The following is a 72,089-nucleotide window of genomic DNA, read 5'->3' on the forward strand; positions in this document are numbered from 1 at the left end:
CCACTGCGTAGGAGTGACACAGGTTACTCCCACTCACAGTCCATTGGCCAGAACTTGTGATGTGGCTATACCCTCTCTGCAAGGGATGCTGGGAAATGCAGGGGAGACGTGGAGAGCACTATCTATCCCTGCCACAATCCACTTGTAGAACACCAAGAGACAGCATGAATTCAATCATTCATTCACTAGATGATATTTATTGAGGACCTGCTATGTGTGGGATGTTGTGCCTGTGTTCTAGTAGGGAATGATAGACAAGAAACAAGACAGCAAATAAACAAGAAGATAATCAAGGATTCTGGTGTGCACTCTTCATTAAATTTTCAACACAGCCTCTCTGCTACAGCGACATTTTGTCAGTTTTTGGATTCTGTGTGGATGCTGATAAATCAACAGGAAGGCTATTTGCTATTAACCATACCACCTCCCTTGCCATGACTGGCCCTCCATGTTGGAATTCCATCAAATTTCATTTATTGACAAGCAAAGTTTCAACATTTGTTAAACTAAATTTTAAATTGAGGTTAAAAAAATGATATGCACATAGTAATTTCATCCCAAGAACTGGAATCCATGAGACAGTATGGAAATCTATACATTACTAAGCTAACAGAGCAATTCCTGGCTGTTGAGATTATATGCAATTTTCTTTTCTTTTTTTTTCACTTACGGCAACTCATATATATTTTCTAATTCATCTGGAAGAAACATCGGTTATTTATTAATATAATAATGAAAACTAAAATTTATAAAGACTGCCTATGTGGGTTAAAAGGCTAAGTAACTTAGAGATTACACAAATTATCCCAGGAGAACAAAGGTGTACTTTTTTGAGTTTGCTATTGGGAAAGTCAAGAAAGCAGCCAAATTTGGAACACGTGGGTGTTCTCAGCGTTAGGATTGTTTTTCTCCTGTGGGATGGGAAAAGTGGGCTTTCTTGGAAGAGAGAAAAAAGAGGTAATAGTATGACGCTCTACGAAGAGGGAATATAGCTGTTCTGGAATAAATCTGAAAAGATTTTTTACTTCTAAGTGTATGCTGCATAACATCATCAGCCCACAGGAAGGGAGTGTGCCAGCCACCTGCATGACAATGCAATTCAGGGTAAGACTTAAAAATGCTAGAAGTCAGCACACTGTGAGGTACCAGGAGAATGAGGGAGCCCCATTTGCCATGGCTCAAGCAATAAGTGTGAGAAAGCACAGGATGAGTCCAGAGTCATAGTTCATTTACCCAGTCAGGTCAACGAACACGGGAAGATGACAAGGCTGCCTGGAGATTCTTCTGGGCATTAGAACCATAATAACCATAGTAAATGTGATGATGAGGATGTGCGGTTCTGGAGTCTTAAGAGAATGCCAGGAAATGTACTACAGGTGTTATTTATAATATCCCATTCAATATATTGTTTACGGGTTCATTCATATCCATGCTGTAAATTCCATTATTTTAATACATTGCCCTGCTCTGTGGGAGCATCGTCACAGGAGGGCAATGTATGAAGAACACGTTGAGGTTCAGGCAGGTAACAATTCCCAGGTGCAGAGAGGAAAGAGCCTGGAAATCGTGGGCAGCGGGCCCGTGCAGCAAGTGATATGGAGGCTACATTAATAATAAATATATAAAGTGATTTACTATTTCTGGTTGGGAAAAAGTTCTTGATGAGAGAGAAGTCTTTTTCTTACTTGGGAGTTCTCCACAGAATGCTAAGTGAAGATGAAGAATTAGAATCATAAAAGAAGGCATATGGGGAATGATCCAGAACGTGGCAAGTTATCCTTGCTCTTTTTCACTGCATTCCGTTAAGCATTTGTTCCTTTTCCTTCCCATCTTGGGGCACGATTCTGGGACAGGGGAAGCATCTTTAAGCCAAAAGTCAGGGTCAGGAAGGAAAACGTTAAGAAGTATCTCAAATGGCTGTTTCTCCAGGTACAGGCAGTAGAACATATCTGAAAGGCGAGCCAAAAAACTGCTCATAATCAAAGACATTAACATTTCCAAGCATGGGCCGGGCGCTGTGGCTCACGCCTGTAATCCCAGCTCTTAGGGAGGCAGAGGCGGGAGGATAGCTTAAGCCCAGGAGTTCGAGACCTGCCTGGGCAATATAGCGAGACCCCGTTCTCCACAAAAAGGAAAAAAAAAAACAAAAAGACAAAAAAAAAATATATATATATATATATATATATTTCCAAGCATGGCCGGGTGTGGTGGCTCACGCCTGTAATCCCAGCACTTTGGGAGGCCATGACAGGCAGATCACTTGAGGTCAGGAATTTGAGACCAGCCTGACCAACATGGTGAAACGCTGTCTCTCCTAAAAATGCAAAAATTAGCTGGGCGTTTTAGCACACGCCTATAGTCCCAGCTACTTGGGAGGCTGAGGCAGGAGAATCTCATGAACCCAGGAAATGGACGTTGCGGCGAGCTAGGATCACACCACTGCACTCCAGCCTGGGTAACAGAGGAAGACTCTGTCTCAAAAAGCAATAACAACAAATATTTCCACAGCAACAAAATAAGAGCCTCATGTCTGTTCAGGCCATGTTTTATGACTGTTTTGTAAAGTATCCATTTATACCGAAAATTGCTAATTCTCCAGAGTTCTGGCTCTTTCTCATCTCTTTATTAGCCTGGCACATCCCATCAGCAGCTCCAAATAACATGTGTGCTTTCCCTATACTTCAATTTTCTTTTTTAAGAAAACAGTTTTTTTAAACTTTAGTTTTCAGAGTTTGAGGCTTTAGGAACTGTGATTAAGGAGTCATAATAAGAATTTGTAATTAAAATTTTTACAATGTATATGTACTTTTTCAACAAAAGTATTAATGATTTCTAAACAATGTTTATAAAACTAACTTAACAGGTAAAACTCCAGTTTCTGGCTATCTGGTAGCCATAGCCTCTGAGTGTCTTTCATGTAGGCTATAAACTATCAAGCTTCAGTCCTTTAATTTAAATTTCTTTCTTCCAACACCTCTTTTATTTGTTTTTCTAGACAACACCCCCTTTATCTGTTTTTCCTTCCTGTTTTCCTGAAATGCCTTGAGTCTCTCCAGGGTGGGCAGATACCTTAGTCTGGGCCTGCCTTGTGCCTGAGTCTCTGCCCTCACTTGTAAGAGGACCCATGTTTATGGTGACTAGCTACCATTTGGGTCTGAGCTGCAGCAAGATATTCTATGGCTTTTGGCAGTAGAGAGTCAGAAAAGAGGCTGCCAGCCTGTGTGCCTCCCATCACCTCTGCAGTTTCGAGAGAGTCAAAGAAGCCATCTGGAATCTGGTATTACGGGGTCTGTCCAGCACTTTCAATGCCTTCACCTGCCCCCTGAACAGCCATCTCTGAATCCGTCTACTCTAGGGGTTCACAGAGGGACCTCACCAACAGTTTTCCATCAAGGCTCGAGGGGGAGAGAGGTTCCACTTGCCAACTGAAGCAATTTTAGGGATTTAAGATAAGGCATGAATCACAGCAAGTAACAGAACACTTTTCTGGAAGTCTGTGCTCTTATGGGTAAAGGCAAACAAGTATTGCATGAACAACCTGCTTGGGCCCTGGTTTCCTCAAGGACAAAATGGTTTCCAAGAGGCCAACGTAAAAATTACATGATGCTTTAAATGAAAGTTGCTAGGAATTAATTTATTTAAAAAAAAAATTACGTGATGCTGAAGAATTCTAGCTCTTGGCTTGGCACAGTAGTTCATGCCTGTAATCCCAGCACTTTGGAAGGCCAAGGCAGGCAGATCACTTGAGCCCAGGAGTTCGAGATCAGCTTGAGCGACATAGCAAAACCTTGTCTCTACAAAAAATAGAAGAAAAGTTAGCTGGGTGTGGTGGTGCACACCTGCAGTCCCAGCTACAGGGGACTGAAGTGGGAGGATCGCTTGAGCCCAGGGTGAGATAGTGCCACTGCACTCCAGCCTAGATGACAGAGTGAGACCCTGTCAAAGGGAAGGGAAGAGGAAGGGGAAGAGAAGAATGGAAGAAAAAAAAGGAAGGAAGGAGAGAGAGGAAGGAAAGAAGGGAGGAAGGAAAGAAGGAAGGAAGGAAGGGAGGGAGGGAGGGAGGGAAGGAGAGAAAGGAAAGAAGAAGAGAAAGAGGAAGGAAGGAGAGAGAGGAAGGAAGGAAGGAGGGAAGGAGGGAAGGAAGGAAGGAAGGAAGGAAGGCAGGCAGGCAAGAAGGGAGGGAGGGAGGGAGGGAAGGAAGGAGAGAAAGAGGAAGGAAGAAGAGAAAGAGGAAGGAAGGAGAGAGAGGAAGGAAGGAGGGAAGGAGGGAAGGAAGGCAGGCAGGCAGGAAGGCAGGCAGGCAAGAAGGGAGGGAGGGAGGGAGGGAAGGAGGGAAGTAGGGAAAGAAGAAAAGAGGGAGAGAAGGGAAGAAATAGAAAAGGAGAGTTCTAGGTCTTTTGAAGTCTTTTTGGCTGCACAGGAGTCTGGCATGCTCTTCAATTGTTTCAACTGCTGGACTTCACCCACACTTTATAGTGCTTTTCCTTCTCTTAAGACAAAGGCTTTAAGACCAGGTGCAGTGGCTCATGTCTGTAATCCCAGCACTTTTGGGAGGCCAAGGCAGGCAGATCACTTGAGGTCAGGAGTTTCAGACCAGCCTGGCCAACATGACGAAACCCCGTCTCTACTAAAAATATGAAAAATTAGCCAGGTGTGGTGGTGGGCACCTGTAATCCCAGCTACTTGGGAGGCTGAGGCAGGAGAATCACTTGAACCTGGGAGGTGGAACTTGCAGTGAGCTGAGATCGCGCCACTGCACTCCAGCCTGGGAGTCAGAGGGAAACTCCATCTCCAAAAAAAAAAAAAAAAAAAAAGATAAAGGCTCTGGAAGCTGACCTTTCTAAAACCATCTTCGGTGTTTTCTCCCTTAAAAGAAACTGCCTTTTGTCCATGCAGAAGGGACTTTCCAGCAAGTGATGTCAGAGCCTGAGAAGGATGCACAGAGCACCCACATGTGGGGGTGTCATGGCAGCTGTCAGAGGGTTTTAGAGCCCAAGCAGGGTAGGGAGACTGTCTACCAGAGGGGTGGGGGTGGAGGCAGCATGGAGGGTCAGAGGACTGATGGGCTTAGGAGATATCCATGCTTGGGAGGAGGCAGCAGAGAGGGCTCGAGATTGGTTGCATGGAGAAATATTGCTAAATTGGTAAATAAATTATGGGTAGAAGAGCCAACTTGAACCCAGTGATGTCAGTGTGACCTTCTGGTTTTCGGGTTTTGGTTTTTTTTCAGATGGGGCCTCACTATGTTGTCCAGACTGGTCTTGAACTCCTGGGCTCACAGAATTCTCCTGCCTCAACCTGTTGAGTAGCTGGCACTCACTACTGTGCCCAGTTTTTTTATGGTTTTTGATAGGTAGGTAGGTAGGCAGCTAGATAGATAGATACTTAGATACATAGATAGAGGTGATAAAGATGCTTAGATACAGAGATGATAGAGATTCTTAGTCCCTTAAAAGGGACTTTCTAGCAAGTGACATCAGAGCCTGAGAAGGATGCACAAAGCACCCACATGTGGGGGTGTCATGGCAGCTGTCAGAGCCCAAGCCAGGTGGGGAGACTGTCTACCAGAGTGGGGTGTGTGTGTGTTTGTGTGTGTGTGTGTGTGTGTTTCCCAGCACTGTCTACTGAAAGGGCCTAGGAGCAGTGAGCACAGCCCAATTGCAATGAGCACATCTAGCACCCAGATCTTGTTCTTAAATGTCATTCTCTCCAAAAGTAAACCCAGGCTTCTTGGAGAAATGGCTATTTCCAAGGCTGAAGAAGGAAAATTATAGGATGACCTGGAAGATCTTGTTTATCCAGAAATCAAGGAAAGCTCAAAGAATGATGAGGCATGTCAAAGGGACACAGGATCCAGTCTGAAAGGCCCTCAGAGGCCAAGCCTGAGACAATTTGAGTATCAGAATAAATCGTGATAACAACCTATTATAACTCATTGAATGAAACAGGAAACCATGAGTCCATATCGAGATAAATAAATTCAAAATTTGACAAGGAACAGGATATTTACAGTTTCAAAATGCCTCCCCATAAAACGTTTATTAACTAAATAGTGATTACACATGGTAGAAGAGTAACTTTATAAGGAAAAGCCTAGTACCACCTTAAATCAGGTGATCAAGTAAACAGCATAATAAAAGGATAAATCAACACTGTGTGCTCCCTGATAGGAGGCAATGAGGAAAACACAGCATTGCTTTCAGCATAATAAAATAACTGTCTGTATTCTTCAAAAGTATCAAGGTTATGAAAGACTATAGAAGCATTCCAGATAGAAGGAGACAAAAAGAGATGACAACTAAATGCAATGCTGGATTCCAAACTTGCTTTGTTTTGTCTTCTTTACTACTTAAAACAGTTGGCAAAGCTTGACTGGGTCTGAGGATTAGACGGTAGAAATGTATCAGTGTTAGTTTCCTGCCTTGGATGGGCGGGCTATCGTGATGTGACAGAATGTCCTTGTTCAAGAAAATGAAGACTGACGTTTTCAGCGGGAGTGAGCATTCGTTTGGCAACTTACCCTCAAATGGTTACCAAAAAGAAAGAGGGTTTTTTTTTTTTGTAGTTGCAACTTTTCAATCAACTGCTTCAAAATAAAATTTGTATTAAAAAGAAACTACCAGCCAGGGGCTGTGGCTTATACCTGTAATCCCAGCATTTTGGGAGGTCGAAGTGGGAGGATCACTTGAGCCCAGAAGTATGAGACCAGCCTGAGCAACATGGGGAGACCTTATCTCTAAAAAAATACGAAAATTAGCTAGGCGTCATGGCACGCGCCTGTAGTCCCAGCTACTCGGGAGCCTGAGGTGGGAGGACCAGTTGAGCCCCGGAGTTCCAAGCTGCAGTGAGTTGTGATCACATCACTGTGCTCCACCCTGGGCAACAGAGCAAGACCTTGCCTCGAAAGAAATAAAGAAAGAGAGAAAGAGAGAGGAAGGAAGGAAGGAAGGAAGGAAGGAGGAAGGAAGGAAGGAAGGAAGGAAGGAAGGAAGGAAGGAAGGAAGGAAGGAAGGAAGGAAGGAAGGAAGGGAAGGAAGGGGAGGGAAGATCAACTAAGGTAAACTGAGGTGTCTTTGTTGCTCAAAATCTAAAGTACCTAACAGTCAAGATTGAGATCGCTCCCTTGATCGCCCCTCCCAAAATATTATTTAATAATATTGCTCCTTTATGTCATAACCTTAACTATTATTCCAAAGCTCTTACTGTATCCTTTATAAAACATGGTTGGCAAAATCAGGGCCCAGCCTTTTATTTTTCCTTGCCTTCTCTTGAATATCTTTGCTGTCATTTATTTTCCATTTAGAATTGAAGTTGTGCAGCCATAAACATACTCATCCCCTTTGACCTGGCAATTGCATCCCTGAGCATTTTGTCGCAGAAAATCACTCAGAAGAAGACAAAACAAATGCAAATGATTTTCATTACCACATTACTCATGTAATCCCATAGTTTAACTCTATTCAAGCATAGCCCTACAAGAAATAAAGCCATTCTATTACTGGCCCATCACAAAGGCAAATGAACCCCAGAAGATAGTGAACATACCTCCTCAGTTTTCATCCAGACATTGTAGAGGGCAACCATTGCTTCTGCCTGGCCAGCATTCATTCCCCTTTCTTCTGGTGACAACACCTTGACTTTGCTTTGAGCAATTACCCCTCTGCCATTGTACACAGGCTTCAAGTGACTATCCAAGAACTCTGACATCCCCTGGCCAAGCTCAGCTAAACCAGTGACTGAGGCTAATTTATCCTGAGGGCTTAATGCTGGAGAATGCTCATTAGTTCCTTCCCCCGAGCTCTGAAACGTCTCTGTATCTGCTCTAATTCATGCGCTTATTTTTAAATCCTGTTACCTACCCATATTTTTTCTTTCCTTTTGTTGTTTTTGTTTTGGGGTGTGTGTGTGTGTGTGTGGTGGAGGAGACAAGGTGTCACTTGGTCACCCAGGCTGGAATGCAGTGGTGCTATCTTAGCTCACAGCAGCCTCAGCCTCCTTGGGCTCAAGCAATCCTCCCACCCACCTCAGCCTCCAGAGTACCTGGGACAACAGGCACAAGCCACTGTGCCTGGCTAATTTTTTTATTTTTTGTAGAGATGGGGTCTCACTATGTCAGCTGGTCTCGAACTCCTGGACTCAAGTGATTCTCCCGCCTTGGCCTCCCAAAGTGCTGATATTATATTGTGAGCCACAATGCCTAGCCCCATTTTTTTTCAATGCTTTAATTAACCGTTTTTTTTTTTTTTTTTTTTTTTTTTTTTTGAGATGGAGTCTCGTTCTGTAGCCCAGGCTGGAGTGCAGTGGTGTGATCTCGGCTCACTGCAGCCTCCGCCTCCCAGGTGCCGGTTCAAGCAATTCTCCTACCTCAGCCTCCTAAGCAGCTGGGATTACAGGCACAAGCCATCATGCCCAGCTAATTTTTGTATTTTTTAGGAGAGACAGGGTTTCGCCATGTTGGCCAGTCTGGTCTTCAACTCCTGACCTCATGATCTGCCTGCCTTGGCCTACCAAAGTGCTGGGATTACAGGCGTGAGCCACAGCACCTGGCCTGTTTGTTTTTAAGACAGGGTCTCACTCTCTGCTGCCCAGGCTGGAGTATATGGTTGCCCAGGCATGATCTCAGCTCACTGCAGCCTCAAACTGCCAAGCTCAAGTGATCCTGCCACCTCAGCCTCCTGAGTAGCTGGGACTACAGGCATGCACCATCATGTCCAGCTAATTTTTGTATTTTTTGTAGAGACAGGGGTCTCCCTACATTGCCCAGGCTGCTCTTAAAGTCTTGGGCTCAAGTGATCCCTCCACCTAGGCCTCCAAAATGCTGGGATTATAATGTGAGCCACCACACCCAGCCTAGTTTCTATTTTATGAAACTATAAAACCCTCACTGTCCATCCAGAGTCTTCCATGGCTACATTTTTAAATTTTTTTTCCCTTTTCCTTCCTTGTCTTTTTTTTAAAAATGTTTCCATTTCCTTTCCTCCAGAGTACATGCTTCTTCTTGCATTACCCATAAAGTTAAAGCATCTCCAACCTGACAGAGGTAGCAAGTCTTTACCATGCTTCATGGGGGAAGCATTAGCCTTTGAGGTTCTTTAGAGGAGAACAACTCCTAGAAAAACAAGCCTTTCTCTTTCTGACATCAACCACCTCTCATAGCAAAATTTTAAAGTATTATCATACTAACAGTTCTCTTCGTGTCTATAAAATATCTTCTCTCACAGAAGGTGAAAAAGGGAAGAAAAAATGGGTTTGAAGGTAAAAGAAAACCCATCTTGCCACATTTGGAAGAGAGTAAATTAGAAACAATTTAAGTGTCCAAGAGATCGGTACAAGAACATCTACTTACTCAACAAAGCCATGAAAAATAATTATTATAAGACCAGGCGCAATGGCTACAGCCTGTAATCCTAGCACTTTGGGAGGCTGAGGCAGGTGGATCACCTAAGGTCAGGAGTCGAGACCAGCCTGGCCAACATGGTGAAACCCCATCTCTACTAAAAATACAAAAAAGTAGCCAGGAGTGGTGGCGGGCGCCTGTAATCCCAGCTACTCAGGAAGCTGAGGCAGGAGAATCAGTTGAACCCAGAAGGCAGAAGTTGCAGTGAGCCGAGATTGGGCCACTGTACTCCAGCCTAGGCAACAAGAACAAAACTCCATCTCAAAAAAAAATAAAAATAAAAAATAATTATACCATATGCCAGATAATTATTGCATCCTAACCAAACAGAACCCCAATGCATACCAAATAAACCACCTTGCTATAACAGCAAGAGTTCCCCAAGGAAAAGAAATAAACACAAAATGGAGCACAAAGAATTACCATAAGCAAAAATGGCTGCCTTGGTGGCATACTACAAAAAAACTAAAAACCTCTCACGGAAGGGCAAGACGCTTCCTCATAATCACTCTCTTTAATCGCCAAGAGAGCAATGATTAAAATCCATGAGCAAGCAAATTCTTATCTAAACCCTACTAGCTTTTGTTTTATATCTGCCCAGCCCAACCTTGTCCCCACTTTTTCTATGAACAAATTCATGCAAAGTAACTGACCTAGGCTGGAATCTTCACGGAACCCTCTTCCTGCCTGCTGTGACTGTCTAGGGATGAGCTAGTAACTCAACTGGGGAGATGTTTCTTCTGGAGCCAGTAGGAAATCCTGTTCCCTCTTTGATCTTAAGCTATGCTCATGTAACCTCAGCCTGGTCAGCAGTCATCCCTCCTTGTGGAGGAGTCTGAGAGAATGATCAGAGATAAGCCAATCCTAGGATGCAGGAGCCGGGCCCAAGTGTCTGCAGCTGCCCTCCACCTGGCAGCATAGCAGTTCTGTGATACCTTCCATCAAAGCCTTGTTTTTCCTTAAACTGGATGAGTTTCTGCCACAGGTGAGAGTCCCACCTTATACCATCATCCACTTAAACAAACAGTGGCCAAATGCATCTCTGGAATCACTGTCATTTCCAGAGTGTTTGCATGATTTTTGATAGCCAGTAATTTTAACCACAGTGGAGGTCTAAAGTGACTCACATGCATAGCTAAATCCCTTAGCTAAGCACAGCTAAGACACAACTAAGACACACACAAGCAAAAATCCAAGGAGCTTTCCAGGGCCACACTTAGAAATTCTCTTATAAATTAACCCCCTTTTCTCTCTTTGGGCCATGCAAAACCACGGTATCTTCAGAATCTTGCCTACACAAATGACCTTCATACTAACATGCAGAAATCATTTGTTGTGTTTTAAAAATAAATATACTGGTCAGGCGCAGTGGCTCACACCTGTGGTCTTAGCACTTTGGGAGGCCGAGGCAGGCAGATCACTTGAGCCTAGGAATTCAAGACCAGCCTGGCCAACATAGCAAAACCCTGTCTTTAATTTAAAAAAATACTAAAAATTAGCCGGGCATGGTGGCGCCGTGTCTGCAGTCCCAGCTACTTGGGGGTTGAGGCGGAAGGATCACTGAAGGCAGGAGGCTGCAGTGAGCCCTGATCATGTGACTGCACTCCAGCCTGGGTGACAGAGTGAGACACTGTCTCAATAATAATAATGCACTAAAGAAAAAAAGCCTCAAAAAAAAAAAAAGAAAGAAAAGAAAAAAGCCTCAAAATCAATCAGCTTCTATCTCCAGGACAGCTGACCCTTTTCTTTTGTGTGGTCTGGAGTTGTCATTCTGTATATCAAGGGCCACACCCAAATGGCCCTTATGAATGCAGAAGCCAAGGTCAACAAGGAGTGAGGAAAGTAGGCTGGTAATTTGAAAAGAGTAAAAATAACTTTTGACTGCTTCAAGCCTTGAACTGTGGGATCAGGCCAAGTTTACTTAAACCTTGGGGGCAACATTTAAGATAAGATTCACTGTGTGTGAGTTTTAAGTTGCGGCTGTCAAAAATTATTACTTAATTCAAATTTGCTATTGAAAGTTATAATAGAGAACAAGCAGTTGTGACAGCTATCTGCAGCGCCATAGGTTATCCTAAGAGTTTATATTGTCTGAACATGTTTTTCTTTTCTTTTCTTTTCTTTTTTTTTTTTTATGAGATGGAGTCTTGCTCTGTCACCCAGACTGGAGTGCAGTGGTGCAATCTCAGCTCACTTCTCCCACCACCCCCCAGGTTCCAGAGATTCTCCTGCCTCAGCCTCCCAAGCAGCTGGGACTAATAGGCACGCGCCACTATGCCCAGCTAATTTTTCATATTTTTAGAAGAGACAGCGTTTCACCATGTTGGCCAAGCTGGTCTCAAACTCCTGACTTCAGGTGATCTGCCCACCTTGGTCTCCCAAAGTGCTGGGATTACAAGAATAAGCCACCACGCCCGGCCATATTGTCTTAACATAAGTTTAACGCAAGGTGAGAAATAAAAGGGAAAATAAAACAGAAGAAAAACTCAAAGAATTCAACTCCATTTAGAAGGAGTAATAATAGATGCGCTTTATGAATTGTCACTAGCTCTGATAATAGGCATGTTTTATGACTTTCTAGAACATTCAAAAAATGTTTTATAAATATATATATGTATATGTGTGTATGTGTATAGACAGAGAGAGTTAGTTTTCTGTGTCAGCTTGGCTGTACGACAGCCTCAGTTGCTTGGTCAGACATCAGTCTGGATGTTTCTATGAAGGTGTTTTTTTAGAAGTTATTAACTTTTAAATCAGTAGATTTGAACAAAGCAGATTATCCTCCATAATATGGGTGGGCCTCATCTAATCAGTTTAAAACCTTAAGAGCAAAACACTGAGGTCCCCTGAGGAGAAGGAATTTTGCCTTCAGACTGGAGCTGCAACATCAACTGTCGCTGGAATTTCCAGCCTGCTGCCCTGCCCTGCATATTTTAGACTTGCCAGCCCCCACAATTGCATGAGCCAATTCCTTAAAATACCTCCCCACTGCCCTCCGGCCCCCCCTTCTCTCTCTCTCTCTCTCTCTCTCTCTATATATATATATATATATATATATCACCTATCAGTTCTGTTTCTGTGGAGAACACTGACTAATCGAATAGATGTGTTTGTGTGTGTGTGTGCGCGCGCGTGTGTGTGCCACAAATTTGTATTCCAAAGGTGTAAAGTCAGGCTCTGGAGTAGAATACTTAGACAGATTCTATATGGAATTAGAAAACTATAGAAAGAAAATAATACAGGACAGAGGTTAGAACTTCATGTAATTTCGGCCGGGCGTGGCGGCTCACACCTGTAATTCCAGAATTGTGGGAGGCCGAGGTGGGCAGATCACTTGAGCTCGAGCGTTCCAGAGCAGCCTGGCCAACATGGAGAAACCCTGTCTCTACAAAATACACAAAACTTACCTGGATGTGGCAGTGCATGCCTGTAATACCAGTTACTAGGGAGGTTGAGGTGGGAGGGTCCCTTGAACCCAGAAGGCAAAGGTTGCAGTGAGCTGAGATCAAGCCACTGTACTCCTGCCTGGGCGACAGAGCAAGACTGTCTCAAAAAAAAACAACTTCACATCTAATTTCATTTGAATCTTTCACTTCAACTTAATTAATACGGCAATGCAGGGATTTGTTTTAGTAGTATAGTTCCAAGTGATTTACTTCACAGTTTCTCTAGAATTAAAGCCACTTCTGTTCCTAAAGGGAGACATCGATTTTAGATTTTGCTTCTTGTTAAAGGAGCTTACACTTGCTAATTACACTTGTTGATAAGCGCAAAGTGGCATTTATCTGCAGTATAAGCAGGGCTTCTCAAACTCTAGTGTGCATGCAGATCACCTGGGTATCCTCTTAAAACATAGATTCTAACTCCTTGGGTCTGAACTGGGGCCTGGAAGTCTGCATTTTTAACAAGCTTTCAGGTCATGCCAGTGCTGTTTGTCTGGGGCCCACACCTTGAAAAACGGAGAACTAAGCAGTGGTTTTCCAGCTGGAGTGGACATCAGAATCACCTGCAGGGTTCATTCAATAGCTGACTGCTGGGTCCCACCCCGAATTTCTGATTCCCAGGTGCTGCAAATGCTGCTGGCCTGGGGCCATACTTTAAGAAACACGAGCTAGTAATGTTTCCCATATCATAAGAATCACACTTTTAAAACTACAAATTCCCATGCTTCTCTCTTTGGGAGTCTGATTCAGTAAATTTAGGGCAAACCCAGGAATCTATGTTCTTAACAAGCACCCTAGATTGCTCGTTGAAAGGTGAAACCCTGAGCCAAAGTGTTGTCTCAATCCCGACAGTCTTCAAAATGTTGTGTTAATACAGAAGCGTGAACGCCCCCCGGACCCCCTAAATCCCACCTCTGGATGTGGGGCATAGGATCTATGAACACACACTTTTAACATGTGATTCTGACATATCAAAGAGCTGAGAGCCACTGAACTGGAGCCACGGCCCCCAAGTCTGGCTGCATATTAGAGAATTTTTTAAGTCCTCATTCCCTTCGGTATCACCAGCTGCAGGTTCTCATTGAATTAGTCTGGGATGGGATCCTGGTGTTTTTTTTTTTAATACTCCCAGTAGATTTAAGGTCCAGTGATGGTTCAGAACACTGAATTGGAGCTTCAGCCTCTGCTCAGCTTCAGGACAAATTAGCTGCTTTTTCCCTAAGGGACCCTTCTCTCCTAAAACCCAGAGCAGACTGAGCAAAGCAGCCCATCCACTTCTCCTCCCTCTTGTGCACACCCTGGATACACTTGGTCTTCTAGGGGAGGACATTTCTCCCACAGGAAGCACCCTTGAACCCTGTCTGACCAGAGCATTTCAAAGTAAGTGAAAAAGATGACCTCCTCCCTTTCAAAATCAGGCCTAAACTCATTCATTTATTGATTCATTTAAAATATTTATTATGCTCCTATTACGATCCAAGCACCCAACTACAGATTGCAAATATAACTAACAAGTCCCTGTTTCTAAGGCACTGACAATTTGGCAAAAGATTAAAGCAAATGAATACTCCTTTGACTCACATCAAAATTCCTATTTTCTGAAATTTAGGTGATGGAAGCAGGCACTCCAAACTTCCCTTCAGCATTAGGGAGATGAAAACAGGTGTGTGACTTACTCTGCCTTCTTCTGGTGCAAGCCCCACCCACCACACCAGGAAGTAACTGTGTCATTTAATAACCCTGCTGACCAGATGTGACCTTTGATTGCTGTTCCAATGGAGATACATCTCCATTATAGAAATAGCTGGATAAACAGATTAGATAGATAGATAGATAGATAGACAAGATGGACACACACACACACACACACACACACACACACACACACGCAGCAGGACAGGAAGTTTATTCTAATTTGACATAGGCAGTTCTGTTTTCTGCCATTTACCATAAACTGAAATGCCCACAGGAGGAACTGTTGCTGTATCCTAGAACATACGCCACCCTGGTGTTTAGTCCAGAAAAGGCCACAATTCACCAAGGTTCCTCCCTATCACTGCTCTCTAAGCCACCTTTTCATCGTAGACAAAAGTCAGGAAATAACAGTATCTTGTAAGTGTGGGAATGGCCAGACTGAACTCATGAGCAATTGCTCACACAGTGACAGCGTCTCGGGTTCCTGATATCAGAAGTCACCAATCAGTCAGCTGTTTGGTCATTTTTGGTTAAAAGTACATAAAATATTTCCCAGTGCTTCTCGTCATCCCTCTTAATAGATATGTTTCTACTGATTGCCATGTCGACGAACGAGCCACAGCTGGCTGTTAACATCTGGAGGGGAGGATATTGGCGAGCAGAGCTTTAATTTACTTAAGAGTTTTCTTTAATGAATCTCATTTTGGCAGGAGGAAGTCAGGAGCAGGCATCATAACACCGTCTAATCTGCCGCAAGCTTTTTAAAGTTGCTGTTTTTCCCTTTCCTCAATCAATCCATTTATTCCTTTCAACATCTCCAAAGGGTCAAGACCCATAGCTAGAAAATAATCATATATTATGTGGCTCGCTTCTCTTTCAATGAAATATGTTTCCCATTGCTTTCTCTTAATTCACTGTTTTCCCCCTCTTCACTGAATGGTTTGTGATTAGCTGAAGGGTCTAGCTTAGCTGTAGCATTTAATACACACAGTCCTAAGGCTTTGCTGCAATGCAGATTAATTTTCTAGGAAACCTGACAAGATTAACAAGTCTTCCCTGAAGCCAATTTCCAATGAGCAAAGCATAGCTCTCTTAGATGACCTCTCAACTTCTTCAGCTGATTTCTGGGTTGGATGAATTTTGATTTTATTTGCGGGAAACTTTTTCTTTTATGAAATGAGATTTCCTCTTGGACAAGAATAAAGTCAATGGTGTGAGTGGAGACATCACTCAGCTGCTTGCCTGCTGTAAACCCTGAACAACTTACCTAGGCTCCGTAAGCCTCAGTGCCTTATCAGTCAAATAAAGCCAGGCGAGCACTGGCATCGCAGGCTTATACTGAGCACCAAATGACAGTGGCCGGACATGGGGCTCAGTGTCCTGCTTGGCTTGGCCCTAGAGTAAACATTCAGTAAATGGTTGCTGCTAATATTTTACTGCTGCTATTTTTGGAGCTAATAAGGTAGCATTTCGATGAAGTAATATATAATATTTACTTTTCTTTTGATTAATATTTGTATCCTAAGCTGTCAGGTCTCAGATATCTGCTGGTACACACACTCTTTTCAGCAGCTAGTTCTTTGGGTGAATTTGTAAGGTGGTTCAGAGAGGCACAGGCTTGCTTTGCCAATGTGAGAAAGAAAGACAGCTCTTTTCCCGGGAAATGTAGCAGTTCACGCATGAGGAGCACTCCATTGTACTTTTCCTCAAAGTGGAAGTGTTATCTTTACTGCTTTGGATAGAAGCAAAATAACAGTGTTGAAGCTGTAAAATATTGTATAAAATGTCACCCTTTAATTATTTAACAATGAGTCTGGGCACAGTGGCTCAGGCCTATAATCCCAGCACTTTGGGAGGCTGAGGCGAGTGGATTACCTCAGGTCAGGAGTTGGAAACCAACCTGACCAACATGGTGAAACCCCATCTCTACTAAAAATACAAAAAATTAGCCGGGCATGGTGGTGCATACTGTAATCCTAGCTACTCGGGAGGCTGAGGCAGGAGAATCACTTGAACCCGGGAGGCAGAGGTTGCAGTGAGCTGAGATCACACCATTGCACTCTAGCCTGGGCAATAAGAGTGAAACTCCATCTCAATAACAAACAAACAAATAAATAAAGAATTAAAATAATTATTTAACAATAACCCTAGGCCGGGCGCGGTGGCTCAAGCCTGTAATCCCAGCACTTTGGGAGGCCGAGGCGGGTGGATCACAAGGTCAAGAGATCGAGACCATCCTGGTCAACACGGTGAAACCCCGTCTCTACTAAAACTACAAAAAATTAGCTGGGCATGGTGGCGCGTGTCTGTAGTCCCAGCTACTCAGGAGGCTGAGGCAGGAGAATTGCCTGAACCCAGGTGGCGGAGGTTGTGGTGAGCCGAGATCGCGCCATTGCACTCCAGCCTGGGTAACAAGAGCGAAACTCCGTCTCAAAAAAAAAAAAAAAAAAAAAAAAAAAAACACAATAACCCTTAAATGAAGAAAAGGGAAGATGGCCAAAAAATGTAACATTCTGAGTGAGTTCCGTTTCTGTTACCTACTGGCAACCTTGAGCAAGATTGCTTCCTAGTCAGTAAAGTGAGGAATAATAATATTTAATTGGATTTTACCATTTTGGGGTAAAAAAAAATGACATTTCATTTGAAAGGGCTTTATACATTTTTTAAGTTGTAATATTTTAAAGAAATGTAATAATTACAAAAATAATTTGCCATTGACTATCCAAAGAAGAAATTCTAGTTTGTATGTTGACATTGTTCTCCATTTTATATGATTTTTCAAGAGAAAAATGGATCATTCTGCTGTGCACAAAACTGTGGTGCCCAGGGTTGCCGTAGCTATCGATCCTAGCAGATGGAAAAGAATTAATGGATTCTCAAAGCTGGGGTCACAAGCAGGTGTCACCAGGAAATTCTGTGCTGCTGTCTAAAGACAGAGGCAAAGATGATAAACTAGAGGAGAGAGAAAGGAGCAATCAATCCTCTAAAGTGTCTTCAAGGGTCAGAGAGTCTAAGGTGAAGGTAAACTGTAAATAACATTTCCTGGGTAGCACAACTGAATTTGTGGGTTTGTGGCAAGGTGTGAGAATGAAAGCCTCCTGCAATTCAATAGGTTTCATTATAACAAAAATGTTTCTATTCTTTTCTTTCATAACAGTTTCTCTATTATTTCTTCCTTTCCAACATTCTTCACCCCTTATAAAATCTACCTGGGGAGAGTTTGTTGGCTTTCTTAAAGTCATTTCAAGCCAGGTGCAGTGGCTCACGCCTGTAATCCCAGCATTTTGGGAGGTAGAGGTGGGCGGATCACCTGAAGTCAGCAGTTTGAGACTATCCTGGCCAACATGGCGAAACCCCATCTCTACTAAAAATACAAAAATTAGCCAGGTGTGGTGGCAGGCGCCTGTAATCCCAGCTACTTAGGAGGCTGAGGCAGGAGAATTGCTTGAACCTGGGAGGTAAGTGTCGCAGTGAGCCAAGATCGCCCCATTGTACTCTAGCCTGGGGGAGAAACTCGGTCTCAGTTAAAAAAAAAAAAAAAAAAAAAAAAGTCACTTCACAACTGTCTCCCAAAATGAAAATTATTTTATTTAAAAAAAAAGAAAGAAAAATTGGCCCCATGATGAAGTCTAGAAATTATACCAGATTTTTAATTAAACATTTTTGTTTTCTTCCTCACAAAATTAATACTTGTACATTCAGTTTAACTGCTAAAGAAAATATACACTGATCCATACTGCCAGATAAAAGTAGTTCAAATGGACAAATGACAGAGCATAAGGCAACAGTCAATCAGAAAGATCAATAGGTGTATATTGTCACAAGTTTGCAGACAGGCTCCAGGCATTGATGAACCAAAGCAGCTGAGTTATTATCTGACTCACTGACCTCATACCTCCCGAGCCTATATATACACATAAGGTCACATTAATATTAATTCCAAATGACAGTGGCTCCTAGCACCTCCAGGGTAACACCAGGACCTCAGCCAATCTTCCCAAATCTCCCTTGGACATTTCTGGGAGTCTCCAGAGTGATGTCTCAGGCATGTCCTGAAACAAATCCAGCCATGTTTGCCTGCTCCTGCTGTCACTGCTGACTATCCACTGGGACTTCATACTAGACTGAGGGCCCAGATGGAGGGTAGGTACGTGCTATCTCCTTCCACTGTTCTTGGCCTTTCTGTCCTCCTATTTCCTCAACAAAAGAAGCAAGAGAAACTAACAAAAACTTTCTCCTCCTTAAGTTTAAAAAAAAAAAAAAGGCTCAGTCAGGAGAGGTGGTTCATGCCTGTTATCCCAGCACTTTGGGAGGCCAAGGCAGGTGGATCACCTGAGGTCAGGAGTTCAAGACCAGCCTGGCTAACGTGGTGAAACCTCATTTCTACTAAAAATACAAAACATTAGCCAGGCGTGGTGGCACATGCCCGTAATCCCATCTACTTGGGAGGCTGAGGCAGTAATCTCAGCTTGAACCTGGGAGGCAGAGGTTATAATGAGCCGAGATTGCGCCATTGCACTCCAGCCTGGGCAACAAGAGTGAATTCATCTCAAAAATAAAAATAAAAAGCCTCATTGCTTCTTGACCCTTTGGCTAAAATCAAGTATAGTATCTATTCTTATCAGTGAATATCTGATATGTCTTCTATCTAAGCACAATATATTAAATGGATGTCTGCAGCAGGGAGATGGGATAAAGCGCTTGTTCTGTCTACCCCATGCATCAACCTGGTATTGTGGTATTGCAGTACCTCCAGAAACGGTACACTCCTCCCACAAAAAAAAAAAAAAAAAAAAAAAAAAAAACCAGCTCTAGAATATCAAATGTATCAGTCAAAATAGGCCAAAATATTCAGCAGAAACAACTGGAAATCATAGCAGTGAAGTGCAGCAAAAGATTTATTTCTTGCATCTGCTATGTGTGTGATGCAGGTGCGAGGGGCTCTCTGCCCATCTGAGTCACCCAGGAAGCCAAACTGACAGAGGCTCCATCTCTAAATGCTCCATGGTGGGCTAGACGTGGTGGCTCACGCCAGTAATCTCAACAATTTGGGAAGCCAAGGCGGGCAGATCAAATCACTTAAGGTCAGCAGTTTGAGAGCAGTCTGGCCAACATAGTGAAACCTTGTCTCTACTAAAAATACAAAAATTAGCGGGGCATGGTGGCACATGCATGTAGTCCCAGCTACTTGGGAGGCTGAGGCAGGAGAATCACTTGAACCCAGGAGGCAGAGGTTGCAGTGAGCCAAGATCATGCCACTGCACTCCAGCCTAGCTGACAGAGTAAGACTCCGTCTTAAAACAAAAAATGCTCCATGGCTTCTGTGGCCGGGCTCCTAACGAAAGGCTGCTTACATGTGACACAAATCACTTATAAACACATTTCATCAGCCAAAGGATATCCCATGGGTATGCCTAGCCTTAAGGGGATAAAAAGTAAAATCCTACCACACGCTTGGAAGGAAAGAACCAGAATGTTTGTGGATAGCCCTGAGGATCACCAAAGGCACCCATTCTAATCAATGTTTGACCCCCACGAGGTGTGCACACAGCAAACTCTGAACCAGAGTCTGAGTCCAGCTACAGCTCTTGCTGTACTTGGGAGATGGTAAAATCACTTACTTTGGGAATTGAATCTGTCATCCTAATTTTGTAGGTAACTGCTTTGTAGGCCTTACATAACCTTGTGGGACCAGGGGACTCACATGTAACTGAGAAGAGAAATGCTGCCATATTCAAAATTTCATTTCCAGGACCCAAAGAATACACATACCTTGGAAATTGATCCCCCAAAAAAGAAGTATTTTTTTACTTTCTATTGTGTGTAGTGAAACAGCCACATCTACATTTAGCAGTTGTCACAGTTCCTGAGCATCTGAGATGACATTACCACACAGGCTTTAATTTTGTTGCCACTTATCCTCACACCTGCTCTGTTAGAAAGGTATCTCCAGTTTGCGAATGAGAATTGGGGTGATGAATAATTTGCTCCTGTTTGCCTTTGCCTGAGAATTTGACCTAACTGGCACATTGACATCACTGGCATATTCTGTTCTTCAATAGGCCCTGTTGTCTTTCTTCTTTCTTTCTCCTTTGGTCTCCCTTTACTGTTGTTTGTTTGTTGTTCAGAGAACAAATTTTGCAGCCAATCCTAAACCTCTGTCCTGATTGGCTTATTCTTCCCAGGTGTTACAAGTAAAATTTCAATGCTGCAAAAGAAATAGGACTCGAAGATAAATCCTTTCAGCAAGGCAGTTTACTTCTATAGAAGGGTTCGGTGTACGGATAGAGCAACGGTGGCTGTATGCTTGGACAAAGGGGGAAGGGGTACTTATGCCTGGCAGGAGTCGTCCCTCCTGCTGTGTCATTCCCCTATTGGCTAGAGTTATACCACACAAGCTAGACTAATCCCGACTGGCTATTTTAAAAAGAGCAGGGGTCTGACCTGGAGTGGAAGGGTGGGTGTTTTGGCAGGAAGGACAGTTACGGGCGGGTCAGAGCAGGTAGCCAGGGGTGACCTAGGTCAAAGAAGGTGACTGGAGCAGGTGGTGGGGATGAATCAGGATGCAGCCAGGGGCCAGGGAAACAGATGTGAACCACTGATTAAAACTGGTGGAGAAGGCTGTTTACTGGAATTACAAGGAAGTTAAACTTTAAAATAGAGAATTAAAGAATAAAAGAGCTGAGCATACTGACACACTGATTCTTTGAAGAGAAACGGGGTTCACTGTGACACAGGCCTCAAGCATGTCCTGTCTGGCTCCACCTACCTTCATCCTGACACTGCAGGTAGGCATCTCCTCAACACCAGCTCCAGAGCCCAGGAGCTGTTCTGCCCAAGATCCACCAGGCTCCTTTCTGCCAACAGACCCAGGTGTGAATGCAGGCTAAATCCCTTACAAAGTGTAGAGCGTTGAGGCTGTATACCCTTCAGCCTAACACAGAAATATTAGGGTCATAGGAAGGATACCTTGCCCTAGCCTGCAGGGAGGGCTAGTGTCAGGATGAGAGAAGAGAAAGGACTTCCGCACATTGGAAGGCATCAAACAATGACTAATGTTAGTTTACTTTCCTTGCTTCCCATGATGTCCCTAAGCACCTCTCCCTCTGAACTCTCACAGCACCCTTTTTCCAGTCTAGCCCTTATCCACCTGTGCTGAAATTGCCCCTTGACTTTTAAATCTTAAGGCACTTGTGAGTGTCTTAGGGCAAAGTGTTCCGTCTAATTGCACTTGGTGCATCCAGTAGACCCTCAATGAATGATTGCTGAATGAATGAACCAAAGACCCTCTCCAAACCCCCAGCCCAAAAGACTAAAGTTAAAATAAATGAATTAAACTCTTTGGGGGTCTTAATAACAATAGGGCAAGTATGTTCATGTAAATTGGTAAATGAAACCTTTCTGAGAAATGTTTACAATCTTTTAAATGTATAACTTGCAATACTCATTGTTTGTAGGGCTTCTATTCAGTAGTCTGCAGAGAGAGAAAGGACTAGAACTCAGGGTGTGTCCAGGCCCCTAACTTTCCAGGTTCCCCTTTTATCCAAAATAATATATCCACGTGGAACCCAGCTTTCAGGTATAAGAGATGCCCAGCTGAGGGGTTAGTTACTTGGCATGCTGGAACTTCAGATACTCCAGCGTTCAAGACTTGGGTGTCTTGGAGTCCCAAATTAGCCTGTTGCTAAGTATGGACATACACAAAGCTCCCCTTTATGTAATGGAGCATTAACGCCTACTTCATCTCCTCCCTCATCATCTGTCACAGTCAAAAAATGGCAGCACATATTCAAATTCCAAGGGAATTTTTTAAAACATACATTGCATAGGAATTCCCTTTGAAAGCATGACCTGAAGAAAACTCCTTTGAGCTGTCTTCTGGATTAGGTAAAGTGGGACAGAGAGAGGACAGAAATAAATGAATTTCTGTGGACCCAAAAAGCCTAAAAAAAGTTATTTGGGTGAGTAATATCCTGTATCCCACACCTGTTGGAATAGCTCAAATCCAAAAAGTCTTGAGAATGTTTCAGATTCAAATTCGGAAAGCTTGAGATTATATTAGTATTATTTCCACATAGGAAGAAGCAATACACTCTCTGCCGAAATATGTATAAAATTCCCCCTCTCCTGACTTCTAATTTTCTGCCCATCAAACCAACCTACTTTTATATAGTACCTGTTTATATGTTCTAGGGAAATGTTAAACCATTTTGAAATCTAGACTTGTTTTAAGAAATGTTTATTCTAAATAGCCAGCACTTTCTACAAATATGGGTAATAATCTTTAAATCAGAAATGTATAGCATCACCCAGGCACAGTGGCTCATGCCTGTAATCCCAGCACTTTGGGAAGCCAAGGCAGGCAGATCACTTGAGGCCAGAAGTTTGAGACCAGCCTGGCCAACATGGTAAAATCCCATCTCTACTAAAAATATTTAATATAAAAATTAGCCAGGCATGGTGGCACATGCCTGTAATCCCAGCTACTTGGGAGGCTGAAACAAGAGAATCACTTGAACCCAGGAATCAGAGGATGCAGTGACCTAAGATTGTGCCACTGCACTCCAGCCTGGGCAACAAAGTGAGACTCTGTCAAAAAAAAAAAAAAAAAAAAAAAGATTTATACCATCGATTTAGGATAAACTAACATTAACAAACGTACATTCCATCTTAAAGAGTGTTGGTTTCCTGCATAAGCCAAAATAATTAATGTAATCCTCCTAACTGATTCATTCCATATTTATTAAACATCTATAACGTGCTACTGTTCTGGGTGTTGGGGATATAGCAATATCTTCAAAAGTCCCTATCAATAGGAAGTTTAGATTCTAGCAGCAAGAGAGCAAACACAAGCAAAATGTGTAAGTTAGATGGCAAGTGCTGCGGTTGATTGCATTAATGACCCTAACTCTTCATTCTCCCTCTCTCCATTCCCTTTGTTGTGTTTTCTGCAGTGAGTGGGGCTTTTTCCCCTTTCCCTTGACTTTGAGCCTGCGACCTGCTTTCACCAACAGAATGAGGTAGAAATGACAGCATGCCTGCTCCTGGCTATTTATTCTAGAGAAACAAGAGGCTCTCATGATTCCAAGGCCTTTCTTGCTGTTCTGCCATTGCTGTGAGAAGAACATGTCCAGGCTGATCTGCTGGTCCAATGAGATAAGAGATACAGAGCAGAGCTTCTTCAGTGAAGCTTCCTCAGTCCTACTCAGAGCCCCAGGAGACTCTCGGATGCACATATGAGCCCAGCCAACATCACCAGAGCCACCCAATGTGCCCAGGCTAGATCTGCGGGCATACAGTGGACCCCAGATGCGCGAGCTAAAATAATAAATGGTCATTGTGTGAGGTTGAGTTTGGGAGCTGTTTGTTACACCTTGGTAGTTAACCAATACAAGTGCTGCTTTTTTTCTTTTTTGAGATGGAGTCTCACTCCCATCATGCAGGCCGGAGTGCAGTGGCACAATCTTGGCCCAATGCAACCTCCACCTCCCAGGTTCAAGCGATTCTTCTTCCTCAGCCTCCCGAGTAGTTGAGATTACAGGTGTGTGACACCACGCTCAGCTATTTTGTATTTTTAGTAGAGACGGGATTTCACCATGCTGGCCAGGCTGGTCTTGAACTCCTGACCTCGGGTGATCCACCTGCCTCAGCCTCCGAAAGTGGTGGGATTACATATGTAAGCCATCATGCCCAGCCACAATGCTTTAAAAAAAAAAAAAAAAAAAAAAAAAACAGGGGAGGGGGGGGAGGGTACTGTGGTAGTGGTGATGCTGGGGTCAATTTCAAATACTTTCCTTGTATACAGTTATTTTAAAAATATAACACTTTATTAGTGACTCTAAAGATCCCTCTCGTTTCCAATGATTGAGAGGTTCTTATGTTGATTACCTGGCATCTCCATTATGTATTTGGTACTCTCATCCAGGTACTACATGGACCCAAAAAAATATGAGGGGGAAAAAAACTTGCTAATGTGTTCTGGTGTGAGAAGCAGAGCAGAAATTAACACCCTTCTCCAGTTCCAATCCAGCTACACATCTCTGTTCTTCCTCATTTTTGAAGTGCAGTGTGTAAACTCAAATATTCTCTTCTTAATGTGGCATCCTGTGGTCACTACAGCTCAATTAAAAGCTTCCCCAGAGGCAGTCTTTCCAAAATTACTATAAACTCATTTAGGGTTTAAAGGCAGGGGGTTTAGCCAATAGAAATCTATTGGGAAGTTTAGACAATAGAGTGCTTCCTTCTTACATCTCTTACATCTCTTGCTGTAAAGAGGCCATCTTTCAAAGATTCTTTTAAATTATTGTAAAGATAGATAGTGCTGTTGTTCTGGGGAGCTCCAATCCCTTCCCAAGTAAGCCAGTGTGGTGGTGAGCACCTGTAGTCCCAGTTACTTGGGAGGCTGGGGCAAGAGGATCACTTGAGTCCAGGAATTCAAGGCTGTAATGAGCTCTGATCCCACCTTTGCACTCTAGCCTGGGTGACAGAGTGAGACCCTGTCTAAAAAACAAACAAACAAAAAAGCCTTTCCAAATTAACTACCCTACCCTCTGGTAAGGTGAATGCAGGTTCATAATAGTCATTGTGTCCTCCTACCTAGAACTGGGGACTAAAAGGGTCCCAATCCAGCTTCAATTTCCTGTTTTCTACAAATCCTAAACACATATTATACTTTCCATCTTTGTTACAAAATGATTGCTTCTATGGAAACAAAGTCACTAATCCCAGTGCAGAGATCTAGAAAATGTTAGTCACTAGCATTGGTTCCAATACAGTCTCAGCCAAAGATGATAAATGTATAAAGGTACAGGAAAAAAAATTCTTCTGGATCCCTTGTCTTCTAGGGAGTTACCTGTTGGTGGCTCCAGCGTACTGGGGGAAAGGTGCAATAGTAGAAGAATTTTTTTTTTTTTTTTTTTTTGGTAGCTTCAAAATCCCCACCCCTTACAGATTCAGAGCTTCCTGATGGAAGTATTTTCAAGGGCTTCTAAAACTACTGTCTTTCAAGCGTCCTCTATCTGTTATAGATTTGAACAGTTGAGAACATATTTCACAGAGTTGTGTGATCTTGGGAAAATCACTTAACTTCTCTGAGCCTCAAATTCTTCACTAATAAAGTAAGAAAGTTTCTCCCTGTTCTAACATTCTGCAATTTAAGTACACATGTTTAAGCTACTGATTCCAAACTAAACAAATGATAACTTTCAGCATATTACAGGCTATCGTTCTGGACACAAACCAGCTGAGTCAAAGTAGTTAAAAAAAATGAATTAGATTCGATCTTTCATCATTATCTTTAAGTCTTAGCAATCCTCCTTAAAGTTTTTATGTTCAGCCTCACAACTTTTACAAGCAATGACCAAGCTGTAAATAGTAAGGATTTCAAAGCCCTCTTCAGACCCAAACAATCTGGCTTTTTAGATTTCTGAATACAGTGATAAGCTAACAGGTCTGTAGGAGAGCATCAGAAATCTTCAACAGGACTTTTCCCGTCGAGGCTCTTCGATGACCGGGCTGATAAACTTTCCTCTGTGAACGCTTAGTATCTCCAAGCCAGACCTAGTAGCTACTGGTTCCCAATCAATTGCTATTCACACTCACACATATGCACACATAAAGCCACTTTAAACATCATGCTGTGGGGTCCTGACATGAGGACAGAGCCACCAGCTGTCGGGGCACTGCACTGAATTGGGGACACAAACCCCATTTTCCTATGTAAATTGGCCTGGACATTGCTTCGGCCCCCAACAAAAGGGATAGTCCTGTTAAATGGGGCCATCTGGCCGTCCCTCGGCCCCAGTGACACCTCCAGGATGGGGCGAGTGGGAGTGATCTTCGGGGGGCCGGGAAGGTAGCGCAGCTGTCACCCCGGCCCCAGGGGTCCTGCCCACAGAGGTTGGGGGCGAGCAGATTCGCGGTGGTCTTAAGCCTCGAGGCCCGGGAGGCCTGCGGGTCTCACAGCGCACTCCCGGGGTGGGGGAGGGCGCGCTTTGTTCCTGGGCCCCTATGGGGCGAGGCGCCCGAGCCTTGGTCAGAGTCCCTGCTCCGTCCCTGGGGCCCCAGGGCCGCTCCAGCCTGGCCGCGAACAGCCGCGGGCGCCTCCATAGCAACAGCGTGGGAGCTCCGCAAACCGGGAAGAGGAGCGGGGGAGGAGGGGAAGAAGGGAAGAGGGGAGGAGGGGAAGAGGGGAGGAAGGGAGCAGGGAGAAGGGGCGCAGGAGAGGAGCTGGGGCAGGAAGAAAGGCCGGGGGGCGGCGGTCTCTGTGGGGGGCAGGGAGTAGGAGCGCTGGAGGGGGAGCGAGAGGAGCAGAGGCGGGGAGCGCCGGCTGGAGCGGGGAAGGAGTGGGGGAGCCGGAGCGGGGAGGGGCGCGGGACAGGGAGCCGGGCAGGGAGCCCGGCAGGAGCCGGGAGGAGGGCGCGGCCCCGAGCGAACCCGTCCAGCCCTCCAGGGCCGGGTGCCCGGGCCAGATTCTCCAGCCGAATTCCTGCCCCAGCTGCCTGGGGTAGGGAGGCGCGGGAGCCGGAGCGGGCGGGGACCGCGGCGGGCCCGTGGGACCCCGGGCGCTGGGAGGAGGTGCGGGCGCGGGCGGCCGGGAGGGGGCGAGGTCCCGCCGCCGCTGCCGCCCACCCCAGGCCCGGAGGAGCAGCGCCCCCGGAGCGGGCCCAGGGCTCTCTCCCTCGGTGAAGGAGCCCCTCGGCAGCGGCACCCACCTTCCCATCTCACGCAGAGCAGCCCTCAGTCGCCCGGGGACGTACAGACCCCCGTCCCCACGGGCTGTGAGCCTCCCCGGAGGGAATTCCGAGCTAAGCAAGGCTCTCTTTCGCCTGGAGTGCTTTCACCAGAGAATATTTTCCGTTACACAACTACTGGAAAGGTGATGTGGGTTTTCGTTTTCAGTCCACCCTCACCCCAAATCTGGGACCTCGTGGGGAAACCATATTACTAATGCGAAGCTTGGAATTTTAAACAGTGTTTTCTGATAACCAGCTGAAAATTTTTGGGAGAAGCCGAGTCACAAACAGATCATCATTCTTAAGTACTGTTTGTTAAGCGCCAGCTTGCACAAGACATTTCACAAAGCTGGCCAACCGGACGCGATCCTTGTTCTCCAAGAGTTTGCCACAGAAATGGACAACAATTACATTTAGAAAGGCATTTTTGAATAGCTCGTATGACGTAGTGTTAAAGGTGTGGGGGGGGGAGCTTATTTCAGACTTAAGTATTTCCAGAGAAAATCTACAGATAAGTGCTGAATATTTTATTTTTAAAAACATTATAAAAAGCAAAGAGAAGAAAAATAAACTTTTGGAAGTTCTCAGCTAACATGGCCTATGGGAAAATGAAAATAAACCTAATTGAAAAAACATCGCTCACCATAAATAGGTTTAGCTTTCAGGCAGGGAACAGGGGGGAAAAAAAAAAAAAAAAAAAAAGCACCAGCAGAAAATTCACCAATCAAATGTAAGGCTGTCCATGTTTCCTAAAGCAAAGGTCAAAGAATCCTCGGAAGCCCTAAAGAGCACTGTTTCTGTGGATAAAGCCAGGGCTTTTGTTTTGCTGTTTGTTTAGAAAATCCAAATCGGTAACCCCTGTTTTCAGGTATTATCCAAAGGAACATTTTCTTGGTTTCTTCTACCCACATACTCCCAAATTAGGCACCTACCTTAAAGTAACAGGAAAACTCGTGGGTTTGTAATTGTGTGATATCCCATCTGGTTTCAACTCTGTCGTTGACCAAAAAGAAAAAATGAAAATTGTAAGCAGACTCTTACATTTTTCTGTAAACTGTTAGTGTATCTATAAAACTCTAAATCTTCACTTATTTTCACATGACATGCATGACTTCTAGTCTTAGATTCCCAACTAGTTGATACGTAGCATTTTGTGAGAGTTCGCTGCATTTCAGGCACTGTTCTAAGCAATTTCTAGACATCTGCATTTTACTAAATTGTCTTAAACTTAGAAGATGGGTACTATTATTATTCCATTTGATAGATGAGGACACTGAAGTTTCGAAAGGGCATAAAATCTGCCCAGATTTGCACAATAGTAGTCAACAGGGTTGGGTTGAAGACCCGAAACCTACCATCTCTGAGCAGTTAGTTTGTTCCTGACTACACATTTCACAAGAGCAGAACCTCCCTCAAATCTCATCTAGCATAATATGGACGATAACTGCGAGCAAAAAAAATACTTATGGATTAATTGAATCGCTCACTTTTGTCCAATTTTTCTGGCAGTAGACAGACATGTAAATTCAAGAATCATTATTTTTCTAAGTGTTCCTCAGCTGTTATTATCCAAGCCTTTTTCATTTAAGGAGTCAGAAAACTGTGTAATAGCAATATTATTAAAAGCCTTTGAAAGATAATCATTACATTGACTTTGATATAGCAAAATGGCAGAGATAAGAGTACATTTGTTTTAAGAAATCAAGCAAGTAGACCAGCCTGGCTAACATGGTGAAACCCCATCTCTACTAAAAATACAAAAATTAGCTGGGCGTGGTGGTGAGCGCCTGTAATTCCAGCTACTTAGGAGGCTGAAGCTCGAAAATCTCGCTTGAACCCAGGAGGAGGAGGTTGCAGCGAGCCAAGATCGAGACACTGCACTCCTGCCTGGGCGACAGAGTGAGACTGTCTCAAAAAAAAAAAAAAGAAAGAAAAGAAAAGAAAAGAAAGAAATGAAGTAAGTAAAAAAGTCTTTAAATAAAGACATGGGATACTGCCTTTCCCTACATTAATACTATTACTGATTCTTTGCACAGATTTTAGTGTAGCTTCACATGATTATTTAGAACTGTAACAATATTTAAAATACATATTCTGAATTCACTCATAAGCCATCTTTTTAGAACTTGGTTATATCCTGTTGGATAACATTGACTTGTTTCTTTTTTTAGAGATGGGGTTTCACCATGTTGGCCAGTCTGGTCTCGAACTCCTGACATCGTGATCCACCCCGCCCGGCCAACATTGACTTGTTTCTTTATTTTCCATCAAAGGTCTGACCACAACCTTAAATTCTTAGGCAACTACAAATTAGGAGGAATAGACTAAGCATCATTTGATGTTTGTCTGCACATTCAGTCAAGTAGGAGTTGAGAGTCATCTGCTGAATTTGGCCTCTGTAAATGAATAATACGAATATATCCACCCTTAAAATTGTTTGCTTTTGCATCTTTTCCTCAATCTCAGTCAGTCCTGTGACCCTTTCCTGGCCTGGGCTAAGGGAACAACACAGCAGTGGCTGATTGAGGAAAGGGAGATTGAAAGAAACAAAATGGGAACATTTGGGACAGAGGTGGCCAAAAGATTGGCTTCTCCCTGAGCAGAGTCATCAAGGCCAGGAGCTCATCAAGGGCTGGGCTGATGAGGGCAAGATAGGGAGACGAGGTGAAAACTGAAAGAAGACATTTTTTTAGGCGTGGCTCAGGAGCCAGCTTGAATTTCAGTTGACTTGACTGGGGGTAGGGTAAAACCCCAGCAAGGTAAGCAGGTTCAAGAGGCCAGGCCCCCAGGAAGTTTTAGAGCAGGGACTTATTCTGCTCTCTTCCTGCCACTGACAATCTGAAGGGGGAAAAAGGGGGTATTTGCCTGCAGACAGAGCCATTCTCCTGGTGGCCCTGTGCTACGGTCCAGAGGGAGGGAGCCAGGGAATAAGGGGGCTGAAAGATGCCTTCTGACCCACCCCTCCTTCTGCTAGAACTGATTCCAGTTTTAAATCTTTTTGTTTCTTCTAATTTTCTAAAAAGGTTTTCACTTTAGGAAAATACTCCCTCATTAATGTAAGTCCAAAAAGTGACTTTTTTCCCTTTTTCAGCATTTAGAAGGGAAAATACCGTGTGACTATTTTTAACACATGTGAGAGAGAAGAGGTTCTTTTTTTCTGTGCTTAAATATTCTGATATTCCCATCATTGGTAACTGACATTTCCCAAAACTAAAAGTGAAATTTCCCAGGAGGGTCTCCAGTCTAAATAAGATTTATTAGAAAATAGGTATGAAGAGATTGGAGAGGGAGGGAGAGAGAGAGACTAAAAATTTTTCAAGGGATTTCAGTTTTCATTTCAGCAAGAGTTCCTTTTAATTGAATTCATAAGCAGCATTTTGCAGTAATATTATTGTATGACTTTTTTTTTCTTTTTATACCTATAGACTCATTTTTAGATCTGAAATTTGAAGGAATACAACTGAATGATTTTTTCCCCCTTACTGAGGAGGTCAAACAAAAAGAAGACAATTTAATCAATATAGAGTTTAAATCAATCAACTCAAAGTAACTAGATGAAAGCCTAGAATTAAAACATTAAACATCTACTGAACAGAATACCTAATTAGTATTGATCACCGAATAATTCTAAGCACATGTGCTGTTTACATAGAAAGGAAGCAATATATTTTCTTAGAAAAAGAAAAAGCAACAATATTATATCTGGACCTGATTAGCATGAGGTAAGGAAAAAAGAGCCTTATAAAAAGAGACCCATGACACCACTACATGAGAAAATAACTTCACTGGGCAGGACACATTATTTATCAGAAACAGTGATAGTGTCAAGGGATGGAAGACAGGACTTAGGGGTGAGAGCTATCCCAGGAGAGAAGTCTGAACAGGGACAGGAGTGACAGACTGAAACACCCAACTGGATTTTTCTGACCTGATAGAACAACTGACATTATTTTGAGCAAGATGTGGTGCATGGTTCCTTTGTATGAAATGTGGGTGGTGAAGTTACACATACGACCTGCAGTCCTCACATTGAGCCTCTGACACCCATCTGTACACTGTATTCTAACCCTTTCACAGGGAGGAGATTGAGAATTAGGGAGGCCCAGTAATGAACCTAAAGGACACCCAGATTGTCAGTGGCAAAGGTGGAACTCCATCTGGGTTCTCCCTCTTCATCTTCCCATGGTAATGATTAGTTAGTCGGGGATAGAGGGGAGCCTTCCCAAACACCCAAGGAAAAGTACAGTTGGACAAGCACATTTAGCCATTCAGCTAGAGCTGCCTTCACCTACTTTGTGTTACTTACTGGTGTCATTGGAAGAAGGCTCACAGCTGGGGGCTCTGAGCTCAAAGAAAGTTGCTGACTTTCTTTGTAGACTGAAGTTTTAGATAACACCATCTCCTTTTCCCTTAGTTTGGTGGAAAGCAGAGGCATCCAGGTATGCTTAGACATATCCAGAGGCTGACCGCATCTCTTGGTTTTGAACCAGAAATTTTGGCTAATTCATCTTGAGAGAGTGACCATTGGTAAGATGAGTAGAAGGAGAATGGGAGACAAAAATCCTTAGCCAATTGATTAGTTGAAACTTGAAATAAAGATGGAAGACAATGTCAATACTATTACTTTTTTTTTTTTGAGACGGAATTTCCCCCTTGTTGCCCATGCTGGAGTGCAGTGGCGTGATCTTGGCTCACTGCAACCTCCATCTCCCAGTTCAAGCGATTCTCCTGCCTCAGCCTCCCAAGTAGCTGGGATTACAAGCTGCGCCACCACACCTAATTTTGTATTTTTAGTAGAGATGGAGTTTCTCCATGTTGGTCAGGCTGGTCTCAAACTCCTGACCTCAGGTGATCCGCCCAGCTAGGCCTCCGGAAGTGCTGGGATTACAAGCGCGAGCCACCGTGCCTGGCCAATACTGTTATTATTATGTAATTGAAGAATTGTCTTTTTGTAGAATTTACTAATTTGGAAATCACTGGCCTCATTGTTTATGGCCTGAGGGAAAGTCGGGGTTAGAGAGATAGTAACTAGGTAGGGAAGGCTTCCCTTAGGAAGCGACTTTTTAACTGCTTGTTCTTTTGTTAGGGGCCAATCTTGAGAAGCACTGTGGAGAAAGGGGTTTCTCGGAGGGGCGGAGCAGCTTGGCTGGTGCAAGGACCTGTGAGGCCCACACATTCAATTTCCCTGGAATTTGCCCATTTTTCTCTTTTCTAAGAACCATACTTCTTAGAAAACTCATCTTGCCCATTAGCCTACACTAGACAAGCATATTCCTGCCCCTTTTTATTTGATGCCTTTACCGGGGGAGTTTATTTTTGGGATTCAGGGACATAGGCATTCTTCATCGTGCCCAAGGGCAAGTGCATCTCCTGGTCTCAGAAGGAACTAGGTGAAATCCCCAAAGCTAGCAGGAAAGAGGCAGAACACCTTCCCCACTTCTGCTTTTTGTCTGTTTTTTTTCTCTTCATGAAGCTTCCTAACTTTCCATCTCTGCAGACCAACTTTGCGTTCCTCTGAACACATGATCAATTGTGATCACAGAAAAGAATAGTTTCTATCACCTCAGTTCTGGGTATGCCACTAACTGGCCATCCTGACTGTCATTTCCAAATATGGGGGCAGAAAAGTTTGACTGATTCCACCTCAGTCAAGTGTACACCTCTGAGCCAATCATCTGTAGTCAAGAATGTTGATTTTTAGATAGCTGATTTTGAAAAGGGGGAAGGGATTTCTCCTTGCACTAGGTAAGCAGGCAGTCTCCAAAGACTCCCTGTGACTTTCCACATCATGTTTTGGCTCTTCATATCTTGACTTCCAGATTCTCTGTTTTTTTGTTTTGTTTTGTTTTGTTTTTTAAGACAGTTTCACCATGTTGGCCAGGCTCGTCTTGAACGCCTAACCTCAGGTGATCCACCCACCTCGGCCTCCCAAAGTGCTGAGATTACAGGCGTGAGCCATCACGCCTGACCCGACTTCCAGATTCTCTAAAATATATCCTTATTCCATGTTAACTGCTACTCACTACCATGACTTTGAAAATAATAATAGACCAGGCACAGTGGCCCATGCACTTCGGTAGACTGAGGTTGGTGGATCTCCTGAGGTCAGGAGTTCTAGACCAGCCTGGCCAGCATGGTAAAATCCTGCCTCTACTGAAAATGCAAAAATTAGCTGGGTGTGATGGCTTGTGCCTGTAATCCCAGCTACTTGGGAAACTGAGGCAGGAGACTCTCTTGAACCTGGGAACCGGAGGTTGCAGGGAGCCAAGATTGTGCTGCTGCACTCCAGCCCGGGCAACAAAGTGAGACTGTGTCTCAAAATAATAATAATATAAAATGTGTTCTCTGCTTTCCCCAGCCCCAGCTCTACAACTCTTTTGTTCTGCTGTGGAATGTAACATTGTTCTTCCATCATCCCCTGCTCTAGTCATCTTGCTTCTAGATTAAGAAACAGGAAGAAAGGATGAATTATTCCAATGCAATCAAGTACAGCATATTATTTTTTAAATAAAAGCAAAGGTTGGGCCTGGTGACTTATGTCTGTAATCCAGGCACTTAGGGAGGCTGAGGTAGGAGGATGGCTGGAGGCCATGAGTTCAAGGCCAGCCTGTACAAAATTGCAAGACCCCCATCTCTACAAAAAAACTTTATTAAAAAAATTAGCTAGGTGTGGTGGCACATACTTGTAGTCCCAGCTTCTTAGGAGGCTGAGGCAAAAGGATCACTAGAGTCCAGAGTTTGAGGCTGCAGTGAACTATGATTGTGTCACTGCACTCCAGCCTGGGCAACAGACTCAGTCTCAAATAAATAAATGAATAAATAGGCCAGGTGCGATGACTCACGCCTGTCATCCTAGCACTTTGGGAGGCCAAGGCAGGCAGATCACCTGACATCAGGAGTTCAAGAACAGCCTGGCCAACATGGTGAAACCCCATCTCTACTAAAAATATAAAAATTAGCCAGGCATGGTGGCATGTATCTGTGGTCCCAGCTACTCAGGAGGCTGAGGCAGGAGAATCACTTGAACCTAGGAGGCAGAGGTTACAGTGAGCCAAGATCGCACCACTGCACTCCAGCCTGGGCAACAGAGCACGACTCCATCTCAAAAATAAATAAATAAAATAATAAAAATAAAATAAACACAAATAGAAGGGAAAAATTAGTCTCCTTTTAGGATTCAATTAAACATCTGTTTTTCCCCCTTAATTTATCTTAGAGATCATCTAATTCACTCTATTACAAACCAGAGATGTTAAGTGACTTATCTAGGGTCATACATTTGTGGCAGGACCCTCTGTACAGGGGTTTTTTTAGGCTTGTAAAGTGCTGCCTCCTACCAAAGTGGGTGTCTGGGACCCCAGGACAATATAAGGAAAGACATAGCAGGAATCTCACCTAACCTATGTCTCAGTTCAGACGGAAAAAGCTTCACAGATGGGATCAGTCTGGCATGAGCACATCACTGAACAGATGTTTCCAGGGGACAGGGCTTTGGATGACCAGGTCTTAGAAGAAAGACTTAGCTAAGTCTGTGCATTCTGGCGAGGACTTGCTCACCAGAAAGCCCAGTGTTGGTGTTCAGCTGCTGCCCACCTTGAGGACACAATGAACCCTATTCTGCTGGAAGAGCTGTTCCATCAAAGAAATGGGATCTTTCTCAGAAGTCTCAAGCAAATATTAATTCATCCAGACAAAAGCAAATGAACAGACACTGGGTGACTTTGAACCACTATTCAACTGACTTTGAGCCGCCATTATCAAATAAAATGGTTGGGCAAGAACTAAGCCACTTCCATGATGGCTCATAGCTTTGAATTCTCAGGATTCCATAAGTATATAGATATAACAGAAGAAATTCATCAGACAATAAACTCGAAACAGACGGTAAGTCCTCAGGCTAAATGCAATTTTTAAAATTCAGGCATTTTTAAAAAAAATAATTAAAGGCTTAAAAATTTTAAGAAAATGATCTTACGACTGCTGCATGAAACACTATCAACAATAAATTGTTTTTTAAATTATGAAAATAAAACTCTACATATTAAATTTTTAGGACACAGCCAAGTGATTCCCTTCTGCCTCCTATGACACTCTTTATTTTTATTTTTTACTTTTTTTGAGACAGAGTCTCACTCTGTCACTCAGGCTGGAGTGCAGTGGCGTGATCTTGGCTCACTCCAACCTCTGCCTCCCAGGTTCAAGCAATTCTCTGCCTCAGCCTCCCGAATAGCTGGGATTACAGGCATGTGCCACCACGCCTGGCTAATTTTTAAATATTTTTAGTAGAGACAGGGTTTCACCATATTGGCCAGGCTGGTCTTGAACTCCTGACCTCGTGAACCACCAGCCTCGGCCTCCCAAAGTGCTGGGATTACAGTCATGAGTCACCATGCCCAGCCTCCTATGACACCCTTAAACGTGGATTACCTCATGGTAACAATACTGTGCTGGGGCAGAAAAATACCCATCTTACATATGAAGACATTGAAATCCAAAGAAATGGATCTCATTTCTTTGAGATACCATGTGAAATACCATGCTCACGAGACCATAACCTAAGGTTTCAAGCAGTAGACAAAATTGGAATGTTTTGAAATCAAGGGAAGCTTTCTGTATCCAATAATACTTTCATTTTGATTTTTTAAAAGCTAATGATAAAAAGTTAAAAATAACACAAAAATGCAAAAAAAACTAAGGATGAAACTGCAAATTTAATGTAGTTAAATATTAAGACAATAAAATAGTGCTGGGTGTGGTAGCTCACATCTGTACCTCAGCACTTTGGGAGGCTGAGGCAGGCAGATCATTTGAGGTCAGAGTTCAAGATCAGCCTGGCCAACCATAATGAAACCCATCTCTATTAAAAATACAAAAATTAGGCAGGCATGGTGGCACGAACCTGTAGTCCTAGCTACTTGGGAGGCTGAGGCAGGAGAATCACTTGAACCCGGGAGGTGAAGGTTGCAGTGAGCTGAGATGGTGCCAGCCTGGGTCTGGGTGACCAGAGTGAAATTCCATCTCAAAAAAATTAATTAATTATATTAAAGATGATATCAAATTATTTAATTATACAGTTTAAGCTTACATCTTTGAAAATATGAGTAAACTTATTTCCCTCAAAAACGCCAAAATTGCTATCAAATAGACTCATCTATTTTTAGGAAGTTTGGAAGTACAAAAGTTGAAAATTTTTCTTCGTGTTTGCCAATTTGAAAACATCCTGTTCAAGAATTGTGTCCCTGTGTGTGTGTGTGTGTGTGTGAACTGTTCCTCGGTGTGTGAATGTGTCTGTATAACTGTGCTGATGGGGCTAAGTGTGATCACCGCATGGAGTAATGAAGAAAGACCTGTGTTTCACTATGTAAGAAAAAATATCTCACTTTTTCAAAAAAGAGAAAATCTCTATTTACTTACTTCCTCATGAAGGACTCCTTCAGAAGGAGCCATGAGGTATGAAAAGGGTGTTATTTCTAGGCAGTGTTTCCAAAAGTGTAGTAGGGTAGATAATTTTATGTGGCATATGAATAAACATTTTTATTTGAATAATTATGCTTTTATTTTTATCATTCCTCCCCACTCTCTCCTTCAACACTGACAGCCTTGGTACCACCGTCTGCCTGGGATCACTGGTTCTATTCACAGCCTCTATTTGGGTCCTCATGTCTGCCACCACCCGCCAGGCCCTGAAGGTCACACCGCACCGCCTGCTCACCACACAACTCCTCATCATCTCTTCTGACCATATATCCCTATATTCTCTAACTAGAGGACCCTTACCTGTGCCCTCTGCAACTCAATAAATCGTCAGTCAAAACTCAATCTAGAGAACCAAGTCTAACTGTCTTTCCAGTAAAGCAAAGCCATTCCCTGTTAACCAAGAGTTCTAGGTGACAGTGAATGGCTTGCTCTCTATTTCAATTATTTATTGCTGTGTAACAAATTGCCCCAAACTTAGTGGCTTAAAACAACAACCACTTTGTTTGCTTTCTAGCTTCTGTGGATTGATAGCTCAGCTGGCAGTTCTCAGTGTCTTTCAAAAGAGGCTTGGAACTAGAGGCAACAGGAAGCCTCACCAGGAGGCCAGCCTCCTCCGTCTCCAATGCAGGGCATGTGGTCTCTCTGTGTGGTAGTTTGGGGGTCCCAGAAGAGATGGAAAATGGAAACTTCCAGGCCTTCTCAGAGCATAAGGCAAGAGCTGCCAAAGTGCCACTTCTGCCACCTTCTATTCATTAAGCAGTCTCAAAGCCAAATTCCACCTCTGAAGGGTCGGGGGTGGTGATGAGGTATTTGCAAGGTGGGCATGGTGGCTCACACCTATAATCCCAGCACTTTGGGAGGCTGAGGCAGGCAGATCACCTGAGGTCAGGAGTTTGAGACCAGCCTGACCAACATGGAGAAACCCAGTCTCTACTAAAAATATAAAAAAATTAGCCAAGCATGGTGGCGAATGCCTGTAGTCCCAGCTTCTCGAGAGGCTGAGGCAGGAGAATTGCTTGAGGCAGGAGAATTGCTTGAACCTGGGAGGCAAAGGTTGCAGTGAGCCAAGACTGCGCCACTGCACTACAGCCTGAGAAATGAGCAAAATTTTGTCTCAAAAAAAAAAAAAATTGCAGTCTTTTAAAATCATTCCCAATGATTAAACAGGAGAGTTCTCAAACAGGAGAGTTCCTTTTAGTTTTCTATGCAGAATAAACACTTTGAGAGTTTCAAAATCTATTTACTATTCTTTGGGGTAAACTTCAGTTCCTTGGGTAGAAAAAGTGTGACGTTTCCCCAGAGCAGTACAACATTGAGGTCAGGAGCTGGTTCAGACACACTGTAAGTGATTATAAAATTATGTACACATGAGTACATATAAATACTACTTGCCTTTCAAACAACACTCTGAAATCCAAGTTTCACAACCATGAACCTCACTTTGAAGGCGCTTTCACATTCTCTACTTTCTTAGAAATTAAAATTTATTTTTCAGTCCAAGCTGTGGCAGTCACCAAGGAAGGAGGCGAGCTCAGCTTGGCAGTGCCAGGAACACGGCCTGGAAGGACACCCCCCACAGACTGTGAGATCCTTCAGCAGTGATTTTGTCTTATTCTTCTTCACGTCTGTGCATGCCCTTGCCTGGCATGTAACAGACACTCAACACTGGGTCAAGGAGTAGGCCAAGCATATTCAACTGAAAGAAAAGCAAACACAGATCAGGCGTGTTGGTGTTCATGCCTGTAATCCCAGCACTTTGGGAGGTCGAGGAGGGCAGATCACAAGGTCAGAAGTTCGAGACCAGCCTGGCCATACAAAATTTTAGTATTTGTGCTAAAAATACAAAAATTAGCTAGGCATGGTGGCGTTTGCCTGTAATCCCAGCTACTCGGGAAGCTAAGGCAGGAGAATCACTTGAATCAAGAGGCAGAGGTTGCAGGCACCCAAGACCATGCCATTTCACTCCAGCCTGGAGGACAGAGGAAGACTCCATTTCAAAAAAAAAAAAAAAAGAAGAAGACGAAAAGAAAGCAAACACGAAGTCATCATGGCCTCTATGTCTATTCATGGAAACCAAGAAAAACGTCCCATTTACCACCACCAAGCAAGCAGAGCCTGTTGTTTTATCCAAAATCAAAACTGCACATCCACAGAGGAGAGATTTTAAACATTATAAGAGGATGTCAAGAAGGAAGTTTCTGCAAGAGTACACTGCCTTTTCTCCTGTAAGCATGCTCGTCACCCAGAGACTAGTCTGCCAAGGTTATTTAGCAGCTAATCCAAGATTTGGATCACTGCCTAAAGTTACACTTGTTAGTATCTTGGGATTTGGCTTTGGAAAGGTATCATACATAAGAGTATGCCAGAGTAAATTCCATTTCTTTGAAGATCAGCTCCTTGGGGCTGCTTTTGGTCCACAGCAGAACAGGCATTGATTACTTACCTGTGAAGGATGCAAAATAAAGCATGGATTTGGTGAGAAGGGACATTCACAGCCTTTGGCTTCCTAAACCCTGCGTCTATGATTTTTTAAGATTTTTTATCCTCTGGATTGTACACATTTGAAATTTCAAGTGTAGTTTTAAATATTTTATTTTAAATATTTATTTTTAAGTATTTTGTTTTAAATATTTATTTTAAATATTTTGTTCCACTAGATGTATTTTACTTCTAGTATTTATTTACTAGAAATATTGTTCCACTTCCAGTGGAAAAAAAAATTATTTTCTAATCTGTAGAAGCATTTCTGTCCACATTTTTAAAAGTTAAAATTATCGCCGGGCGCGGTGGCTCACGCCTGTAATCCCAGCACTTTGGGAGGCTGAGGCGGGTGGATCACAAGGTCAAGAGATCGAGACCATCCTGGTCAACATGGTGAAACCCCGTCTCTACTAAAAATACAAAAAGTCAGCTGGGCATGGTGGCGCATGCCTGTAATCCCAGCTACTCAGGAGGCTGAGGCAGGAGAATTACCTGAACCCAGGAGGCAGAGGTTGCGGTGAGCCGAGATCGCGCCATTGCACTCCAGCCTGGGCAACAAGAGCGAAACTCCGTCTCAAAAAAAAAAAAAAAAAAAAAAAAAAAGTTAAAATTATCAATTATCAATTGATTCACCCCAAATAAATGTAGGCAAATAAAAGACATCACGTAAACTAACCTAGCATGGGAACTCTTCCTGCTTTCATTTAATCTCACCTCCCTCTGTAAAATTTCCCAGACTATTATACTTTCAGGATCTGTGACTCAATTTCATTTCATTTCACCATCTACTCCTCCTTTTTATTTAAACTTACAAATTTATTTCAAGTAATTAAAGTCAATCTATAGGAAGGAAGCCATGGTGTGGACAATTCAAAAATCACTCATTAGATGTGGTAAATTTATTGGCCCTTACATTTGAATGGCTGCATGATGTTTTTCAAATCAAATCTTTTTGCTCTGTGGGGAAAATTGCCAATTTTGCTCAGTTGCTCCTGAGCAGTCACTCTCTGCAATTCCTCGTCTACTAGAAGTAGATGCTAAAAGATCTGCCTTCCCTCTGGCAAATTCTGTGACTTGTCAGGGACTGGGGTCGACAAATGTTTGGGTTCAAAGGGCTTTTCTCTTTGCAAAGTAAACAGGAGGAACTGAGATGTGAAGAGTGCAAGTAATTGAGTAGGAATATATTGTCAGTTACCTGGAAGGTACTTTACAGATTGTCAAGTAAATGATGATACCTCCATCATCATTCATTGGTGATATTTGTTAATGCATGTACAATGTGTAGCATTGAGGTAAACAAACTAAAAAACAGCTTAATGGTTATTTAGATGATGTCAGAGTTCCATCAGCGCAGACACTCATCTACAAAAAAACAGCAGTTCTTTAAATCAGAGTTTTATAAAGAGAACACAAGGAGTAACCGATGTGATGATTGACCTTACACTGCAGAGTAAGAACTCCCTGCATTTTACAACGTCAGATTTACATACGACTCCAAATATATTAATTTCCAGTCCCTCTTTACTCTCCCAAGAATCTTAGCTGAGTGTGTAATCTCCAGTTCCCATCCTTGATTGCAGTCTCCTTCCCAGATTATCCAAATTCTTCTGGCCCTTACAGGGGAACCTGCTCCCGTGGAGCCCCTGGGAGGCAGCTTTTTTAGTTTAGTTTGGAGCAGATGACTTTGAGGAGGAGACTCTCCCAGACTTTGATACTCCTGGGAAAGACATGCAAATTCCTGCCCCTCATTTCTTGTTCCAGGGCAATTGCTTCCCGTCTGCACCAGGCTCTGCATGATCAGCCTTCTACCGCGACGAGTTCTCAAACTGCCCAGCTGCGTCAAATTCCCCAGCTGAGGGGAATTTTGTTTTCTCCTTAAGCAGAACTAGGGGCCCCGCTGACATGAGAGTTCCCCAGGGTAGAAACATGGGTGCCCTGGTATTTGTGTGGTGTCCCGGGCCCCGTTACACAGCGAGGCCTGGAGATGGAAGTGCAACCGGTGCCCCGAGCCCGCCCCCACGCGCCTGGGGGCTGGGAGGGCAGAGGCTGTCACTGTTTAACTTGGGGCCACCCTCGCATAAGCACCTCTCCTTCGACGACAGCTTCTGCAGGTAACTGTAACATACGATAGGAGGAAAGAAGAGAACACCCACGCAGGCCACGGTAAACTAAAGGCCTCTAAAAACAAAATCTGTAAACTGCTCCCTAAGGAAGTAGCCTGGAAGCTTCCAAGTAGCCTGAGGGGTGGGGGGCAAGAGATCTTAAAATGCTGAGCAAATACCAAGTAAGGTTTCAGGTAACAAAGAAAAACTACCAGACAACTTTCCCAAATTAGCTAATTAGTAAAATCCATTTGCGAAAAGAGATTTAAACTAAAATGAACATTTACGTTACCTAAAAAGTATAGTGAGAAGCCGGCGCGGTGGCTCACGCCTGTAATCCCAGCAATTTGGGAGGCCTAGACCGGGGGAATCACCGGATCACCTTTGGTCGGGAGTTCGAGACCAGCCAGGCCAAAATGGTGAAACCCCCTCTCTACTTTAAAAAAAAAAAAAAAGGCAAAAAAATTAGCCGATCGTGGTGGCGAATGCCTGTAATCCCAGCTGCTTGGGAGGCTGAGGCAAGAGAATGGCTTGAACCTGGGAGTCGGAGGTTGTAGTGAGCCGAGATCGCACCATTACACCTACAGCCTGGGCGACAGAGTGGGAGCCCGACTCAAAAAAAAAAAAAAAAAGTATAGTGAGAATGGAAATGGACTAGAACTATCAAGCCTCAAAACTAGACGGAATGCTCTGACAAAGAGTGGGAGGGGCCTTATGCGTTTAAAACTGTCCTAGATATGGCTAAAGTTTTGCCTTGCCCTAAAAATGTAAAAGACACAATTGCAAAATTGTTCATACTTCCAAATTTGCATCCATAAACTTTCCAAAATTGCATACATTTTTTGCATAATGAGATATCTTTGCAATAAGCAGACTAAAAGAAATTGCCTTTGGTTTTGCAGTTCAAATACAACAGTTAGCCTCCTAGAGTCTAAACAAAGTTGCAGTAAAAATTTGAGTCCTGAGGGCCAGGCGCGGTGGCTCACGACTGTAATCCCAGCACTTTGGGAGGCCAAGGCAGGTGGATCATGAGGTCAGGCATTCGACACCATCCTGGCCAATGTGGTGAAACCCTGACTCTACTAAAAATACAAAAATTAGCGGGGCGTGGTGGTGCTCGCCTGTAATCCCAGCTACTCAGGAGGCTGAGGCAGGAGAATTGATTGAACCTGGGATTAGGAGGTCGCAGTGAGCCAAGATCATGCCACTGCCTGTGTGACAGAGCGAGACTCCATCCCCCCCCAAAAAAGTTAGATCCCTGAATAATTTAGAGAAGCATGAGAACAATTTAGCTTCCCTAAAGCTTGTTCTGTGAATCTCAATAAGTGAAAGTCTGTGTTTTTTTGTTTTTTGTTTTTTAAGAAAAAAGGTTGGGGGAGGGAGTAGGATTCCTTGTTAAAAACATTTTGGGAAACATTTTATATCCTCCCTGTTGGAGATTCACAACATACATTAACATATTAAAGACTCTTAAATTTATGCTTAATTGATTTTCAACAAAGGTGCCATGGTAATTCAATAGGGAAAGGATAGTCTTTTCAACAAATGGTGCTAGGACAATTCAATAACCACATGCAAAAAATATATTTAAACTTTTGCCTCCCACATCATACTCAAAATTTAACTCCAAATGAATCATAGATCTAAATGTAAGAGCTAAAACTGTAAAACTCTTAAAAGAAAACATAGGCATAAATCTTTGTGACCTTTGTAGATACAACAAAATGCACAAGCACTAAAATAAAAAATTGATAAATTGGACTTAGTCAAAACTAAAAACATTTGTGCTTCACAAGACACTATTAAGAAAATGAAGAGAAAAACCACAGACTGAGAAAATATGTGCAAATCATATGTGATTAAGGCCTTGTATCTAGAATATAGAAGGAACTCTTGCAACTTAATAATAAGAAAATTACCCAATTTTAAAATGGGCAAAAATTTTAATAAACCTTTGGGCAAAGAAGCTATATGAATGGTCAATAAACACATGAAAAGATGCTTATTGTTGGTCATCAAGGAATGCAAATAGAACCACAATGAGATACCACTTCAAACCCACTAGGATGGTTAGAATCAAGACAATGACAAATGGTGGTAAGGACCTGGAGAAATTGGGACTCTCATATACTGTTAGTAGAAATGCAAATGGTGCAACCACTTTGTAAAACAGTGTGGAAGTTTCTTTAAAAGTTTAACATAAGTTGGCCGGGTGCAGTGGCTCATGCCTGTAATTCCAGCACTTTGGGAGACCGAGGCAGGCGGATCACGAAGTCAGGAGTTCAAGATCAGCCTGACCAACATGGTGAAACCCTGTCTCTACTAAAAGGACAAAAATTAGCTGGGCGTAGTGGTGCTTGCCTGTAATCCCAGCTACTTGGGAGGCTGAGGCAGAAAAATGACTTGAACCTGGTGGCGGAGGTTGCAGTGAGCAGTGATCATGCCACTGCACTACAGCCTGGGTGACAGACAGAGCTAGACTCCTTCTAAAAAAAAAAAAAAAAAAAAAAAAGTTTAACATAAGTTTACCACATGATTTGCAATTCCATTCCAAAGTATATACCTAAGAGAAATATAAAAATGCGTGTCCACACTAAGACTTGTTCTCAAATGTTACTCACAGTACCACAAAATGAAAACCATCCAAATGTCCATAAACTGATGAATGGATAAGCTAAATGTAGTATACTTATATGGAATACTATTTGGCAATAAAAAGCAATTAAGTATTGATACATGCTAGAAAATAGATGACCCTCAAAAACATTATGCTAAGTGTCGGGGCAGAGTGGCTCACGCCTGTAATCTCAGCACCTTGGGAGGAAAAGACGGGAGGATCGATTGAGCCCAGAAGTTCCAACTTGAAGCGGGCTGTGATTGTACCACTGCACTCCAGCCTGGGTAACAGAGTAAGACCTATTGTATGAGTTCATTTACATAAAATTTCTAGAAAAGAGAACTCTATAAAGACAGAAGTAGATTAGTGGCTTCCTGGGGCTGGAGTAGGGAATAGCGAGTGATAGCAAATAGAAACAAAATTTTTTTGAGGTGGTGAAAATGTTTTAAACTTGGATTTCGGTGCTCGTTGCAAAAGTGTAAATACACTAAAAATCATTTAATTGTACCTTTAAGACAAGTGAAGTTCACAGCACATAAATTATACCTCGATAAAGTTGCTATTTGTTTAAAAAGAAAGGGTGTTCTCTTTTCAAAAGAGTTTAGGAAACATTTTATATCCCACTTCTTGGGAAGTCACAACATTGTATTAACATAAAAGGCCAGACTTGGTGGCTCATGCCTGTAATCCCAGCCCTTTGGGAGGCCAAGGTGGGTGGATCACAAGGTCAGGAGTTCAAAACCAGCCTGGCCAACATAGTGAAACCCCGTCTCTACTAAAAATACAAAAAATTAGCTGGGCGTGGTGGCAAGCGCCTGTAGTCCCAGCTACTCCCAAGGTTGAGGCAGGAGAATCACTTGAACACGGGAGGCGGAGGTTGCAGTGAGCCAAGATCATGCCATTGCACTCCAGCCTGGGTGACAGAGTGAGACTTCATCTCAAAAAAAAAAAAAAAAGAACAAAGAACAAGCAACTCTATAATAAAGAAACCTATTTAATTTTAAATCCAGCATAAACCAAATTTAGGTGACCACAAGAATTTTTTTTAATTATGTCAATTATACCCCTTGAGAATGAGTGTTAAGGGAAAAATAATCAGGAGCTGCTAAAGGTAATTTCTTTCACTCTCTGTCCCTTAACTTCTCTAAGCCCTTACGTCCAAGAAAATGACATACACTTTACTAATCCCTGAGATTTTTTTTTTTTTTGCAAAAATAAATGCAATTTATATAATTAGTGAGTCCATACATATCAGCAAGTTGGAGAGCTCTTCCCACCCACCTGTCACTGCCATTGTACGTACAGGAGTTCTGCTGGGACGTCAGGCTGGGAGGCTGAGATTAAAAAGTAATTGTCATTGAAGCTGAATGTAATTAATTACATAATTTGGAGTTGTTCAAGATTAATTCCACAAAAAATTACATCATAAAATTAGGGCATTAACAAGGATTACTGTCGAAAGAAAAGTAGGTGTGAATCAAGCACCTGACATATATGACTCATACCCAAAGCACCCTGGGTTCATATTTGGATCATATATAACAGTTGAATGACAAACATGTACTCACTAGATGTTATTAGGGAAATAATTGATGCAAACCCTACACTACAGAATTCTCATCATGGGAACCACTGTTGGAAAAATCTGGAAGCCTCCTGGGTTCCAGCGATTCTCCTGCCTCAGGCTTCTGATTAACTGGGATTACAGGTGCCCACCACCATGCCCGGCTAATTTTTGTATTTTCAGTAGAGACGGGGTTTCACCATGTTGGCCAAGCTGGTCTGAAACTCCTGACCTCAGGTGATTTGCCCACCTCAGCCCCCCAAAGTGCTGGGATTACAGGCATGAGCCATGGTGCCCTGAGAGAAGCAGTAAAGATGCATTAACAAGTAAGATATGTTCTGCAAACAACTCTCCTATACTTTTTTTGTCAGAAAGGAATGATTCTGGGATGAGAAATGGATAACTGATTTATTATAGCCAACTGATTTTTTTTTTTTTTAGCAGAGAATTTTCTGGTCACTGGGAAACCTGCTAGATGAATTCTAAAGGAGTCATAACACTTCTGATTGTTTTAATGTGAATAATTTCTTCTAACTATATTAACAAAGAACTATTACAGTCACGTATAAGGACTATAAGATGGATTTGTTAATAAAATGATACTTTTAATGACACCTTTGGGAAAAAAATTGGCTTCAATGAAGGCACAGATGCTGTTATTTGCCCCCTGTCTTTATTCCAAATATATGCAAATAATGATACTGATAAGCCCAAAAGATGCCGGCCAGAATTTCAAGATATTGGTTTTCATATTTAAGAAAGAAATATAAACTTTTGATGGAATTATTTGGATGTATGCTGGATAGAAGGCAAAAAGAACATTATCAGACACCATTTCAGGCTGGGCACAGTGACACACGCCTGTAATCCTAGCACTTTGGGAGGCCAAGGCGGGCAGATCACAAGGTCAAGAGATCGAGTCCATTCTGGTAAAAATGGTGAAACCCCATGTCTACTAAAAATGCAAAAACTAGCTGGGTGTGGTGGTGCGTGCCTGTAGTCCCTTCCAGCTACTCAGACAGCTGAGGCAGGAGAATCTCTTGAACCCAGGAGGCGGAGGTTGCAGTGAGCTGAGATCAAGCCACTGCACCCCAGCCTGGCGACAGAGTGAGACTCTGTCTCAAAAAAAATACATAAATAAAAAGACACCATTTTAAATAAATTTGGCATCAACCTATTAGTAGTTACTTGTAACTAGAATAATCTTTTAAATGAAAGTGTGTATAGAAGAAAGCCAACATCGGCCGGGCTCGGTGGCTCAAGCCTGTAATTCCAGCACTTTGGGAGGCCGAGGCGGGTGGATCACGAGGTCAAGAGATCGAGACCATCCTGGTCAACATGGTGAAACCCCGTCTCTACTAAAAATACAAAAAATTAGCTGGGCATGGTGGCGCGTGCCTGTAGTCCCAGCTACTCAGGAGGCTGAGGCAGGAGAATTGCCTGAGCCCAGGAGGAGGAGGTTGTGGTGAGCCGAGATCGCGCCATTGCACTCCAGCCTGGGGAAAAAGAGAAAAATTCAATCCCAAAAAAAAAAAAAAAAAAAAAAAAGGAAGAAAGCCAACATCATCCAGGGTTATACTTGTCAAAGCAAGGTAAGAAAAACAAGAACTTTTGATACGCTCTAAAATCTGAATTTGTGTTTCAAGTACAGACGTAAATTACAGCTTAATAATCCCTGGTCTCGGTAGCTTATGCCTGTAATCCCAGCACTTGGGGAGGCCGAGGAAGACAGATCACCTGAGGCCAGGAGTTCGAGACCAGCCTGGCCCAACATGGTGAAACCTGGTCTCTACTAAAAATACAAAAAAATTAGCCAGGCCTGGTGGCACATGCCTGTAATCCCAGCTACTTGGGAGGCTGAGGCAGGAGAATTGCTTGAACCTGAGAGTTGGAGGTTGCAGTGAGCCGAGATCGTGCCACCTGCACTCCAGCCTGGGCAACACAGCAAGACTCTGTCTCAGAAAAAAAAAAAAAAAAATTATAGCCTAATAACATGCTTATGGCAGAAGAGCAAGCCAAAAGGGCTGCAGGTATGCAACTCCAGACCACTCTGAAAACCCAGAATGATTTAGAAAATAAAGATAACTTATCCAACACCTTCCTGCTAGGCACCCCCATCCAGATTAATCAATCTTTTATTCACAAACTAACTTTTGTTCTATACCACACTTTTCTGTAAAGTTTATGGCTCAATTACTTCTATTTTGCAAATTCTATTTCCCCTTCTTACTGGTCTTCCTTCGCTAGTCTTAAGCTTTTCCCCGTAAAACCAGGGTTACCCCACCTCTGATGGCAACCCGTCTTCATTTATTCCTCACAACTCTTCATGTAAACTGGATCCTCGTTTTCTCAAAAACAGGTTTGCAATTCCTGATGTGAATTTGCTATCTTTTTTTTTTTTTTTTTTTTTTTTTGAGACGGAGTCTCGCTCTGTCACCAGGCTGGAGCGCAGTAGCACGATCTTGGTTCACTGCAACCTCTGCCTCCTGGGTTCAAGTGATTCTCCTGCCTCAGCCTCGCAAGTAGCTAGGATTATAGGCATGTACCACCACACCCAACTAATTTTTGTATTTTTAGTAGAGACAGGGTTTCATGATGTTGGCCAGGATGGTCTCAATCTCTTGACCTCGTGATCTGCCCGCCTCCCAAAGTGCTGAAATTACAGGTGTGAGCCACTACACCCAGCCTTGCTATCTTATAACTTAAAAAGTAAAATATTATTCACTTCTACTTATACACAAATGTTTCTTATTAACTCCACACTGGGTGAATAGTTGAGGATTTGAAGAAGTTAGATGGATAATTCAGGCAAAGGGTCTTTTTATGAAAAACAGGAATGGGAGTAGAGCTTGTTTGTGAGGGGCTGTGTCCACCCAGACACCACTTCTTCTATCTGCATAGATACAGTGAAGGAAAGACCCCCCCCATCAAGACTTTCTCCATATTTATGTGTCATTTCCTTTCAGCCTATAGCTCAAAATGATCTCTGTTCTCTGCTGCTAGATTCAGGCATCATTAAGTACCTAGTAATTGTTTAATTATCTGGTAATTGTTTTAAATAATTTTGAATAATAATATAATCACCTGTACAGAACACAGAGAAAAATGAGAAAAGAAAATAAAATCACCCTTTATTCTGCTACCCTAAAGTAAACTTTGTTAGGGTTTTAATACATTTCATTCCTTTTTCCGTCAACTTAAAGATCTCCCCTGTTGCCAAACGTCCTTCATAATAATAATTTATAAGCTATGCATAATCCAATATTTTTGAAATATTTAATTTTTTGACATTTTAAAATCACAATACTGTGATGAATATCTTTCTGCATATACTTTATCAATATTTGGGGTTTACTAATTTTCTTTAATGAATCTTAGCCCTCCAGGACTCAAGCAATAGGACAAGGCTTGTCTTGAGGTCCATTTATTCCAACTTCATATAGGAGGGTTATCCCACTGTCAGAAAGCAGGTAGAAATGCTAGCATTTGTTCATTTGGCTATCTAAAGGAATGCACTCTTGTTAGTCTAAGCCAAAGACTATTGCGAACTTGACCGATGTCATTTTTAAAGAAAAAATAGGTAGTTTGGCTTAAAAGGGAATAAGGGGGGAATTCACATCTAATAGCCTTTTCTCCTTAATAAAAAAATACTTTACATTTAATCTTCATTAAAGAACCAAGACAATGTTATTCAAGGTTATATGCTGCAGTGTGTTCATAGATTGAAAGGGTTGATAGCTCAAAGTTGGTCTCTTCAATCTCATTTTTCGTTTCCTCCCAAATAATGTATTTCATTGTTAATATAAAAGTGCACTGTTGTACTCGCAAAAGAACTTGGCAGTTCATAAAGAATGGGAAAAAATATGCAAATCTTTGCCAATCTCCAAGTCCCTTAAGGTTAATTTAACTGTCACAAGTAATTTTCCAGGAAAGAAAGCAGCCTGCGTCCACGAACCAGCCAGTTAACTCATCTACACTTACAGTGTGCATTTTGCTCCTGCATAAATTTTTCATCACAGTATGACTTGCTGTGTCAAAAGCATTGATAAGGGTGGTAACCACATTCTGTTCACACTGATTATTTGGGCAAATCTTTTTTTTTTTTTTTTTTGAGACGGAGTTTTTGCTCTTGTTACCCAGGCTGGAGTGCAATGGCGCGATCTCTGCTCACCGCAACCTCCGCCTCCTGGGTTCAGGCAATTCTCCTGTCTCAGCCTCCTAAGTAGCTGGGATTACAGGCACGTGCCACCATGTATTTGGGCAAATCTTTAGGCAAATCTTGAAGTCATTCTGCAGCAGATAATTGGTCCTTCATCGCAAATTCACAAATCACCAGCATTAGATAATTACACTTCCCGTCCTTGATTCTTTTGTTCCACGGCACATCCATGTAACCACCACACTTGATTCTAAACACATTAATAACATATTAGGGATGCATACAGTGGCTTATGCCTGTAATCCCAGTACTTTGGGGGCCAAGGCAGGTGGATCACTTGAGGTCAGGAGCTGGAGACCAGCCAGGCCAACATGGTGAAACCCCATCTCTACTAAAAATACAAGAATTAGCCAGGTGTGGTGGCACACACCTGTAATCCCAGCTACTCAGGAAGCTGAGGCATGAGAATCGCTTGAACCCAAGAGGCAGTGGTTGCAGTGAGCTGAGATCATGCCACTGCACTCTAGCCTGGGGTAACAGAGACAGATTCTCTCTCTCTCTCTCTCTCTCTCTCTCTCTCTCTCTATATATATATATATATATATATATATATATATATATGTATGTGTGTGTGTGTGTATTAGAAGTGTTTGCCACAGCCATTCTGTAATCACTTAGAAGATTTTTTCTGCCTCCTCAAAAATAAACTGCTCCTCAAAAAATAATCTCTGTGCATCACAAATACATTTTTAATGTTTCTGTTTTAAATTAGCAGGTTCTAATGAATTTTTCAGGGTCCATTTGGGGTCCTTCTTCTTGTTCTAATCCTGCTTCCATCTGACCACGTTGCTTCTCATTGCACCAGGATTAAGGAACAGGAAATAGAATGAATGACTCTGAGCCCCTAGCCCTTCCCTCCACTGCCACTGGCATGTGAACTCACAGTGACCTGTTCTGGTTATCTCTTGCTGCATAGCAAGCTACCTAAACTTGGTGGCTTAAACAACCATCATTTATTTTGCACATGTGTCTGCAATTTAGGCAGGGCTCTGCAGGGACAGCCTATTTCTTTATGTGCAGTGTCAGCTGGTGACTCAGCTGCTAGGGCTGCAACCATCTGAGTCCCTCACACATCTAGTAGTTGATGCTGGCGAATGGCTAGGACTTCATCTGAGGCTGTTGGCTGGAACACCTGCATGTGGCCTTTCCATATTGGAGCTTGTCTTTCTTATATAGTGTGTGGATCCCAAGAATGTCTCTCAAGAGGATAAGGTAGAATCTATGGCATTTTTTTCTTTTTTTGAGACGGAGTCTTGCTCTGTCACCCAGGCTGTAGTGCAGTGGCACAATCTTGGCTCACGGCATCCTCCCCGCCTGGGTTCGAGCGATTTCCCTGCCTTGGCCTCCTGAGTAGCTGGGACTACAGATGTGCAACACGATGCCAGGCTAATTTTTTTGTATTTTAGCAGAGACAGGGTTTCACCATGTGGGCCAGGATGGTCTTGGTCTCCTGACCTCGTGATCCGCCGGCCTCAGCTTCCCAAAGTGCTGGGATTATAGGCATGAGCCACCGCGCCCAGCCTCAATGGCATTTTTATTACCTATCTTTGGAAGTCATATGGCATCACTTCCAACTATATGCTGTTGGTCGAGGCAGTTACAGAGACCTGCCCAGATATAAGCAGAGGGGATATAAGCCACACTACTTGATGGGAGGGTTGTCACCTCATTGTACAAGTAGCATGTGGAATGAAATATATTATCGTGGCCATTTTTGAAAAATAAAACCTACAGTTGCTAAATAAATCAGTCAGATGGAAAATATTCATTGAAAAAGACTTGCTTTTGAAGGTATTTGTTTACCTAGATATTTAGATATTACCATTGGTATTTACATATCATTATATAAACCTTGCAGTATCTCAGGGATAGTACTCATATGTGTTGAATACTATGCTAGGCACTAGGGTCCAAAAATAAAAGGCATTAGCTTTGCTCTTAAGAAGTATATAATCTATTGGGAGAGATCCTTCAGTAAATAGTTACAATTATACATGATAGGCCAGGTGCAGTGGCTCACTCCTGTTATCCCGGTACTTTGGGAGGCCAAGGCAGGTGGATCACTTGAGGTCTGGAGCTGGAGACCAGCCTGGCCAATGTGGTGAAACCCCATCTCTACTAAAAATATAAAAAATTAGCCAGGCATGGTGGCGCACCCTGTAATCCCAGCTACTTGGGAGCTAAGGCAGGAGAACCGCTTGAATCCAGAAGGCAGAGGTGGCAGTGAGCCGAGATTGCACAACTTAACTCCAGCTTGGGAGACAGAGTGAGACTCAGTCTCAAAGAAATTTAAAAAATAAAAAAAAATTACATGTGATAAATGCAATAAGGTGGATAAGTATTGACATATATTTGAAAAGAAAGCTGCATCTCATTCTGTCTGAGTGAAACATAGATGCCTTCATAGAGAAAGACTCCTTTATGCTGGCTCTTTCAAATTCTGGTAATAAAAAAGGGGAGAAATCATTTATATTGTAGGAACAGGATACTTCACAGCCATATTTCTAACACAGACACCAACTTCAAGGCAATTGGAAATAAACGACCTTCCACTTGGAATATTCTGGTTGCATCTTGAGTTCAAATTCTGATGTACCTTAGTAAGTCATGCTTGATTCAGTGATCCTTTAATGTCTCACAAAAGAAAATCACTCATTAAAAATGATAAATTAGTATGTAACAGGAAATATTATAATCATGATAATTCTAAATACCTGACAGATTTCCAGGAGACAATTGGGTTTTGGTTTCCAAACAATTATTTACCAATAAATATGTATTGAATAAATGGTTATTTGCCATTGTTCTCAAAATGCATTGGCTCTCAAATACAAAATGTTTCTTAATTACTACTAAAACAAGCCATGTCTATGTGAGACCAAAAGAGACGTATTTGGATAAAAAGTAAACGTCCAAATCCTTTTTCATCTATGTATTTTAAACATAGATGAGATCATTTTATAAATGTTGTTCTGAATCTTTTTCTTTTTTTGTTTTTTGTTTTTTGTAAGGTAAACTTTGCATATCCAAGTGATTCTGAATCTTTTTTACTTACAAATTGGTGATGGGTATCTTCCCATGTCAGTGCACACAGTTCCACTTGATCCCTTTTAACATGTCATGATGCTATGTCTGTACCATAACCCAACCATTCCCTACTTATGGATGTTAAAACGTTTCCATTTTTTCACTATTACAAATAATGTCACAAGGACCATGCATATGCATTCAATAAATCATCTAATCAATAAGAAATACAAAAAGGAAATATACAGTAATATTAACAATGATGTCACTGGGCAATGGACTGTGGGTTGTTCTGACTTTTCTGTATTTTCCAAAATTTTATTTTGTAAGTAATATAAAAAATAGATTCTGGTTTTTTAAAAAAAAATATCAGTGCATCAGGCTGGGTACAGTGGCTCACACCTGTAATCCCAGCACTTTGAGAGGCCAAAGCAGGTGGATCACCTCAGGTCCGGAGCTCAAGACCAGCCTGGCTAACATAGCAAAACCCTGTCTCTACTAAAAAAATGCAAAAATTAGGCAAGATCACACCACTGCACTTCAGCATGGGTGACAGTGAGACCCCCATCTCAAAAAAATAATAAAAAGAAAAAAGAAAAAGATATCAATGCATCAGATGCATAAGATAGCCAGAAACAGGTTGCTTATTATATAAGTTGGTTCACATTTGGTTTTAATTCTACTTCCCCTTTCATTTCAAAATGTTTGTTCCAAAGGGGAGTCTTCCAGACAGAAGTCTCCTGATTGGCCTATTCTTCACTCTGCTTTTACTCCAACTGGGCAAACAATATGGGAGTGATAGAAATATTTTGAGTAAACAGCTAAGAACAGGTTGAAAATGGCTTCCTTGTTTGGACAGCTTTTAAAGAAATACCTTCTTGCTTGTAGATTTATCTAGTGGAAAGCTTATTTTCTCTTGTAAAAGTGCACCCTTTTTTAGAAGTTAGCACGGCGGTTACCCTTGGATGGGGAAAGGGTTCCTGGGAATGATGGGCTTCCATGATGCTGTAATGTTGTTTCGGTGTGTAGATGTAGAATTTACATACAGATGTGCTCACTTCATGAAAATTCATCAAACTGTACAAGTTTGATGTTTGTATTTTTTAATATATATACTCTTCTTCCATTACAAGTTAGAAAAAAAGGGGGGGCCATGGGACAAAAGATACTGTAGTTTTAGAAATAAAGGGATGAAGCAAGAGGACGTGTAATTTAGGGAGTAGTTTCAGGACAAAATGTAGGTTGCAGTGAGCTGAGATCGCGCCACTGCACTCCCACCTGGTAGACAGAGCGAAGCTCCGTTTCAAAAAAGAAAAAAAAAAAAGCACATTTGCCTCCTTTCTCACTCCACCACTGCCTCCCTTGGTGTTTAGGTCTCTTATGATCCTAAGACAGACCTCTGCTGTGCACCCAACAGGGAAGTTTGGTAACTTTAAAAAAGTTGGTTAGTCCTGTAAACGCTGGACAAGTAGAAACCACATTTCTCCTGCTCACCCCGTATTCCCACTGTCTGGCCAAGTGCTTGACCATGGCAGACGCTTCACAGGTATTCCTCTAATATGTGAAATGAGGAATGAATGAATGAATGAAAAAGAAGTATAGAAACTGAATATGAAGTAGATTAGCAAAGGTTCTTGGGCTGGTGAAGAGAGGACATCTCTAGCTTTCACCTTTTGCCACATTTTAGATTAGAGCAACATTTTTCAAACTACTCATTAAGACTGATTAGTAAGTTGAAACTATTTTGTGAGTCACAATTGAGATTGAAAAATGAAATACGGTGGCTCCCACCTGTAATCCCAGCACTTTGGGAGGCCGAAGCAGGAGGATTGCTTGAGCCCAGCCTGGGCAATATATGGAGACCAGACCTCCCTCACCACCAAAAAAGAAAAAAAAAAAAAAAGAAGCCAGGAGTGGTAGCAAGCACCTGTGGTCCCAGTGGCTCAATGAGGCAGAGGTGGGAAGATCACATGAGTCCAGGAATTTGGGGCTGCAGTGAGCCAAAATCATGCCAGCAAACTCCAGCCTGGGCAACAGAGTAAGACCCTGCCTCAATCAATCAATCAATCAATAAAAGTTAAACATAAAAAAAAATATAATAGGATAGAGCAAAACAAACAGAGGAAGAGAACAGCATTTCAGACAGAAAAGGAATGGAATGAAAAAGGAAAGAAAATATCAGTAAATTGCAAGTGGTAAGAGAAAGAAATATTTAATGCAACATTTTCTTAGTTGTATGGATACCGAATGTCTGTTCTAGATTTCTATTTGCAGTATTTCTTATGTATGTCAGCGTCAAAAAACTGGAAAGCTACTGCCCTAGCAGCCTGTGAGGGATAGAGTTAATGGCGCTTCAAAAGGCAGACAACCAGGAGAGAATTAGCTTATCATAAAGATCAGCAAAGTTTGAGCTGCTTATTTATTATTTTTTGTTATCTTTTGGTATTTTTGGCAGCACAAAGTCTTCTAAACAAGTTAATCTTCAACTCAAAGGCACAGTTCACTTTGAAATGTCCAGAAATCTTTCTTGAAAGAGTGGAAGATAAATCATCTGTCTAGAACGTGTTACAGTACCAATTGTGGCAAAAACACATCACACAGGGCTCATTGCAGAAATAGCATGCACTGTTTCTTTCTCTTTGTCAAAAAATCGAGTTTTAATATATTTCGAAGCATATACGTGGAATTTGATAAGGTTTTGCAATATTTTCGCTTGTTTCTCAATTCTTTCAACATGTTTCTCAGGGTTGGAGCTGCCTTTACATTTTCTTTTTTTTTTTTTTTTTTTTAGACAGAGTTTCGCTCTTGTTACCCAGGCTGGAGTGCAATGGCGCAATCTCAGCTCACCGCAACCTCCGCCTCCTGGGTTCAAGCAATTCTCCTGCCTCAGCCTCCCGAGTAGCTGGGACTACAGGCGCGTGCCACCATGCCCAGCTAATTTTTGTATTTTTTTTAGTAGAGACAGAGTTTCACCATGTTGACCAGGATGGTCTCGATCTCTTGACCTTGTGATCCACCCGCCTCGGCCTCCCAAAGTGCTGGGATTACAGGCGTGAGCCACAGCACCCAGCCTACATTTTCTTAATTCATTAGCAGTTTCATAATGAAATACCACTTGCTTGTATTTTTATTTTATTTTTAAAGTTTCTTTTTTTTTCTTTTTTTGAGGCAGAGTCTTGCTCTGTCACCAAGGCTGAAGTGCAGTGGCACCATCTCCACTCACTGCAACCTCTGCCTCCTGGGTTTAAGCGATTTCCCTACCTCAGCCTCCTGAGCAGCTGGGATTACAGGTGTGTGCCACCATGCCAGGCTAATTTTTTTTTTGTATTTTTAGTAGACAGGGTTTCACTGTGTTTGCCAGGCTGGTCTCGAACTCCTGGCCTCAATTGATATGCCCACCTTAACCTCCCAAAGTGCTGGGATCACAGGCATGAGCCACCAAGCCCAGCCTGGTTTTATGTTATATCATTTATCTAATTTCATATACTTCTTTCCAGTCAGATTGAGTGGGTGACCTTTATTATGATCTGTCCACTTTGATTCTCTTTGACCATGCTACACTTTAGTTGAAAGTTATATTATGAACCTGCTATTGGATCTTTCTCTGGACACCATATCTGGCAAGAGGCAATTCCCAGAGCCCTAGCTAGAGATGAGGGATTACATCACCACCAAGGTCGGGGTACAGTGTACTCTGAACATTATTGGATGACATGCTTGCCCGCAAAGGCAGGGGTGGGTTCGAATGGGAGGAAGGATGACATCAAAGAGATCTTGAAAAAATAAAGAAAACAAAGGTATCTCCCTAGTAGATTTCCTGGCTTTCAGGGTCTGTCTTACAGCAAGCTGTTTGAGTCCAGGAGTTTGAGATCAGCCTGAGCAACATAGGAAGACCCCATCTGTACAGAAAAAGTAAAAAAATTAGCTAGGCTTGGTGGTGCACAGCTATAGTCCCATTTACTCTGGAGACTGAGGTGGGAGGATCGCTTGAGCCCAGGAGTTCAAGACTGCAGTGAGCCACAATCCTATCACTGCATTGCAGCCTGGGCAACAGAGGCCCTGTCTCTTAAAAGAAGAAGAATGAAAGCAGCTTGAAGCAGAAAAGACATGGAATCAGACCAGACAGGTAACTCTAAATGTTTTCAAGTACCTAAGAGACCAGTTTAGTGAAGTTTTCTCACGACCTGTAGTAATCATAAAGGGAAGATGATGAGGGAACATTGGCCTCAGGTGCAGTGATAGGCCCATCATTGGAGGTAGTTAAGTGTAGGCCATGTGATCATTATCTGCGCTGTGCTCAGGAGGATGCTGGTATTGGGGGTGGGGGAGGAGCTGACAGCTGTATGGCCTTTTAATCTCCTAGAACTCATTTCTACAAGTCCTCCCAAAACACACAAACAAGCAAAAGGCATGCTGCTATGGCTTGAATGTGTCCCCCAAAGTTCATGTGTTGGAAACTTAATCCCCAATGCAACAGCCTTGAGCGGTGGGACATTTCAGCAGTGATTAGAGGCCAGGCGCGGTAGCTCATGCCTGTAATCCCAGCACTTTGGGAGGCTGAGGTGAGTGGATCACTTGAGGTCAGGAGTTTGAGACCAGCCTGACCAACATGGTGAAACACTAAAAATACATAAATTAGCTAGGTACAGTGCTGCACGCCTGTAATCCCAGCTACTTGGGAGGCTGAGGCAGCAGAATTGCTGGAACCTGGGTGGCGGATGTTGCACTGAGCCGAGATCATGCCACTGCTCTCCAGCCTGGGCAACAGAGTTAGACTTTGGCTCAAAGAAAAAAAATAAGATGTGATTAGGCCATGAGAATTCTGCCCTCATGGATAGATGAATGCTGCCATCAGAGGAGTGGCTTGTTATCGAAAGAGGGGGCTTATAATAAAAGCCAGTTTGATGTCCCTGCTCTCTCTCAACATGTGATGCCCTCTGATGTGCTGTGATGCAGAAGGCCCTGTAGATGCCGGTCACTCGACCTTGGACTTCTCAGCCTCCAGAACTGTGAGAAACACATTTCTTCTCTTTATAAATTATCCAGTGTCTGGTATACAGCACAAAACAGACTAAGATACATTCTGACTCCTTGGCACCACTCAGGGCCAGAGTCATCTGTTAAAGGCCTGACACTACTCAGGGAGCTGACAGCCAGTAATTTTGACAGCAGGATAGGGTAAAATGCCTCATAGGAAAACACAGACACCAATTCTTTTTGGCTTTACTATTTTCTTCTTGTGCTTTCAGAGACCTCTTCGAGGAAAAGGATTGAACTCTGCAAACATTGTCCACAGAAGCCCTACAAAGATATTTCAAGGGGATGGAAAAAGGAAGTAGCTGTACAAGAGGGACAGTTTCACATTCACAGGAAGAAAAAGTTCTAGAGATCTGTTTCTCGGCGATGTGAATATACTTAATATTACTAAGCTGCACACTTGAAAATGGGTAAGGTGGCCAGGTGCAGTGACTCATGCCTGTAATCCCAGCATTTTGGGAGACTGAGGTGGGCAGGTCACCTGAGGTTGGGAGTTTGAGACCAGCCTGACCAACATGGAGAAACTCCGTCTCCACTAAAAATACAAAATGAGCCAGACATGATGGTGCATGCCTGTAATTCCAGCTACTCAGGAGGCTGAAAGAGGAGAATCGCTTGAACCTGGGAGGTGAAGGCTCCCGTGAGCTGAGATTGCGCCACTGCACTCCAGCCTAGACAACAAGAGCGAAACTCAGTCTCAAAAAAAAAAAAAAGAAAAGGTTAAGGTGCTAAATTTTAGGTTATGTTTTGTTTTTTTTTTTTTTAACTATAGTAAAACAATTTGGTATGTTTCGAAAAATACTATTTCAGCAAGAAAGCTGGATAAACTATCTCTTAATTACTCTTCAACACTCCCTAGTTGCAACAAGGGATTACAAATCAAACTGAGTGTTTCAAATTTCTGGGCCATGTGGTTCATCCTAATAATAGTAATAGTTATAAGAACCCAGGCACATAGGAGCTGTAATGGTCTTATCCAAGTTGCTGCCTGTACAAAGTATAATTATTAACCTCACCAAATAAACATTTGGAGATGCACATAGCCCAGGGGTTAGGATGCAATGTTAATGCTCAATATTAAATAAAGGGCTTTGAACTGGAAAGGAAACTTGGTCAATTTTATAAAATATAGAAGGATATGGCATAGACCACCATAATTTGATGGTCTCTTTGGTCCACTGTAACCTCCACCTCCCAGGTTCAAGTGATTCTCGTGCCTCCGCCTGCTGCGTAGTTGGGTTTACAGGCGTGCACCATCATGCCCTGTGATTTCTGTATTTTTAGTAGAAATGGGGTTTCACCATGTTGGCCAGGCTGGTCTCGAACTCCTGGCCTCAGGTGATCTGTCCACCTCGGCCTCCCAAAGTGCTGGGATTACAGGTGTGAGCCACCATGCCAGTCTTTTTCTTTTTTCTTGATTCTCACACACACACACACACACACATATATATATATTTTTTTTTAATTGCATTTTAGGTTCTGGGGTACATGTAAAGAACATGCAGGATTGTTGCATAGGTACATATATGGCAATGTGGTTTGCTGCCTCCATCCCCATCACCTATATCTGGCATTTCTCCCCATGTTATCCCTCCCCAACTCCCTACCCCACCCCAATGTCCCTCCCTGATTTTCACTTTTTAAAGTCTCAGATTGAAAAAAAAAAAAAAAGACAGCATCAGCCATAATTTAGACCCAATATTATAAGCACTCCCTCTGTGAACATACATATTCTATAGAAATATTAGTAAATAGGCACTGGCAAGTTATTAAAGAATCCACATATATTAATTACTTGTTCACACTATGACAAACTGGGGAAGAGGTGCATAAACCCTGAGGAAGCTTCTCCAGCTTTCAAGCCTGAGGCCAGGGACAAAGGATTCTACAGTCCTGTTTAACCACAAAGGTTATCTCCCTCTTCCTCTGCATCATTTACTTGGTAATTAATCAGGAATTAATTATAGTCTTACAATTAAAAGCATGATGAATTCTTGTCTTACAATGTTTTACCTACTAACTAAATCTCCTATTGTTACTTTTACTGGCACCTGAAAGTAAGGAGAAGCTCCCTTGGCTTCTTGTATGTTTTTCTCCCCCTAGGATTCTGCATACATGGTTAGAACTCAACAACAACAAAAAAAGAGAGACTTCTCAACAGGTGAATTTATGGTAGAGATATTATGTGTGGTATAGAGATATGAGACGATGTCTGTTGCAAGCTTAGGGCAGTGGCTCTTAGACTTGAGCACATTGGAATCCCTTGGAGGGCCTACGGCAACACAAACTGCTGGGGCCCCGCCCGGACCCATCACAGTGGGTCCAGTAAGTCTGGGTGTGGCTCAAGGGTGTGCATTTGTAATAAGTTTCAGGTGACGCTGATGCACTCTTTGAAAAACACTGGTTTAGGGTAATTCAATTTAGCTGTCATTTAATCCAGAGGGGAAAAAAAGGCATTCACCTTGTTTAACTGCCGCAGCTGACTCACGTATCAAGGAACTCAGAAATCCAACTTAGAGATGACAGGTCAACCTCTGCAAAGCTTGTGGCTTCTCTTTACCAGCTGGGAGAAACACCTCAACCACTGTCCTTCCCTGTCACAGTATTGTTCAGGGATTAACACACCAACACCAACTACACCACCTAGATTCTCTCCTCCTTTCACGCAAAGGCACCCAGGGAAGGACACTGATTGGCTGATACCTACCAATCTGGAGCGCAGGAAATGAGCTGCCGTGATTGGCCAGATCCAGAGGTGGGAGTAGGGAGGAAATGTTTTGGGGAACCAAACACGGTGGCTACTACCGTGCATTGCAAAAAGCAGCAGGGCTGTGATGGGATTTTTTCGTTCAAGTAAACTTTTTAATTGGAGTATAACAGGCATACAGAAAAGTACACAAGAGTTTGATGAATATTTACAAAGTGAACACACCCATATAACTATCACCAAGATCAGGAAATAAATCACGTTTGGATTTGATTTTTTTAAAGTACATTTTGGTCTTAATGGCTTCATTTCAGCCCCTTTCGGAGCATTTTCTACACGTGCTAACTCATTTCCACAAAATAGATAAAATATAACCACCAGTGCTTGTAATCAAAGAGTAAATTCAGTCCTCTAAATAGTGAATTAAATGTAGAAACCTTTTGGTTTTCATGACTCTTCTCTCATTATAACAGCTTTTCTTTCAAAAGGGAAAGGATGTCAAACAGTCCTCAGAATCTGTGTCTTCTTACCATTCCTCAATCACTTGTCAGCTTTCTGTTCCCACATTCTGGGATCTTCATCTTCTGATTCTATGCTGTGCTTACACAGTGCTATAGAATAAGCCAATGGCTTATTAATTATGGTAATATTTTGCAGTCTTAATTATGTTTTTCACTCAGAAATAGTTACTATTTCAAATGATGTTAATTCCAATAAGTTTTCATAAAAGGGAAATAGGTGAATGTTTGTCCCCAAATATTTTGTAATTATGTAAAAGTAATTGAGTTCATTATTGAAAGTCTGAAAATAACCAAAATACAAAGAAACTGAAAATTATCCCTGATCCCACCACTCAGGAATAATCACTGCAAACATTATGATCTGTCCAGGTTTCTTTCTGTGAATATATAACAAAATGTATAACATCTGTCAATTTTGTACACTGCTTTTTCTAACCACTTACCTTTAAAATCTTGTGGCTTTACATTTCTAATCAGAAAAACGCATAGCAAGAAATGTAAGTGAACATAAATTCACAAGCTACTCTGTAGAAAAGCAGAAAAGAAAGGCTGCAGACCAAAATATCTCTGTGGAATCAGAGAGAAAATATTTTTTTAAAAGATATTATTGAGTTATAATAGCCAACTCCCAGCTGTAAACCAATAGAGCTCATTTGGTAGACTATAAATCTCAATTATATGACGAGATAAAAAATTTATTTAGTGAGTCTTTGAGGAGATTGAAATTTTAGCCAGTTGCTTCACAAAGCAACATATGGGTCATCCATTTGTGGGTCATAAGTGCGCAGATAGGCTACGCAACCAGCAATTTCTAAATTAAATTATCTGTCTCATGGGGAATTAATAAGAGACCATTTAAGAAATCATTTATGATGGTGGGCTAGTTATTTAGATAGTAATACTGGCCTAATCCGTAGGAATAGCTTTCTTCTACCGGCTTCTCTGCAGTTAATAAACATGATACACAGTTTCATAGGTAACTGCATATGTTGAAAAGTGGGGTTAAGTTCGAACATGGTAAATTCAGAAATCAAGACTTGTAAAGGAGAAGATAATGTCATAGTAAAATTATTTAACTTTTTGGTACTGAAATCAAAGCAAAAGCATATTAAATTTGGATCCTCTGACATGGATTTCTTCCAAATAAACTGCCAAACAGTCTTACAGTTTGTAGACTGGTTTACTTCAAGGGAAATAGATGACCATTTTAATAATTGTGGATTGGGAAAGTCTTTTCCATAAGAGACACCAAAAGCAGAAACCATAAAGAAAACAAAAATGATTTGACTATGTAAAAAACTAACCTATGTAGCAGAAAGTAAGTAGATAAAAAAAAAAAAAAAAAAAAAAAAAAAAACCCTTTTTTAATGCAGGGTTTTTTTTAACATAATTAGGTTGGGGCTTAATTCATTCTGAGCCTTTAATCATGCTGGCCAACTAATTTTTAATTTGTTTTTGAATGGGAGATGGATATTGTTGAAACAAGCCTTTGCTATTACATCAAAATAGCATTTCACAAGGTTTTTATTGAATACCAAAAATTGCACTTCCTCAGAATGGCAAATCACAGAGAAGCAGGCTAGCACTGCTCAAGAGCACTGGTGATCTTTGAAGACTCACAAATCTAGGTTTGACTTTCCATCCTAGGCTGAGCAACATGCGGTGGCTCATGCCTGTAATCCCAGCACTTTGGGAGGCCGAGGTGGGTCGATCACTTGAGGTCAGGAGTTCAAGACCAGCCTGACCAACATGGTGAAAACCCATCTCTAGTAAAAATACAAAAATTAGCCAGGGATGATGGTGGGCGCCTCTAATCCCAACTACTCAGGAATCTGAGGCAGGAGAATCACTTGAACCCAGGAGGCGGAGGTTGCAGTGAGCTGTGATTGTGCCACTGCTCTCCAGCCTTGGTGACATAGCAAAACTCCATCTCAAAAATAAAATAACAGGACAAAAATGAGTATTAAAAAAATAAAATAAAATAAAAAATTCCATCCTGCACTTGCTAGCTGAGTGATCTTAGGCAGGTTATTTACCTTTCTGACTCACAGTTTTTTTTATAAACTAAGATAAATATAAGTACCTACCACACAAGGCTGACATGGATATCTACATGAGATAATGCACATTGGGCCTTTAGAAGAATATTTGATACTCATTATTCCTTGGTGGCCGTCAATTAAGAAAAATATCTGCAGTACTTAAGCAGTACAAATTATTATTATTATTATTATTTTTTTTTTTTTTTGAGACGGAGTTTCTCTCTTGTTACCCAGGCTGGAGTGCAATGGCGGGATCTCGGCTCACCGCAACCTCCGCCTCCTGGGTTCAGGCAATTCTCCTGCCCCAGCCTTCTGAGTCGCTGGGATTACAGGCACACGCCACCATGCCCAGCTAATTTTTTGTATTTTTAGTAGAGACGGGGTTTCACCATGTTGACCAGGATGGTCTCGATCTCTTGACCTCGTGATCCACCCGCCTCGGCCTCCCAAAGTGCTGGGATTACAGGCTTGAACCACCGCGCCCGGCTATTATTATTATTTTTAAAAAGAGTAGGCCAGGTGTGGTGGCTCATGCCTGTAATCCCAGCACTTTGGTATGCAGATCACCTGTGGTCAGGAGTTCAAGACTAGCCTGGCCAACACAAAAATTAGCCGGGCATGATGGTGGGTGCCCGTAATCCCAGCTACTATGGAGGCTGAGGTGGGAGAATTGCTCGAACTTGGGATGCCAAGGTTGCAGTGAGCTGAGATCGTGCCATTGCTTTCCACCCTGGGCAACTGAGCGAGACTCCATGTCCAAACAAAACAAGAAAAAGGAGTATATGATGCGGCTTGGGAATATGGCTTCCACAGGGTAACAGTAAGAGAAGTCTCCCTCTTCAACATTAAGGCAATGTTTTCTTAGTAAAAGTATAAAAGCAATGAGAAACTTTTACAAGAAAAGAAAGGAAAAACTGAATTTGTAAAATATATCTGTGCTTTCAATAAACATGCTCAAATCGTTGTGTTTTCTAAAATAGAAATGAAGTTGTTCTCCCAACCTCTGAATTTTATCCTTTTACGGTTTGGATCAGAAACGTGACAAAAACACAAGCTACGTCAGAGGTGTGATATTTCGCTTTACAACCCAGGGCATCTCTGTACCATCAAAAGAACATATTCCAAGAAGGTTAGCATCCAACTGAAAGAAATTTAGGTGTGCACTGAGAGGCTTCCTGGCAGGAGTTGAAAGCTTTGAAGGAAAGCATTCTGCTAGAGGGGTCAGCAAACTCTGGCCTGAGAGCCAAGTGCAACCTGCCACCTGTTTTGGTATAACTAGTGAGCTAAGAAGGTGGAAAATGAGTTTATACTTTTAAATGGAAAAAAAATTAAAAGATATTTCATAACATGTAAAATTGTATGGAACTCAAATTTCAGCGTGCATAAGTTAAGGATTGTGTAGGTATTGGCTGTGTACGGCTGCTTTGTACGACAATGGCAGAATTGATTTGTTGTGATGGAGACTGTATGGCCCACAAAGCCAAAAATATGTACTGTCTGGCCCTTTACAGAATAAGTTTGCTGACCACTGAGATAGAGATAAGCTTAACTGGAAAGTAATATATTTGACTATTTTAGTAATTTTAAAATGAAGAAGGCTTTCCTAAGCACACCAATTCAATGCAGTTATTAAAAATGAAGTAGACTCATGTATTAACAACAAAAGATGTTACTGCATTGTTAAATCAAAAGGGCAGATTACACAACAGAGCACATAGTACGTGGTCACATTTTTTTTTTTTTTTTTTTTTTTTTGAGACAGAGTCTTGTTCTGTTGCCAAGGCTGGAGTGCAGTGGTTTGGTCTTGACTCACTGCAACCTGTCTCCCTGGTTCAAGCGATTCTCCCGCCTCAGCCTCCCAAGTAGCTGGGATTACCTGCATGTGCCACCACGCCCAGCTAATTTTTGTATTTTTAATTCACTTTTTTTTTTTCGAGATGGAGTCTCACTCTGTTGCCCAGGGGGGAGTACAGTGGTGTGATCTCAGCTCACTGCAACCTCTGCCTCCTGAATCAAGCAATTCTCCTGCCTCAGCCTCCTGAGTAGCTGGGACTCAGGCTCGCTCCACCATGCCAGGCTAATTTTTGTATTTTTGGTAGAGACGGGGTTTCAGCATGCTGGCCAGGCTGGTCTTGAACTTCTGATTTTGTGATCCACCTGCCTCAGCATCCAAAGTGCTGGGATTACAGGTATGAGCCACCACGCCCGGCCAGTTTCTGTATTTTAAGTAGAGACAGAGTTTCACCATGTTGGCCAGGCTGGTCTTGAACTCCTGACTTCAAGTGATCTGTCTGCCTCAGCCTCCCAAAGTGCTGGGAGTACAGGTGTTAGCCACCGTGCCTGGCCCTGATGGATTTATTTTACTTTTTATACAAAATTGAAAGCATATTATAGCTTTGGGCTAGTTTTTCCTTAATATTAAAACAAGATAATATATCATTCTTTGAAAATATTATCATTAATGGGTACCTAATTATGAGGATCTATCATACCTTATTTCTTCCCATATTTCTTCCAATGTATGTATTAATATATGTAAGGGGTTTTTGTTTTTTTCTGGCTTATAAATTAACTTTTGAAAAACATCCTTTTATGAAAGTCATCTCTGCTTCACAGTAGTTTCCTAGGGTATTTTTTTTTTTTTTTGAGGCAGAGTTTCGTTCTTGTCGGCCAGGGTGGAGTGCAGTGGCACGATCACTTCTATGGAATATTTTTCATGTAGTTAATATGCGGTAGTATCAGGTAACTGCAGTACATGATTACTTTAAAAAAATAATAATAGCTTTGGCCAGGCACGGTGGCTCACATCTGTAATCCCAGCACTTTAGGCAGCTGAGGCTAGTGGATAGGTTGAGCCCAGGAGTCTGAGATCAGCCTGGGCCACATGGCGAAACCTGTCTACTAAAAGTAAAAAAAATTAGTCAGGTGTGGTAGTGCACACCTATAGTCCCAGCTACTCAGAAGGCTGAGGTGGGAGGATCGACTGAGCCTAGGAGGTTGAGGCTGCAGTGAGCTGCAATCATGCCACTACACTCCAGCCTGAGGGACAGAGGAAGACTGTCTCAAGAAAACAAAAAAGCGCATGCACACACACTAAAAAAACTTAGCTGGGCATGACAGTGTGTGCCTATGGTTCCAGCTACTCACAGGCTGAGGCTGGAGGATCACTTGAGCTCAGGAGTTTGAGGTTGCAGTGAGCTGTGATCAAGCCACTGCACTATAGTCTAGGCAACAAAGTTAGATCCTGTCTCTTAAAAAAAAAAAAAAAAAAAAAACACATTGACTTTTATGCTTAGGCTTAGATGCTTTAATAAACAGTGACTTAGAATTATCATGGGAACAGGGCGGGGTATAGCAGGTCATGCCTGTAAACCCAGCACTTTAGGAGGCCAAGACGGGCGGATCACGAGGTCAAGAGTTCAAGACCAGCCTGGCCAACATAGTGAAACCCTTTCTTTACTAACACCACAAAAATTAGCCAGGTGTGGTGGCAGGCACCTGTAGTCCCAACTACTTGGGAGGCTGAGGCAGGAGAATTGCTTGAACCCAGAAGGTGGAGGTTTTAGTGAGCTGAGATCACGCCACTGCACTCCAGCCTGGGCAACCCAGTGAGACTGTCTCAAAAAGAAAAAAAAAAAAAAAAAAAAGAAAGACAAAGAAATAGAAAAAAAGAAATATCAGGAAAACAAACTTTTGAAAGAGACATAAGTGAGCTTCTCTCATCAAACCTTAACAGCTATTAATCACCATTACTATAAAGCTGGTATCATCTCCAATCGTAAGTGTTCTTTTTTTAGATTTCCGGAAATTTTACCTTAGAATCACGAGTTCTTTGGTTGGCCTTTCTATTTCTACTTCATGTGGGCTACTAATCTAGTTGAACTCTTACACCTACGGTAATTGAATCAATGGCTTTGATAGTCTTTTAGGAAGCCCTGATCAACAAGGAATACAACCACTTACAATTGGCTACTCTTTTTTCTTACTCAACAAAAGCAAAAACGAGGAGGCATGTGGAGCTGACCTTACACAGCAACCATAGAGCTTTCCAACACTCTCATCAGCAGGAGTTGGTGCTTTAAACTCTTAAAAGAATTTCGTATTTAGTAGCATTATCCAAGTGTCATTGGACCCAATCACTAGGATTCATTCTTCTTAGCACTGTCCGACAATCTCTAATTTCACAAAAATACTCAAAAGAATGCATTAGAGGCTGGGCATGGTGGCTCATGCCTGTAATCCCAGCACTTTGGGAGGCCGAGGTGGGCGGATCACCTGAGGTTGGGAGTTCGAGACCAGCCTGACCAACAAGGAGAAACCCCATCACTACTGGAAATACAAAAATTGCCAGGCGTGGTGGCGCATGCCTGTAATCACAGCTACTCGGGAGGCTGAGGCAGGAGAATCGCCTGAATCCGGGAGATGGAGGTTGCAGTGAGCCGAGATTGCGCCACTGCACTCCAGCCTGGGCAACAAGAGAAAAACTCAGTCTCAAAAACAGAACAAAACAAAATACACACACAAAAAAGAGTGCATCAGAAAAAGCTTTTAGGAAGATCCTTTTTATTCATATAGAGAACATTTTAAGACATATTCAAATTTTTTTTTAAACAAGAATTTAATGGGTTCCATGATAATGGTCACATGAGCGTCATTCCAATATAGCCATGGGTATGCCGAATGGGTGTTAAATCATTTCACAATGGAAGGAATGTCCATCCATTTAAGAAAATCTTCAATACCAGTTTACAACAACAAAAGATGACAACAAAAGCCTTTTCATGTATTTAAAATTACTTGCTACTAACCTACTAACTCTCAATATATACTATATTGGAAAAATTGGTTGAAACTGACAGGCAATTTCATAGTAAGTTCCTAAATATAGCCTTGGGCCTCTTTGACACGTCTTGAGCTGGAACTATGATGAGTCATTCAAAAAGTCTTGCACCTAACAGGAAAAACTTTAATTGCACCCAGCTCTCCCTGGTAAGAATGGGCACAGCCCAAGAACTACTGGTTCCCTCCTGGCAAGAGCAGTTGAAAAAAATCAGCTGGGGGGTTGGTTGTGTGTACTCCTTTTTAAAAATGTTTGGGCATTCACCCAGCCTGTGGCTATGACATTCTTGGGCAGGGCCTGCTGGTAGTGGAAACAGTGAATGTTATTCAAACCATTCCCAGCTATATGGAAACCGGCTGACTTACCCCAAGCATGAGTCCTCCACCCTCTCCCTCACCACCTCCACCCCACAGCTAAAATATTAGGTCTCAGAATAAAAATTACTTTAGGTCTTTATTGCACTAGGCTACTCAAAGTGAATGTTTTCTTTTTAAACCCCTAATGATCCTGATTATGAGGATTATATGGTGTTTATAATTATCAATGTATAAATTATTCAAATTATAAATATATAAATACAGAAACAAAGCTTCTCTATTAGAAGTTGGTCAGAATGAAGATGATACAGTGAGGGATTTTAATTCATAAAATAACTTCATTATGAAAAAGTACATCTGGGATCAAAGAAAAGTTGGTGTTTTTCTACTATTAATATCAAAACAATCAATTGGCAAACACTTTTAGAGCTGAAGAGACTTCCTAATTGGAAGTGTGGGGCCAAAAATATCTCACCTTAAAGCAGGGGAAGTAAATAGGCCTCATTTAATGCCAACACCAATAGATTTGGAGTGAGGGCCCGTAGCACCTTGCTGAGAAAGATTCTAAGGCTGTGTTGGTGATTAGTGAAAAAGGCTGTTTTCAGTTCTGTCTGCCTCAGGGGTGGGAATAAGGGCAAGGGCACACTTATCCTGTATTTGTCATTCCTAGGTTAAACTAATACAGTAATTAATTGAGACACCCAAATTTGAATGCAAAATCTGTCACTTAGCAGCTATAATGCTGTGGGCAAATTGCTTCTTATCCTTAAGTCTCAGTTTCTTAATATGTAAAACAGGGATGATGAAAGTACTTAATTTTACAGGGCTTTTTAAAAAGAATGTTCCAAAATATTTTAAGTGGGATCTGGGACAAGATATGTGCTCTAAAAACAAAAGCTAGTGCTACTATTATTATCATTCATGAATGATAATAAGCTTGTATCAGAGCCCTTCTGCTAAGTCATTAAGAAAAAAATAATTATATTTAAATTAAGTTAATGGTTAAAAAATTTTTTTTAAAGCACTAAACCCTGGAAGCCTAACAAGATAAAAGTGAAGCTGTTGTAGCTGAAGTTTAGCTGAAGCCCAGGGCCCCACCTACTCTGCTCCAGACAGCCCAGAGAGGCATCTTCAAAGAGCCCCTAGGACCCCTGAAGAAGGTTATTTAAAAGTGAAAACAATGCTCTTCTTTTGAGGTTCGCGCTGCATTTGTTAGCCAGTTAGGCTTAAATAAGAAAGGTCATAGTCAGGGCAAAATGGCCAAATTTAAGGCAGAGGAAAATACACTATGAAGAAGCTGTTCCTGTAAATAAAGTACTCAAAATCTGGCAGTAAATCTGTATGGTTAACATTAGAATAACAATGTCAACATCGAGATTATTTTTAGCAAATAAAATAGGATTCCAATTTATTTTAGGTTATCTTGAAGATACAGTGAGTCTTTCAGCTTTGTCTTTATATCTAAAACATGGCTAGATTTAGTTAAAAGAATTTAGCCAGAAAAATAACTCCCAAGAGTTAGCCAAAAATCAGAAGAAAGTAAGCTAAAGGACTAAGTAGGAACTCAGAGATGAAGGCAAAGAATGTATGGAACACTCGTCAAGCACAAACGCAAAAAGGGAAAATAAAAAGCTCAAACAATGCATTCACTTTTAAAATTCACATTATCAATAATTAACTAGATTATTTAGATAGCTCTCTACTAAAGAAAAAACAAAAGGTTTCTAATAGAGCCAAATAAATATACATGATCTGAATGATACCAATATAGTGTTCTGGAGATACTAAAGAAAAAATTATCCAATTATTCACCAACTTTACCTGCTCAAAGAAGTCAGGCCAATTCACATGAAGCTGTAGTTTATTCTGAAACTGTTCTAAATCACATCTACAAATCATGACAACTTTTGCTTCAGAAATCTTTTCCATCTACTGCGCCTCATGAGAATCCCCTACATTCCCTCTCCAATGTCCATGATAGTCACGTTCATGAGCTATAACTACGACTTCTCAGAAGTCTTTAAAACCTTTCATCTCTGAAACTGAAATATAAAGGCCTTAAATATATGCCATGTTCTAATTATAAATTCCACAATAAAAATGCTTTAAACATACTTAAATTATTATGATGGGACTCAATTAAACAGTACATCAATCTTTAGCTTCAATTGCTTGCGATTTTTCTTTAATGGTACAATTAGGTTTTCTTTCTATGAGTGGATGTGGTTAAAAAATAAAACTGAGTAGGCCGGGTGCAGTGGATCAAATCTATAATCCCAGCACTTTTGGAGGCCGAGGTGGAGGATGTGAGTTCAAGACCAGCCTGACCAACATGGAGAAACCCCGTCTCTACAAAAAATGCAAAATTAGCTGTGCATGGTGGTGCATGCCTGTAATCCCAGCTACTCGGGAGGCTGAGGCAGGAGAATTGCTTGAACCCGGGCGGTGGAGGTTGCAGTGAGCCGAGATCATGCCACTGCACTCCAGCGTGGGCAACAAGAGTGAGTCTTTTTATAGCATATATAAATGCCACATTCTGCATTTGCAATTACCTCATTAGTCATCTCCAACAATGAATTATGGTGATAAAGGAGGTACTACTTTTAAAACTATGCAACTAAAAAGGACATTAATTACAGTATAATATATTGGAAACATTGTCAAATCTGATTTTTCAAGTTATTTACATCATAAATGCAGAAAAGAAACTTCTACAGTGGTAAACCAGCTAATGCATATTTATAAATTTTCTGCTTGCAAAAAAGATTGCATGTCTGCATCATTTGCACTTAGTTTCCCAACATTTAGAAGTCTTGAGTCACACTGATACTATAAAGAAATGGCTTACATTAAACATAAAACTTATAGCAAATTGGCATGATGCTACTGAGTGATAAATGCTTAAAGAGTAAAAACATTCCTTTGTCATGAGTATCAATCAGTTGCTGAAAATGGCAATAAAATGAATCATCTAGACAGGCAGGATGGTCTTAGGATTCTCAGCTCTCTTACATTCATAGTAGATTTTACACCAATAGAATAAGGACATATATGGTGGTAGCTTTCAAACAGCACACAATAAGCCTTATAAAATGCATTTGGCGGCCAGCCTTGATGGCTCGAGCCTGTAATCCCAGCACTTTGGGAGCCTGAGGCAGGCGGGTCACCTGAGGTCAGGAATTTGAGACCAGCCTGACCAACATGGAGAAACCCTGTCTCTGCTAAAAACACAAAATTAGCTGGGCATGGTGGCACATGCCTGTAATCCCAGCTACTTGAGAGGCTGAAGCAGGAGAACCGCTTGAACCCAGGAGGCAGATGTTGTAGTGAGAAGAGATCTCGACATTGCACTCCAGCCCAGGCAACAGTGCAAGACTCCCTCTTAAAATCAAGAAAAACATTAATAAAAAGCATATGCATGTTTATTATTAAGGAATTTCCTGACTCATATTTTAAGTTAAAAAATATGCTAATGAGCATTAATAACTTTTAGGATGTAAATTAGCTAATGACAATATTCAAATTCTTCCATCTTAGTGACATAAATGCACTAGACATATACTCACATTTTTCAAAATAAGGACAGTATAAAAATAAGAAAGTATAATTATGAAACTATCCTGCTTTAGCTAAAGAGGACAAATGACTTGGACTTGAGGGACTTTAAGTTTTATAATAAATAAATGTTGAAATAGTCCTCATTTCTTTTAGACTATAATCTAAAATGCAATTAAAGCCTCTCATTTTCCACATAATACATTTTCTAAAGGAATTGCATAATTAAATGTATGAATGTTAAAATTACACTGCCTTAAGTCAATTATGAAATTCTTGAAAGGCTGAGATTAGCAACATTTAAATTTTTATAT

General features: G+C 42.0%; 1 non-coding gene and 1 pseudogene across 1 annotated transcript; both read left to right on the forward strand.

The window, feature by feature from the left end:
* Positions 1-19,108: 19,108 nt before the first annotated feature.
* Positions 19,109-19,307, forward strand: LOC116536263. The gene has a single exon (XR_004262559.1). It is a non-coding gene; the product is annotated as a U2 spliceosomal RNA (small nuclear RNA).
* Positions 19,308-38,793: 19,486 nt separating this feature from the next.
* On the forward strand, positions 38,794-39,256 carry LOC116529444 (annotated as a pseudogene).
* The last annotated feature ends 32,833 nt before the right edge of the window (positions 39,257-72,089 follow it).

The sequence above is a fragment of the Sapajus apella genome, unplaced genomic scaffold (assembly GCF_009761245.1).
Source record: "Sapajus apella isolate SASKATOON/1434 unplaced genomic scaffold, GSC_monkey_1.0 scaffold3, whole genome shotgun sequence".
Taxonomy (NCBI): Eukaryota; Metazoa; Chordata; class Mammalia; order Primates; family Cebidae; genus Sapajus; species Sapajus apella.